Here is a 72,089-nt window from a genome sequence, read left to right as displayed (position 1 = left end):
TAATGAAAAAGAACAATGAATTAGTAGAAGAATTATTTAATGCAAACATAATTTCGGCAACTGAAAGAAAATCTTTGAAAACTGACGTGGCGACAGCACCTAGACTATATGGACTGCCGAAAATTCATAAAGATAATTATCCTCTCCGTCCGATATGTTCCTCTGTAAATTCCCCATCAATACAACTGTGCAAGTACGTGGTAAATATTCTAAAACACCTAACAAAAAACTCGAAATACAATATAAAGGATTCATTGGCGTTCAAAGATAGAATAAAAAATATCACAATTGATAACAAGGAGATGATGATATCGTTCGACGTCGTAAATTTGTTCCCCAGTATACCAGTGGACCTAGGGATACAAATAATTGAAGAGAGATGGGAAGAGATAAAAGAATACACAAATATGACGAAGGGCTTATTTTTCCGTATTCTTACATTTTGCATAAAGGACAACCGATACTTTAAATATGACGACAAGATTTACAAACAGAAAAAAGGTCTTCCCATGGGTTCACCAGCTTCTCCGATAGTAGCTGACATAGTTATGGAGAAACTACTTGACACCTCTATGGAGAAACTAATCAAAAAACCAGTAATAATTACGAAATATGTTGACGATCTTTTTGTGATTCTTGACGGCGATGCAATAACTAACACCTTGACGATATTAAACAGCTTTCATAAGAATATACAATTTACTATAGAAGAAGAGCGAAACAATTGTATACCATACTTAGACACTATGATATACAGAAATAATGGAAAATTGGAAATTGACTGGTACCAAAAACCTTCGGCATCTGGACGAATTATTAATTTTTACTCGAAACATCCAAGACAAATGATCATAAATACTGCAAAAAACCTAGTGAATAGAGTTCTTAACACGAGTGACCGAAAATTTCATGGAAAGAACAAAGTTAAAATCAAGGATATATTATTGAAAAACAGTTTTCCTATTGGATTAATTAATAACTTATTTGAACAACACGATCGGCCGAGAACCAAGAAAAATGAAGTAGAACGTACATATAAGTCTATGATTTACTTACCTCAAATATCAGAGAGATTTCAATACTCTAATCTATATGATAAAAATATATACAATATAGCCCAAAAACCCAACAACACCCTTAAGACACTTTTTACAAATACAAAAAACAAGATCGAAAACATGGAGAAACATAACTTAATATATAAGATTGAATGTGATGGAAACGAGCACGAAACATGTGGCCATATGTACGTTGGTACAACAAAGAATAAATTAAAAACGCGAATTTCGGCGCACAAATCTGACATCAAACTACGAAACCAAAATGCAATACAAAAAACGGCGTTAGCAGAACACTGCAAGAGAAAAAATCACCAGCCAAAATTTGAAGAAGTTAAAATACTCCAAACTGAGAACAACTACAACAGGAGAATGACGTTAGAAATGTTACACATCAATAATCTACCAACAACGAAGAGAATAAACTTTAAGAGCGACACAGACAATGCTGCATACTGCTACAGGCATTTAACACAGAAAAGAACCTGCAATAAGTAAATCAAATCAGTGCAATATTTACAAGCGACGATGATGGTGAAGCCCATCATAGTTTTTAAGCTAACTTGACACTTTTATTTTGATTTTACTTGTAAGCAAATTCTGTGTTAATTTTGTGTTTGTTTAATAATATAATATGTATTTATATGATATATTATATTGCTGTGATAATAATATCAAAAATATACTTTAATATTGTAGATTTCCCTGAGGATGCAATTCACGTAAATTGCGAAATATTGGAAATGATAAATAAATAAACAACAAAAATAAGACCTCAAGCTCAAACAATTCTAGTTTTTTATTGATATCAAAAAGGTCGAACAAACACACAACAATATAGAAATTAATTCATTTTAAACTTTTACTTACAGGAAAGAATCACAATAAAATAATATCAATTTATTTTTACTAAAACGAAAAACTGTCCTTATTATTTTTCACAGCAGAAATCACGGATTTTACGAAAAATATTTGTTTTGTATAAAAACTAAAGAGAATGAAAACAAAATCGTAACGGGATTTCTTATTGCAATACATGTACATTTTCAAAAACAAATTTCCATCGCAAATTTTTCCATTTTACACATTTTAGGAGCGACCAAAAGTTGTGAATTTCACTGTCCTTATTATTTTTCACACCACTGTACATAGCGTGTTTGGTACATCAAATACTTGAAATCGGACGAAAATATATATGGGATCTATATCCAAATCTGAACCGATTTCGATATAGTTTGGTACATTTTGTTATAAGCCACGTTCCGTCACGCATTCCAAATTTCATGGAAATCGGACATATATAGCGTGTTTGGTACATCAAATACTTGAAATCGGACGAAAATATATATGGGAGCTATATCCAAATCTGGACCGATTTCGATATATTTTGGCACATTTATTTTTAGGCTAAAATCCATTACACATTTCAAATTTGGAGTCTGTATCTGTAACCGTTCTATAGATATTTGCATACAAAGTTTAAATTTTTTGGAGGTACCTCCGATTCTGATGCTATATCTCCGGATCAGAGCGGAATTTCGAAACTTTTTATAGCCTATGTTACTTTCAGGCGATGTAGTAATATACCCTGAAAATTTCAGCAAGATCGGTTCAGCGGTTTTTGAGTCTATAAATTTCAAACAAACAAACACACAAACAAACAAACATACAAACATTTTTCTATTTTATATATATAGATGGAATTGACATTTGAAACCCAGTGGGTTTGTTAAATCCGGTTATATATAAACGTACTATTAGTGTTTTATTTATAAATGCTCTGAAAACTGGAAATTAATTTTTTCTCTTAGCTTCAAAAGTATATTCTTCTTCATGATGGAATCTCTCAAATAAAACGCATGCCTTTTAATTTTGTCACCATTTTGAATTTAAATGAAAGCGTTTTATTTGAGAGGTTTCATCATGAAGAAGAATATACTTTTTGAAAAAATTATTTTCCAGTTTTTAGTGTATTTATAAATAAAACATTGTAACTTAATTTTTACAGCCAATTTAGGCTATAGATGAAAACTTTAAAGGGTCTGCTATCGGGTGGTACAGTTATATGGGGGTTATACCAAAACCTGGACCCGTGTCAACAAAGTTTCTGTATCATTGGGAACTCCAAATTCCAAGTTACAGCCTATTCGTGCTAAAAATGATGATAAAGTACTCAAAATACCTGAAATCGGGTGGTACCGCTATATGGGGGCTATAGGAAAAAATGGACCATATTGGTTTCGGTTTCGCGTATTGTCATCCAAATCTGAAAAGTGTGCAAAGTTTAAGTTCGATTGATCAACCGCAACTCTGTGGAAAATGAGTTGATGTCAGGCATGTCACAGATTCCGATCGGAATGGTTTCAATTCCGTGATTTCATTTCGATCGTTTTTGTTTTAGCTTCTTCGGATTCCGATCGATTTTGTAAAATCGGAAAACTTCATTATTTAGTTTAAATATGAAATTAAATGTAAATTTGTTAACAAAACAAAATTTTTATTATTTCTAAGTGTTTTTAGAGTGTTTTAAAGTGGCAAATTAAAAAAAATAAGATACAATTCCGTTTGCAAAATTAAAAGTGGTTTCATTCCGAAAAATTATTCGTTTTTCGTTTTCTGAAGAAGCTTAATACGGAATTAATTCCACTTTCGATCGAAATTCGTTTCTGCGACATGTCTGTATATTTGAACTAAACAGACACCAAATCAAGTTAAATAAAACACTGTAACAAACGAAATTTTAACAACTTTTCAATCCATAAACAGAATTACTTTACTGTGGGCCTATTCTGTAACTTTTTAATGAGTGTCGATATTGCTTTTTTTTCAAGAAACTCATTTTAACAACATAATTAACAACCTTGGTATTCTGTAAACAAATTTTAACAACTTTTGTTAAAAATGTCGTTATAAAACAACACATAAATTGTTGTAGTTTTAAAATCGACAAAAATGTTCAATATTGGTTTTGCCTTTAGTTTGTGTGTACGTTTTGTTTAGGAATACATTCAAAATTGAAAGCTTTTGAAAGTTTATCGAGAATTTGTCTACATTTTTACAAAATATCAGAATCGATACAGCAAACAATTTTTTGTGTCGACAATATTGTCGATTGTCGGATTGTTAACAAATTAAAGAATAGGCCTACTGTAGGCCTTTCAATTTTAAATTTTGAACGTATTCCTAAACAAAACATAGCCCATATTTACATTAGGCAATTTTCCTTGCGGCAATGTACTCCTCATTAAGGTAAATCGATAAATCTATACAAACCCCTCCGATACACACCAAGGATATCGGTATACCAAAATAAGCACATTTTGTGAAAACAGTAACTTCCAGGAAAAATGGAATTTTTCATAGAAATTTCGCAAAAAGGTGTGGTATCGAGTACTTCTCGTCGATTTAAATCAATATTTAAGTTATATGACTTGAAAAAATGTTATTGATCAGCAGGTCGAAAGATAATAGAACTTGTCCACTTATAAAAAAAATGTTGATCCAAAATGTAGAAGGTGTTTTATATTGCCCTGGAGGAATTTTTATGGACATAAATGGTACTGGATGCATGAGGTTGAGAAATTTAACAGATCCATGAACTATTCGGACAGATAGCATGTCAAAATCGCACTATGTACAAACCAGAAGTGTCGTATAATAGGGTGCTTTGACATAATACCGCCTCTAAACTTATCAGGCATGTCACAGATTCCGATCGGAATGGTTTCAATTCCGTAATTTCATTTCGATCGTTTTTGTTTTAGCTTCTTCAGATTCCGACCGAATGTCGGAACACTAAAAATAGTAGCGTACCACGAGCCGAAACGCTAAAAATAATGTTAAGATAATCGTCTGTTTATTATGTGAGGAAAATTAAATATTTTATGTTTTTAGGATAAATAAATATGTATTTATTTATTATTTAATAAATTATTTTTTAAATTATTGTTTAAAAAATAAAAATTAGAAGATAATGTGTAAAACATCTGATTTGATTTTTAGACAATGGAGCACTAAAAATCGTAGTGTTCCTACTGCCGGAACACTAAAATTTTAGGAGATGCGGCAGTCGGAACACTACGATTTTTAGTGCTCCGCAGCCGAACACTACGATTTTTATTGTTCCATTGTTTGGATTTTTAGATATCCGGCAGTCGGAACACTAAAATTTTTAGTGATCCGGCAGTCGGAACACTACGATTTTTAGTTATCCGGCAGTCGGAACACTACGATTTTTAGTACTCCACAGCCGAACACTACGATTTTTATTGTTCCATTGTTTCGATTTTTAGAGATCCGGCAGTCGGAACACTACGATTTTTAGTGCTCCGCAGTCGAACACTACGATTTTTATTGATCCATTGTTTCGATTTTTAGAGATCCGGCAGTCGGAACACTACGATTTTTAGACCTCCACAGCCGAACACTACGATTTTTATTGTTCCATTGTTTCGATTTTTAGAGATCCGGCAGTCGGAACACTACGATTTTTAGTGATCTGGCAGTCGGAACACTACGATTTTTAGTGCTCCGCAGCCGAACACTACGATTTTTATTGATCCATTATCCAAAAATCAAATCAGACGTTTTTCACGTGTTCTATTATAGTTTATTTCTTAATTTGTATTTATTAAAAAAAATTATAAAATATTTAATTTTCCTCACCAATCATAATAAACTCCTTTGTGGTATTTTCTATGTATCCACAGTCAGAACACTACAATTTTTAGTGCGCCATTGTACAAGAACCGAATTAAAGTTTGTCATATTTTCTACTTAAGTTCCCAACGTTATTAATTAATATGTATACATACATGGATATAACAGGTGTATCTGTGTTTTTATGTCTTAATTTTTACTTATCTCAAAAATTATAAATATTTAATTTTCCTCCCAAATCATAATAAACTCGTGTGTTGTACATTATCATTACGTTATTTTTTAGTGTTCCGACATGTGGTACACTACGATTTTTTAGTGCTCCGACTGCGGAACACTACGATTTTTAGTGTTCCGACTGCGGAGCACTACGATTTTTAGTGTTCCGACTGCGGTACCCAACGTTTTTAGTGTACCAAAATGTGGTACACAACGTTTTTCGTTGTGCTCCGGAACAGTATCACTAAAATATTTTTTAGTGTTTGTGTTCCGGAACACTAACGCTAAAAATATTTTAGTGATACTGTTCTCGGAGCGGTACACTATGTTAGTGTACTGTTTATTTTCGAACTCTGATTCATACGCCTTTTTAGCGGGTTCGTCATCGTTTATTCTTATGATATGGCCTAGCCAACGCTATCGTTGCATTTCGTTTAACTATATTCATGTCTTTGTATAGCTTATATACATAGCTCGTGGTTCACACGACGTCGATATTCACCGTCAACGCAAATTGGCCCGTAGATCTTTCGAAGAATTTTCCTCTCAAATACACCAAGCACTGCCTTATCTGCTTGTGCAAGTACCCATGCTTCGGAGCCATACATTAGCACGGGCAGTATCAGCGTTTTGTATAGTGTTATTTTTGTTTGACGAGATGTGGCTTTGTTTTTAAATTGCTTATATAAACCATAGTAGCATCTGTTGGCCAATACAATTCTTCTTATTTCACAACTGATGTTGTTTGTTGTGTTTATGGCAGTGCCGAGGTAGACGAAGTCTTTAACTACCTCAAAATTATAGGTACCAACTTCCACAGTTGGTCCGAGCTCTATGGACGCTTTGCGCGTCGACACCATCAATTTGGTCTTTTCGCCGTTTACCGCCAGACCCACTTTCGCAGATTCTCCTTCGACCTTCCTAAAGGTATCAGTTACTTCCTTTACTGATCCATGACTGATCTGATCTGTGACTATTGCTGTAAATTGTGCCATTTCTTTTGACATTTGCATCTCGTATTACCTTTTCCAGCAAAATGTTGAATAGGATGTGCCTGTACCAAAGCCATCTGTTTGATGTTTCACTCTTTGGAAGAATTTTCGGACTTCATTCTGGCTCCTGTACATCTCGATTTGTTCACACTCCCGCTTTTCCATTTCTCTCTTTTTCTTGCGGAAAAGACGTTTCTCTTCTCTCATTTTCTCCCGATATCACGTGCGCTACGCGTTGCTACTGATTGTAAAGTAACTCTATATGCCGCATTTTTCTCTCCGGTAGCAGCACGACACTCCTGGTCATACCATGAATTCCTTTGTAGCGGTCTCTGGAATCCAAGTATGGATTTTGCGGCTGTTTGCATGGAGTGGGCAATATTTTGCCATTGTGTTGTTATGTTATCGGGATAAGGAATTCTCTCATTAAGCAATTGGGCTAGTTGAGTGGAATATGCTGTGGCTATCTGTTGTGTTTGCAGTCTATCGATGTCCAACTTCCGCGTTGTGTCTGTTCGTGCTTTATTTGCAACGTTTAGACGGGTACGTACCTTTGCTGCAACAAGGTAGTGGTCCGAATCAATGTTTGCGCCTCGGAACGATCGTACAACCAACACGCTCGCTGAATGTCTTCCATCTATCACAACATGATCAATTTGATTACTTTTTGATCTGGAGACAGCCAGGTGCCCTTATGAATATCGACATGATTAAATCTGGTACTGCTAACTACCATGTTTTTTGAAGCTGCAAAGTCTATCAGCCTCATACCATTGTCAGATGTTTCACTGTGGAGAGTGAATTTCCCGACTGTTGGGGCAAATATATCCTCCTTTCCAATTTTGGCATTAAAATCGCTTAGAATGATTTTAATGTCAAGGGCAGGGCAACGGTCATATGTTTCTTCTAAGCGCTCGTAAAATATATCTTTGGCCTGTTCGTCCTTTTCTTCAGTGGGAGCATGAGCGCAAATAAAGCTGATGTTGAAGAATTTAGCTTTTATTCGAAATGCATCAAGTCTTTCATTTACTGGGGTGAAGCTGGATACCAGATGTTTTAGCCTCCGACTAACTACGAATCCGCAACCAAACTCATGCTTTACGTCATGGCAGCTATAATACAGTGCGTCACCTTTAGGTGTTGTTGCGACGCCTTTCCCAATCCATCGTATTTCCTGTATGGCAGTAATATCGGCCTTGTACTTTTTAAGTACGTCTGCCAATGCGAAGACTGCACTTTCTCTATAAAGAGTGCGAACATTCCAGGTGCAGATTCGCAGATCATGGTCCTTAAATCGATTGCGGGGTTCGTCAACTTTAGAGGGGTTTGTTTTTCTTTTCTTTCGTTTTTTCATAGTAGGCAGTTTTTTCTAGGGGAGGGTTACTAACCCGACGCCCAAACCCATGTTTTTAACGTTCTTGTGGGTGAACGCGCGGCACATGTTAGCTCACTACCTTTAACGGGTGTTAAAGGCAGTTCCCCAGGTGACACCACGGGGAGGTCAGTGTCCACTTGAGATGAAAGAGGGGCCAATATAAATCCTGGGCTTTGTTAAAACCGGTCAGGACCGTTCCTTCGTATCTTCCATCCCCTACGTCCCGTCAGTGTGCATACACCCCAATGAAATATTAACAGCCTGTTTCGGTATGTTGAAAGAAGAATGTGTGCGAAAGAAACACGTCCAAACTCTTGTGTGTTTTTCAAATTTGTTGTTAGTTTTGAAGCAAAAGCAAAGGTAAAACTAAAGTTTGCGCGTGTTTCATTCGCACACATTCTTCTTTCGACATACAGAAACAGGCTGTAAGATTGCCGTAAAATTTATGGAATAAGCAATACAAATGCCTCTGGTTCTCTATGATATCTTTAAGGCCATATTTGTGGATTACTTGCCGTAATTTCAGGCCAGATTTTGCGTATAGCTCGTTAAAGTAGACATTTGCAGATTTCTTTGAGTTTTTGAGTTTGTTACATTATAAAAACCCAAAAATTACAGTGGGACTGATAATTTTGAGATCCTAGAGTGCTTTGAAGTTGTGGACATTATATGCTCCTGAACTTCGCAAAATGTACGAATTCCTGACTTTTCTCATAAAGTTTATAGGTTTCACAGCACTCCAAGGGGCAAGTTACATGCAGAAGCCTTGGAATTACCTTGTAATAAGGTCTGGTGCAATCCTCGAGCATCCATTGAACCAGCAACGTAAAATTATCCGACATTTATAGCGCTTTAAGTGACCCTAAGGATCATAATACGAGATCATAGTAGTTAACAGTGTAAATATCATAAAAATTTCATGCATTCTTTGGTGGTGCTTTTATTTTGATGTTTTGGAAACTTTAGGAGCGGGTTTGTAGAATAATGTTGTACATTTCTGATTGAGTTAAGGTCAAAAAATTATATCAAACCTTATTACAAGGTAATTCTAAGGCTTCTGCATCTAATATGCCCCTTGGAATGCTGTGAAAACTATAAAATTTATGGGAAAACTCAGGAACTCGTATATTTAACGAAGCTGAGGAGCATATATTATCCACAACGACAACTTCTAACGCTCTAATATCTCAAAATTATTAGTCCCACTGTATTTTCTGGGGTTTTATAAACTACCTTAAATAACGGCAATTAATCCACAAATTTGTTCCTATTTTATTAAAAAGATATCATGAACAACCAAGGACATTCGAAAAAGCAGTAAAATGTAAAATTTGTATTGCTTATTCCATAAAGTTTACGGTAATCTCAACATTTCATTGGGATGTATGTATGTACACTTTTTCACTATTAATTTTTTTTATTTTTTTTAGAATTTTTCAAATGTCAATTCCTTTGCGTATACGCCAAATAAATCCTCATTGAGAAGGTTAACCCTGCAAAAGCCTATAATATAAACATGGCCTTAGGGATATGAAATAGAACTGTCTACTTGGATTTTCATAAAAATGTTTCCTTAATAATTTACCGTTATTCGTATTATGGAATATATTTTTGTTGTATTTAATTTGTTCATTAGGGATATGAAATAAATGTTTCCTTACCCTTAACACTTGAGATTTAAAGGGTGTATGTAGAATTTTGTGGTTGGTCTTGCCGTAATAAGCGAGGTTCAGTGTTAATTGATGCTGTTCCAGTTCTGCATCAGTCCGACTATTTGTGAAAAAATAATTTTTGAAAACTTTTTGTGGAAAAAACTGTGCGAAGTTTTGGAGACTGCAATTTCGGTTTGATGTAGTTGTATGGGTCAAAAATTGCTTTATTATACAAATTTCTCCAAAAATTATCCCTTGTGCCAGACTATGAAAATTTTCATGAAAATGATTTGAGGTTATGGGTAAGAAGGGAGAAAAGGAGCTCCTTCAACTCCTGTCTCTCTTTAAAGTTCAAAAATGTTCATGATATATTTTCAATGTCTGGCGCAAGAGTATGGGTACGAATAAATGGCAGAAAGGTCAAAAAACGACACGTATTGTCAAAATCAGAAGCTTCAAATATGAAAACAAAAATGTTTAATGGTGACTAAATCACGAATAACACCATTTTAAACGCATTTTACATTTAGCACATTTTATAAAACATGCATCATTTATCTTGCCAATTCTTTGCAATAGCTGTCAAATAAATGACATAAACTCCCGAAATACAGTGCAAGTGTAAAATGCTTTTTACTGTCATTTTACATACTAAATGTTCTTATAGTCACGATCCGCATAAGATTTTCAAAAAAAAAAAAAGAACAAGTAAGCAAAGGCTATAGTCGGACAGGGCCGACTATGCGATACCCTACACCACTACCCTATGAATTAGCTTTCAACAAATTCCAAAATTCCTTTTGGACAAATACAGTTAATGTAAGAAATAATTTTGTGGAGTTTGCCACCTTATCACATCAAGTTTAAATAACAATATAATAATTGTTCCACAAACATCCCAGAAGGGACAGGAAGTGGACCACGATTCATATTACATCAATGATATGGGGCATACAGTTTATCGCCGAGTCCGGAAGGCGTGTCTTAAGACACCGATTGTAGAGAAGTTTTACATGGCGAAATACTCAGAAATTGCCGCCAATTTTACTGTGGGGTATTTTGCCATCATTGGAAATTTTATGTTGGCTGGCCGGGAATCGAACCCCCCGACTTTCAGCTTGCAAGGCGGGTGTGCATACAATTGTACCACGGTGGCACCAATATGATTTTTTTTGGGTATTGATCATATTATATATATAGGACGTCTATTCTTTAAAAATCAGAATATGTAAAATTTCCATGTTATGACATTTCTAATAGGGTGCCAGCGTGGTGCAATGGTATCAAATTTTCAACGGTGGCAAAATACCTTTCAGTGATTTTGGCGACATTTCCTGAGTATCTCTGTCATGAAAAACTTCTCTACAAGTGGTGTCTTAGGACACGCCGTTCGGACTCGGCGATAAACAGTAGGTCCCATATGATTAGACAGCGTAATCCTATGCAAATGCATATATGGTTAGGAATGTCGTAGAGGCAATGTGATTAGACCTAATTTTTTGCATATTTAGACATATTTGCATAAAATGAACATATCGCTCATTTACTCAAAGAGTGACACATCTCTAAAAAACCAATTTCGAGAAAAACGCGTTTGAAGTTTCCGACTGAAGTTTGACTTCCCAACTTAAAACGATTATTACACAAAAATGCTAAATTTCTGTGCAAGTTAAGCATGATTTGAAGTGCCTTAGTGCTTCATAACCTCAAAAACGGCTTTTGAAGATTTATGCCAAATTCTTAGAAAATAAGCTGTATCTCGTTGAGTTTTAGAGATATCACCTTGAAATTTTGACACAATATGAAGTAGAAGTCGTAGAAAAAATAGAAATTGCTAACTCGGAAAACGCATTTTTTGAGTTATGCCAGCCTTTGAGTAAATGAGCGATATGCAAAACCATATGCAAGGATTTGTGGCCTCAATATCCCACTCAAATGGCTGAAATGTTGTATTAAGTCTTCGTTGGGGGTATAAAACTTTCGACTTGAAATTTGTCGGTATAGGTCAACGTCTTCATATAGCTCCCATAGAACAGTACCTACCGATTTTGAAGGTTATGGTCTCTATATCCCTCCGAAATGGCTGAAATTTGGTATTAAGTCTTCGTTGGGGATACTATACTTTCCACCTTAAATTTATCGGTATAGGTCTAGGCCTTCAGATAGCCCCCCATTTTCGAAATTTTGAAGGTTGTCTGAAGAGAATTTTAAACAGAAAAAAATTACACATAAACATTTTAGAAGATATTATTGAATATTATTATTAAATATTATTATAATTTATACATTTTGCATGTATTTGCATTTCGATTGGAATTTAATCAGAAGCCAAAAATATGCAAATTTTACAAAAATAGGTGTTGCATAAAATTCCGCTGTCTACATATCATTGAGCTGATATTAATCGGGGTGCTCTCATTGATATGAGAGAAGGCTCCCTTGTCCCTACTGGGATGTTTGTGGAACAATTATCTATATATATAAAAATGGTGTAAAAAATGTATAGTAATTCATAAAATGAGAACGGCTAGGCCGATTTCTGTAAATTTTTTTGTCAGTTATTCGTATTTTCGAGGAGAAGGTCTTTACGGAAGATAATTTTGGAAAATCTCTATGGAAAAGTCAGAAAATTGGAAAAATCGAAAATTGCTTTTTTGTATGAAATTTTATTCCTTAATAGCGAGACGAAGTTCGCCGGGTCCGCTAGTATATTATAAATTTCTAATAAATATTCTTAAATTGGAAAATTGGCGTTGTTTAGTCCCTTCTGCTACATCTTAATTTTTTGAACAATTGGACAAGTAATACGCAAGGGCTCCAAGCAATTTGCAAAAACTGGGAATTTCTCTGTCATGATAGAGACAATTTGTAGCATGCAAGGAAGATGTGGTTCTCTTCACAAAACTGATTATATATTAGGCAGTAGGCCCGTTATCAAGCACGCATATTATTGCTATTTTCATCAGAGGAAAGGTCAGTAGTTATTTTTCCACATATGAGCGACTTTGCCGGTTTATGCTCTCCAGGAATTCAAATATGGACCAAAAATAAAATGTTTTTATTTTTCATACAAAAGTAATGGTCTGTTTCACCCGCTTAATAATATCAGATCATCATACAAAATTTTAGGCATCCTCTTCGATCTAAACCCTTACCTCATGCAAAATTTCGTGACTATTGAGCTATAATTGCGACCTGTAGTGTGCTTATGATTACACTACAAGTAAAAAAACTGGATATATAAGGCAGTAATGCTTGCTTTACATTACGAAATCCACTCGATTTCAACTGTCAATTCCTTTGCGTATACGTCAAATGAAAACTCATCCGAAATCCATTGGATTTCATTTGACGTTTCAGCAAAGGAATTGACAGTTGAAATCGAGTGGATTTCGTAAATGTAAACAAATCATAACTCTGTTATCTAACCGCGTAAATCAACATCAATGGAAAGGCAAGAGTTGGCCTTCAAAACATTATTTAAGTGGGCGGAATGTGTCTTCCAGGGATAAAAATATAACCGGTATATTAAAAATTTTCACACAAAAGTTGTGGTCCATTTAACCCTCTATACACCATCCGATCACCATCTCAAATTGCAAGCAACTTCTCTTCATATACTGTTACCTTTTTCGAATTTTCGAGGCGATCGTGCTATTAGACCAAAAGAGCAGCTACAAAATTGGATAAAAATTATGTTTTTGGTCCATTTTGCCCGCTAAATATTTTACGATAATCACCAATAAGAATAAGTGTCTATTCTGGTCTGAACCCGACCTCAATGCAAAATTTCATGACGATAGGTCCATAATTGCGGCTTGGAATTTGATTACAATTTATAATGGACAGACGGACACACATCTCAAAATCGCTTTATCTCGACGGGATATGAAGATTGGTATACCACATTGGGGGTCTCCGACGAATATTTCGCGGTGTTACATGCATTTTTTCCAAAACAAACTTATAATACCCTTTCCAAATTTTGCTATATTTGGAACAAAAAGAAATTGAATTCCAAGGATAATAACACTGTGCTACACGAAAAACTGGCAGGGGCTTTGATGATTAATTCGGTTTAGTGGGAGTCCATGGAAGACGAAAATTTCTTTGGGTCACTTCGTTTTTTGATTTTATAATGATAAATGTAGTGAAAACAGGTTTTCTTGGATTTTCTACTTTAAAGGGCATAACTTATTTTTTAACCATGGATTTCTACAGGTTATTTTTTTCTTTGAAAGAGGGGAATATGTCTTTCGAACAAGCCAGATTTTGAAAATCGGTTAACAAATGGCTAAGTTGTACCGGTTAGAGTGTTACAAAAACGCATAAAAAAAGGAAAATGTTTTTTCTCGTGCTCTATGCTGCGTAGAAGATACCAAACAGTGTAATTATTTGCTTTTAGCAAGAAGGAAATTTAGTTAGCTTTCCAAAAAGCCGAAATCGATTGAAAAATATATGAGTTATGCCTTTTTTTGTGTTTTATCTTTTTGGTTTTTTGTATCCTTTCCTTTATAAAAGATTAGTACAGTAGTACGTATGATTGTAACTTGATTTTTTTTCAGTTTGTAACGCATTGAAATACTCATTTGCGATCCTATAAAGTATATATATTCTTGATCAGGGTAAATTTCTGAGTCGATCTGTGCGTGTCCGTCCGTCCGTCTGTGGTAATCACTCTAGCATCCACAAAAATGGAGATATAACGCAGACATTTTGAGAAAATGCGTCTTTTGTTTGCAGGCAGGTCTAGTTCGATGATGGGCTATATCAGTTCACCTTTAGATATAGGCCCCATATAACGGTACCGCCCAATTTACGGTATTTTGTATTTATTTATTTATTTATTTATTTCGATCCCACACGACAACAACTGAGTGTTAATCAAAGTTTGGGTTATTAATTTAAAAAACGTATAATGAACAAGATAATATTTATATAGATATAATATATCAAAAACATAATAACCTGCACACTTTCTGATGATTTTTTCAACTTTAATTGACAATTTTACGACTTTTATGACGATTTTCAGCCAAAAATTGTTTGCATATTTTGCACATTTTTGCATATTTATTGGCATATTTTTTGCATATATTTTGCATATTTTTTTCCATGTTTTTGATATGACCTCACATATCGAAAAATTGGCCCTTAAATCGCCTAGATCCAAAATTTGAGTCAATAGAAATAAACAAACAAAAAAAAGCGTTAAGTTCGGCCGGACCAAACTTGGACTGTGATCAGTGGGAACTTCAAATGTCTAGTTCGGAGGTACCACTATGTGTGGGCTATACGAAAATATGAACTTTAATGAACAATTTTTGTTGCAGAATTTTTGTTGGCTCTTAAATTTTAAATTACAGAAAGTTCGGCCAACAAATAAAGCTAAGGTACGGAAAATCGGGAGGTTTGTTTTGGGGCTATACCAAAAGATGGATCTACGCTCTTGAGGTACCGTTATACAGGTGACCATTACAACCTTCAAATGTCAAATTACAGCTAGTTCGGTTAAAAATTGAAATTAAAATTGCCGTTATATAGGTGACCACTACAACCTTCAAATGTCAAATTACAGCTAGTTTTTTAAAAGTTGAAACTAAAATTGCCAAATTACTGAAAATCGGGAGGTACCGTTATATGAAGGCTATATCCAAACATGGACCTATGTTGACAATTTTTGATGGAGAGGTTTTATGAACACTAAGAACTTCAAATGTCAAATTACTGCTAGTTTGGTTTAATATTGTAGTTAAAATTATCAAATTACTGAAAATCGGGAGGTACCGTTATATGGGGGCTTTGTCCATACATGGAGCTTTCTTGACAATTTTTGGAGGAGAGGTGTGGTGACCACTAAGAACTTCAAATGTTCAAATTACAGCTATATCGGTTAAAAATTTTAGGTAAAATTCTCAAAATACCGAAAATCGGGAGATACCGTTATATGGGGGCTATACCAAAACATAGACCTGAGTTCATAATTTTTCGAATATAAGTTTTTTGGTCACTAAGAACCATACATGTCAAATTATAGCTAATAATATGGCTTAAAACGTCAAAATACCGTAAATCGGGGGGTACCGTTATATGGGGGCTATATCAAAACGTGGACCCATGTCCACAAGTTTTGTTATATAAGTTTATTGACACTTAAGAGCCCTAAATGTCAAATTATAGCCAAATCGGTCTGAAAATATAGCTAAAAACGTCAAAATACCGTAAATCGGGTGGTACCGTTATATGGAAGCTATACCAAAACGTGGACCTATGTCCACAAGTTTTGTGTATAAGTTTATTGACACTTATGAACCCTAAATGTAAAATTATAGCTAAATAGGTCTGAAAATGTAGCTAAAAACGTCAAAATACCGTAAATCGTGGGTGCCGTTATATGGGGGCTATACCAAATTTTTGTTATATAAGTTTATTGACACTTAAGAACCATAAATGTCAAATTATAGCTAATTCGGTCTAGAAATGTAGCTTAAAACGTCAAAATACCTGAAATCGGGCGGTACCGTTTTGTTATATAAGTTTATTGACACTTAAGAACCCTAAATGTCAAATTATAGCTAAATCGGTCTGAAAATATAGCTAAAAACGTCAAAATACCGTAAATCGGGGAGTACCTTTATATGGGGGCTATACCAAAGTTTTGTTATATAAGTTTATTGACACTTAAGAACCATAAATGTCAAATTACAGCTAAATCGGTCTGAAAATATAGCCAAAAACGTCAAAATACCGTAAATCGGGGGTACCGTTATATGGAAGCTATACCAAAACGTGGACCTATGTCCACAAGTTTTGTTATACAAGTTTATTGACACTTGAGAACCCTAAATGTTAAACTACAGCTAAATCGGTCTGAAAATGTAACTAAAAACGTCAAAATACCGTAAATCGGGTGGTACCGTTATATGGGGCCTATACCTAAACGTGTACCGATATAGCCCATCATCGAACTTCACCTGCCTGCAAACAAAACACGCATATTCCCAAAATTTCAGCGTTCTATCTCCGTTTTTGTGGATGCTAGAGTGATTACCACAGACGGACGGACATGTTCAGGTCGACTCAGAATTTTACCCTGATCAAGAATATATAAACTTTATAGGGTCGCAAATGAGTATTTCAATGCGTTACAAACAGAAAAACAAACTTAATATCCCCTCCATACCATGGTGGAGGGTATAAAAAATTACAATAATTTATGTGGTTACCTGGTGTCTTCATTTTTATACCCTCCACCATAGTATGGAGGGTATATTAAGTTTGTTTTTCCGTTTGTAACGCATTGAAATACTCATTTGCGACCCTATAAAGTATATATATTCTTGATCAGGGTAAAATTCTAAGTCGATCTGAGCACGTCCGTCCGTCCGTCCGTCCGTCCGTCCGTCCGTCCGTCCGTCCGTCCGTCTGTGGTAATCACTCTAGCATCCACAAAAATAGAGATAGGACGCTGAAATTTTGGGAAAATGCGTTTTTTGTTTGCAGGCAGGTCAAGTTCTATGATGGGCTATATCGGTCCACGTTTTGGTATAGCCCCCATATAACGGTACCCCCCGATTTACGGTATTTTGACGTTTTTAGCTACATTTTCAGACCGATTTGGCTATAATTTGACATTTAGGGTTCTTAAGTGTCAACAAACATATATAACAAAACTTGGACATAGGTCCACGTTTTGGTATAGCCCCCATATAACGGTACCCCCCGATTTGCGGTATTTTGACGTTTTAGCTACATTTTTAGACCGATTTAGCTATAATTTGACATTTAGGGTACTTAAGTGTTAATAAACTTATAAATTAGAAGTTGTGGACATAGGTCCACGTTTTGGTATAGCCCCCATATAACGGTACCCCCCGATTTGCGGTATTTTGACGTTTTTAGCTACATTTTCAGACCGATGTAGCTATAATTTGACATTTGGGGTTCTTAAAAGTCAATAAACTTATATAACAAAAGTTGTGGACATAGGTCCACTTATTGGTATAGCCCCCATATAACGGTACCCCCCGATTAACGGTATTTTGACGGGTTTAGCTACATTTTCAGACCGATTTAGCTATAATTTGACATTTAGGGTTCTTAAAACTCAATAAACTTATATAACAAAAGTTGTGGACATAGGTCCACGTATTGGTATAGCCCCCATATAACGGTACCCCCCGATTTACGGTATTTTGACGGGTTTAGCTACATTTTCAGACCGATTTAGCTATAATTTGACATTTAGGGTTCTTAAAAATCAATAAACTTATATAACAAAAGTTGTGGACATAGGTTCACGTATTGGTATAGCCCCCATATAACGGTACCCCCCGATTTACGGTATTTTGACATTTTTAGCTACATTTTCAGACCGATATAGCTATAATTTGACATTTAGGGTTCTTAAGTGTAACTAAACTTATATAACAAAAGTTGTGGACCTAGGTCCAAGTTTTGGTATAGCCCCCATATAACGGTACCCCCGATTTACGGCATTTGACGTTTTTATCTACATTTTCAGACCGATTTAGCTATCAATTGACATTTAGGGTTCTTAAATGTCAATAAACTTATATAACTAGTGGACATAGGTCCATGTTTTGGAATAGCCCCCATATAACGGTACCTTCCGATTTACGGTATTTTGACGTTTTTAGCTACATTTTCAGACCGATTTGACTATAATTTGACATTTAGGGTTCTTAGGTGTCAACAAACATATATAACAAAACTTGTGGACATAGGTCCACGTTTTGGTATAGCCCCCATATAACGGTACCCCCCGATTTGCGGTATTTTGACGTTTTTAGCTACATTTTTAGACCGATTTAGCTATAATTTGACATTTAGGGTTCTTAAGTGTTAATTAACTTATAAATTAGAAGTTGTGGACATAGGTCCACGTTTTGGTATAGCACCCATATAACGGTACCCCCGATTTGCGGTATTTTGACGTTTTTAGCTACATTTTCAGACCGATGTAGCTATAATTTGACATTTGGGGTTCTTAAAAGTCAATAAACTTATATAACAAAAGTTGTGGACATAGGTCCACGTATTGGTATAGCCCCCATATAACGGTACCCCCCGATTTACGGTATTTTGACGGGTTTAGCTACATTTTCAGACCGATTTAGCTATAATTTGACATTTAGGGTTCTTAAAATTCAATAAACTTATATAACAAAAGTTGTGGACATAGGTCCACGTATTGGTATAGCCCCCATATAACGGTACCCCCGATTTACGGTATTTTGACGGGTTTAGCTACATTTTCAGACCGATTTAGCTATAATTTGACATTTAGGGTTCTTAAAAGTCAATAAACTTATATAACAAAAGTTGTGGACATAGGTTCACGTATTGGTATAGCCCCCATATAACGGTACCCCCCGATTTACGGTATTTTGACATTTTTAGCTACATTTTCAGACCGATATAGCTATAATTTGACATTTAGGGTTCTTAAGTGTAACTAAACTTATATAACAAAAGTTGTGGACCTAGGTCCAAGTTTTGGTATAGCCCCCATATAACGGTACCCCCGATTTACGGCATTTGACGTTTTTATCTACATTTTCAGACCGATTTAGCTATCAATTGACATTTAGGGTTCTTAAATGTCAATAAACTTATATAACTAGTGGACATAGGTCCATGTTTTGGAATAGCCCCCATATAACGGTACCTTCCGATTTACGGTATTTTGACGTTTTTAGCTACATTTTCGGACCGATTTGGCTATAATTTGACATTTAGGGTTCTTAAGTGTCAACAAACATATATAACAAAACTTGTGGACATAGGTCCACGTTTTGGTATAGCCCCCATATAACGGTACCCCCCGATTTGCGGTATTTTGACGTTTTTAGCTACATTTTTAGACCGATTTAGCTATAATTTGACATTTAGGGTTCTTAAGTGTTAATTAACTTATAAATTAGAAGTTGTGGACATAGGTCCACGTTTTGGTATAGCCCCCATATAACGGTACCCCCCGATTTGCGGTATTTTGACGTTTTTAGCTACATTTTCAGACCGATGTAGCTATAATTTGACATTTGGGGTTCTTAAAAGTCAATAAACTTATATAACAAAAGTTGTGGACATAGGTCCACGTATTGGTATAGCCCCCATATAACGGTACCCCCCGATTTACGGTATTTTGACGGGTTTAGCTACATTTTCAGACCGATTTAGCTATAATTTGACATTTAGGGTTCTTAAAAGTCAATAAACTTATATAACAAAATTTGTGGACATAGGTCCACGTATTGGTATAGCCCCCATATAACGGTACCCCCCGATTTACGGTATTTTGACTTTTTTAGCTACATTTTCAGACCGATATAGCTATAATTTGACATTTAGGGTTCTTAAGTGTAACTAAACTTATATAACAAAAGTTGTGGACCTAGGTCCAAGTTTTGGTATAGCCCCCATATAACGGTACCCCCGATTTACGGCATTTGACGTTTTTATCTAAATTTTCAGACCGATTTAGCTATCAATTGACATTTAGGGTTCTTAAATGTCAATAAACTTATATAACTAGTGGACATAGGTCCATGTTTTGGAATAGCCCCCATATAAAGTTACCGCCCGATTTCAGGTATTTTGAGAATTTTACCAACAAGTTTTAACCGAATTATAATTAATTTGAACATTTGACATTTGAAATTCTTAGTGGTCACCACACCTCTCCACCAAAAATTGTCAAAAAAGCCCCCATATAACGGTACCTCCCGATTTTCAGTAATTTGATTATTTTAGCTACAATATTAAACCGAACAAGCAGTAATTTGACATTTAAAGTTCTTAGTGGTCACAACACCTCTCCATCAAAAATTGTCAACATAGGTTCATGTTCGGATATAGCTCCCATGTAACGGTACCTCCCAATTTTCAGTTATTTGGCAATTTTAGCTACAATTTTTAACAGAACTAACTGTAATTTGACATTTGAATGTTGTAGTGGTCACCACACATCTGCATCAAAAATTTTCAACATAGCCCCAATATAACGATACTTCCCTATTTTCGGTACTTTGAGGTCCATGTTTTTGTATAGCACCAAAACAAACCTCCCGATTTTCCGTACCTTAGCTTTATTTTTTGGACGAACTTTCTGTAATTTGAAATTTAAAAGTCAACAAAAATTCTCCAACAAAAATTGTTCATTTAAGTTCATATTTTTGTATAGCCCAGATACCACCGAACTAGCTGTTAATGACATTTGAAGTTCCAACGTTATGTACCGATTTTCGATATTTTGAGGATTCTAGCTAAATTTTTTAACCGAATTAGGAGTTATTTGACATTAAAGGCTCCCATCAAAAACTGTCAACATAGGCCCATGTTTTATTATAACCCCTATATAACAGTACCTCCCAATTTCTAGCCCACCAAAAATTGTCAACAGTTAGATATAGGCACCATAAAAAAGGGCCTCCCGAATGAAGCATTTTATGTACATTATCTGACATTTTAACGTACTCACTTAAAGTTGGGGACAGGAATGAATATTTTATGGTGGAGGGTATGAAAAGTTCGGCCCGGCCGAACTTAATGCTTTTTTACTTGTTTCTCTTTGGCCGGCGATTCAGACGAAATTTTGACGCCGTTATATATTATTCCTTGGCTTTTAGTTCAGTAGCAGTGTGTGTTTTGAAACACTTTATTTACATGTAAATTAGGTTTGTTTTCTTTATAATAGGAGAAAATGAATTGTATTACATTTTTTGGTTGCAAGAGTGCAAGTGCTAAAATATATAAGTGAATGAGATTTTATTCTTTGTCATAATAACCCAAACATTTTCGATACTTCACAGAATTTCAATTTACACAAACGCTGTAGCTGTGAGTGAGTGTTTCGGAGGCATAAAACACATAGAAGATTGTTGTAGTGACATGTTCAGTAGTGGACAGTCTTCTCCCAGGAAACGTAAGCACAGTGAGTTCCATGATCCAGATTATCCCCAAGCTTTACAGACCACATGTGATGACGAATCAACGGATCCCGAAAGTACTACTGCCAAAAGGCAAAAACAAGTTACTTTGGAGGGATGTGCAGTAAAAAGCCGCGATGAGTGTATGGAAAAGGTTCGACAAATTATCGATCGAGAATTCAACACTGAATTGGCTTTTAAACAAAAACAACTCCTAGAAATAGATCAACGCCTTGAGCAAGCGAGAACAATTTTCGACAAGCTGAGATATGCTTTGGTTTCCGATTATTATAAAAAACAAGACTTGCCAGTTGCGGCGGTGACCACCTCAGCTGTAAGAAGTGCACAACCTTTGTTTAGCAGAGAAGACAGGGGTCCACAAATGCAAATACATCCATCCCTCAAAAAATTAATCGGCAAAAAGCCCAAGGATTTAGCCGACGTAATTCGTTCCTGTCCAAAGAGGGCAGCAGCACAGAATGCAGTTCAAACGATACGAGCTAAATCTGATGTTCAAAAACGTGAAGAACGAAAGTTGAAGCAAATTATAAGAGGCCAGGGAATAGTTATTGACCACTCAACAAATGATGACAAGAGAACCGATATCGCAGCTCTTCTGAACGCAGCCCAATTAACAAGGAATATATCATCGAAACATATACAAAATGCAAAATCAACAAAATGCGTTTCACAAGGAAAAGCTCTAAATTCAGCAAGATTAAACAATAAAGAAAAACACCTGTTCGTAGTTGGCAATACGTCCAAGTTTATTGGTTCAGAACCAGAAGATGCGAGAGATAAGTCGAAAATATTAACACACAAATGGCTTGTGTACGTCCAGATGAAAAATTCTTCTGTGCCAATAGAAAAGTATGTGAAGAAAATAAGATTTCATCTACACCATTCATATCGTCCTAATGACGTAGTGGATGTATTCTCACCTCCATATCATGTGGCTAGAAGAGGCTGGGGTGAATTTCCCATAAGAGTACAGCTATTTTTTCATGACGAGTACAACCAAAAGCCGATTCAGCTATTACATACTGTAGTGTTGGACAAAACTCTATCTGGCATACAAACGTTGGGAGCAGAAACATTATTGGAAGTGTGGTTAAGAAATATATGCCCGACTGATTCTGTTAGTAAGAATCAACCATCTATACCGCAACTTGATGTCAAAAATAATGAAGAAAATGAAAAACCTTGCCAAGTACCTTCCACTGAAGAGTTGGTAGATGATAATCTCTTGGAATTTTTGAATAAAATTGAGGCAAGCCAAAATTCCATAAGTGCTGATATTGAAAAAATACAACCTACTTTTGTAATTTCGCAATCAAACGCATGCAAAAGTCCCGACAAAGCTAAAAGCCCTAATAAAGCAGGATCCCCAAAGAAGGCAGATTCCAAAGCTTCATTAGAGAAACATATTGACGTTTCTCAACCGGTTGTAAATATTCCAGAGACAATAGAAGTAATTTCGAATCAACCACCTTCCAAGGATGATGTGACCTCAGATTTAAAATCCAAACAGCTGGTCCCACGAAAAATCGAAAGTAAATTTCAAACACCTAATGAAATTAGTTTAACAAAAACACCCAGTTTACAACAACAGAACATTTCGTTAACTCCTAACATCTCAAACCCTATATCAATTGGGAAGAATGCCTCAATGACACAGAATAGAAACTCATTGCCCTTAAATAAGGATGGCAAGCTCATTATGCCAATTAATTCGGTCGCCTCTGTTGTAAGAAGAACAATATTGCCAGTAACCAGCGTTGCGCGAAGTATGTCGAATATATATTCCACGCCCGCAAGCACAGCACGTTCAACTAGTATACAAGCTAAATCTCCGGTACTCCCCGCTAAGCAAATTTTGCAGAAGAAATTGGTTCAATTAGTTGATTCTTCGGGTAATGTAAAGTACATGCAAATGCTTGTCGCTACTTCATCGACAGCGCCATCAACTAAAACCCATGATTCCTTACCGTCGATGGCCCCCAAGCTTTTAACAGTCTCAAATTCTTGTGGTCAAACATCATCCGGTAAGTACTTTTCGTTTTTTATCAGTTTAAAATTAGTTTATGATGCATTCAGGTTTTCATTGGGTGCCCCGCATTGTATACTACATGCCCGTATTTGATTTCTAGACCAGGCAACATCCGATTTTTAATAGTGGCAGAAATATATCATTGAGATACTATGAATCCAAATGTACTCATTGATATGAGAAAAGTATCCTCACTAAAAATGCACGAAGACGTAACCCACATGAAAATCGAAATAAGTTTTTGTTTGAATCTGATACATAAAGCTAAAATACAGGCTCTGGAAAAATGTCTGGCTTCTACGTTTAAAAATAACGATCCTATTCAAGAAATTATACCCAAGACGTAACAGCATAGGGTATTTTTTACATTTTTTGAAAACTAAGCAACTGCTGCAGTCATCAATGTATTTGATTTTCGCGGCAACTATAACGCCAGAGTTAGGGTTTAATGCTCTAATTACGGAAATGTATAATATTCAGGGGGGAAGGATCCGGTTATCCGGGTATTTGACCCGAACGTCCAGATTCATAAACCGGGTTAGACCGCTTCTACTGAACCGATTACTACAAAGTGGGTATCGTTTAAAAGCTTATGGAAATACCTATCACATGTTAACTGGTTCGCCTCATAATGTATATACGCGGCTTATTTCTCCATATGTGTAGACTTTTAGAACTTAAGAATGGTGACTCCTTTTTAAAAATCGTAAAGACCGTTTTTGTAGACAATTTTAAATATAAAATATGACTTGCCGTTTTTGAGAAAAAAGGCTGAATAAACTCTCCAAAAATGACCTTTGACCTCGAAAACCTTTTATGAACACATGAAATCGGTGGAGTCTTTTAGGACATTATAATAATAAATTTTAAGGAAGGGGTTCCATGCGATGACGTGATTTCATGACATCTTTTGCATTGGTTCAAACGAAGTCGTGAAAGATCCGATCTTTTCATTAGCATTTGAACCAATGCAAAGGAAGTCGTGAAAGATCCGATCTTTTCATCATCATTTGAACCCGTTCCATCGATCCAATAGAGATGAATTTTGTGTTTTTATTTATACACAATTTCTAAATATATAAGATTAATTATTTACAATAGGCTTGCTGTTGTCGGAGACTGAAATCACAACCACCGTTGTTAAAACTCTCGTCGTAATGATAATGTCATTGCAAAGGGTTGGTGAAAACGACATGCCAAAGCATTGGTGGAAATGACATGCTAAAACATAGGTGAAAATGTCATGTCAAACCATTGGTGTAAATGACATGCTTTGGATCCAAAAATGAATAGCACCTTCTGAATTCATTCATGAATTCATCGATGAAGATGCTAAAAAGATGACATGCCAGATCACTTTCACCCATGATTGAATGGCATCTTTGGCATCGAACATTTTGCTGGATTGTAACCATCACAACGCTGTAAGCTGCAATTGTTGATGCGCTTTCCTGCACCGGCGACTCGATCTTAAGCTGAAAACACATCCAACGTTTGGGTAAAGTTTTGTGTCGTTTTGGCCGTTTTTACACTGTTCGGCATGATGCCGAAAAATTCAAATTCATTTCAAATATATGTCGGCAAACATATAAACGCTGGACTTTGGTGTCGGCGTCGCCCTGTTGTTGTAGTTTTCCTCAACGCCCAACACAAAACTTTACTCAAACGTTCGATGTGTTTTCAGCTTTACATCTTTGTCTGCCCATTGCCATTGTGTTGCGTACTGCGTGTGTGGTAGCTGTTGCGGGGACTGCGGGAAGTCTAGTATTCTGATGACGACAACGAAGCGCTGGGTGCTGTGTTCACATAGTTCCTCACATAGACGAGTCCAGAGGAACCCCTGATGTGCACCCTGCCCAGATATATGTATATCCTGCTACCAACAAAGAAAGACGACACAGCTACGAACATATGAACACTGAGGTGGCAACCGATGCTAGGAACCCTGATCTATTGTGGTTCCCGGTCAATTCGGTATCGAAGAACCTGCCATCGTGTGATAAAAAATATAACATTCAAGATCAGATGTTTGCCTTATGTCAGACTATGAAAATTTTCAATAACGTGAAAATGAGTTTATAGGCAAGAGGTGTGAAGGGGGTGAAACTGTGTACACAAGGTTCTGTAATCTGAAATTATTCTTTGTGTTTAAAATCGTAACTATCAAACCAATGTAAGGCAATGAAAATATCAAAATTTTCATTTGATTTCATATACGTGTGTGGATGTCAATGAAATTTTAGAAGAAAACTAGCTGACCCGGTCCGCGTTGCTGTCCCGTTTTTGAGGTCCCGGTATAAACATTTACAACTACAACTTTTTTCTACAACGGATTTCTACTACCAACACAACAACTAATGATGTAGACCACAATATCAATGTCATGTTTACCAATGGTCAAAACAGCTGTGGGGGAGGTCACCCGAGACCACTTCTTCCCGTTATACTATGAGAATTTGCATTGAAAGCTGTTATTTCGATATTTTGAAGAACTTTCGCTGATTTCCCAATCGATTGTTTTGGAATTTTGGTCAAGTGCCATTTCAAATTATCGGAATTTTACTGTGAAAATTGTGAAGTTGACCGCAATGTCTAACTTATTGAAGCCAGTGTTTATAGCGCTTTTAAAGACACGCGTACTAACATTAAGGATATTATCTGCAATTATACATTTTTGAATAAAAAAAATTGTGGACCGCGATATTTCACTTCCGCGATGACCATTTAGGGTCAGGGCAATAATTGCCATAGCATTGCAAACAATTTTTAAACAATAGGTTGAAAAATATCTTCGATTTCACGTTTTATTAAAAAAATGTGTGTGGGAGGTACTCTGGTCACTCCACTGACCACTATAAAAAGTAGTTAAAAACCTATTCTCAGACCTACAAATTCCATATACAAAATTTCATCAAATTCGGTCCAGCCGTTTCGGAGGAGTTCAAAGCCGAACACCGTGACAGGAGAATTTTATATATATACTAGCTGACCCGGTTCCGCGTTGCTGGCCCGTCGTTTTGGATTTCCGTGTAAGCCTTTGTAATCTATTTACAATTTATCAGTTAAATATTGATCCCTCTAGATTTTCGAACCGCATTGTTGGCCCGTCGTTTTAGTGACCAATGCACATTATCGGTGTTGTACTGTATTCTAAAATGTGGGATTGATCGCGCTTTCTCACCTATTGGAGCCCGGGTTAAAAGCGTTTTTGTAGTCACGCTTACTAAAATTAAGGATATTATCTATAATTATACATTTTTGAAAAATTGGGTTGACCGCGATATTCCATTTCCGAGATGACCATTCAAGATCAAGACAGTAAAAATCATATTATTGCAAACGTTTTTTAAACAAAACGTTCAAAAATAACTTTAATTTCACGATTTCTTAAAAAAAATTGTGGGGGAGGTACCCTGGTCACTCCACTGACCACTATAAAAAGTAGTTAAAAACCTATTCTCAGACCTACAAACTCCACATACAAAATTTCATCAAATTCGGTCCAGCCGTTTCGGAGGAGTTCAAAGCCGAACACCGTGACAGGAGAATTTTATATACACTAGCGGTCATCTGAATAGGTTTGAATTTGTTTCTTTTTATATGTTAAGGTATCTTCTGATGTGTTCGTATTGCAGATGCATACTATTTAGTTTTTAAGAGTCCTATACTATGCCAACATTCCCAAGAAAAAAACTTGACGGTGTTGCCATATTTTCGGAAAATATCCCAATTATAATAAAAAATGTACAAAAAAGTGTCCAATTTTTGCGATCATCAGAATAGGTTTGAATCAAAAAAAGTTGAAAAATTTTACTACTCAAGCAAATAATGCGCAGTTTTTTGGTTTAGTTTAGTAAAATAGGACATTCTGATAAATCCTACAACAAATTTGACCCGCTTTATTTGGAACGTGGGTTCAATTCTCAACATGGAAAAGTTACCAAGAACTTTCAGATAAAATCAAGAAATATTCAAACAAAAAGGTTTTATAAACTTGCTTTAAATGACTTTTTGATTTCGTTAGATCTCTTCTGAGCTTCGAAAATTGTCTGAAAGCAAATACCAAGTGTAGCCATATTATTAGGATCGATAATTTAGAAAGGTAATTGAAAATAGTTGGTATTTTAGTTCAAGTATCATTTTTTAACTAACTTTGGAGTACAAATTTATGCATTATCATGCTCACAAATCCACCATAGTTGACCACACGTATCATGAATGTTCGAAAATTGGTCTGGAACAATGTTTCTTCGACGACAATAAAGTAGAAAATTGTAATTCAAATTTAACTCAAAGGGGCATGATATTGCCGACTTTTATAGTGCTGTATAACCTCAGTAGTCCATTCTTTTGTACTTATTCGTGTTTGTTTTATGACTTATGAACAGAAAAAAACTTTTTGACCTGACTATATAGGTATTACAGCACTATAAAAGTCGGTGATATCATGCCCCTTTGAATTAAATTTGAATTACAATTTTCTACTTTATTGTCGTCGATGAAACATTCTTCCATACCAATTTTCGAACATTTATGATACATGTGGGCAACTATGGTGGATTTGTGAGTATGATAATGCATAAATTTGTACTGCAAGGTTAGTTAAAAAATGAAACTTGAACTAAAATACCAACTATTTTCAATGACCTTTCTAAATTATCGATCCTAATAATATGGCTACACTTGGTATTTGCTTTCAGACAATTTTCGAAGCTCAGAAGAGATCTAACGAAATCAAAAAGTCATTTAAAACAAGTTTTTAAAACCTTTTTGTTTGAATATTTCTTGATTTTATCTGAAAGTTCTTGGTAACTTTTCCATGTTGAGAATTGAACCCACGTTCCAAATAAAGCGGGTCAAATTTGTTGTAGGATTTATCAGAATGTTCCATTTTACTAAACTAAACCAAAAAACTGCGCATTATTTGCTTGAGTAGTACAATTTTTCAATTTTTTTTGATTCAAACCTATTCTGATGACCGCAAAAATTGGACACTTTTTTGTACATTTTTTATTATAATTGGGATATTTTCCGAAAATATGGCAACACCGTCAAGTTTTTTGTTGGGAATGTTGGCATAGTATAGGACTCTCAAAAACTAAATAGTATGGATCTGCAATACGAACACATCAGAAGATACCTTAACATATAAAAAGAGAAAAATTCAAACCTATTCAGATGACCGGTAGTGTATATATAGATATAGATATAGATAACAAAGAGTTTTCAATGAAAGTTTTCATAGTCTGGCATAAGACTTTTAAATATCCTCAATTGAAATACCACCGGTCAGACTGGGAATTAAATCCAACACCCTTACATTGCTAGTCTAAAGTTCGCTTAGCTGCGTAAGCCAAAATCAGTTGTTAATTGATTATACTTTTTCATTTATTGTGTGTTACGCCTTTTGGCATTTCAGAAAAAATAAGACCAAAAGACAAAACCCACACAGCTTCTGAAATACTGAAAAAAATTTTTTTTTTCTTCAAAAATTAATTTCTTATCTGGCTTCAAATATTATGCCAAATATTAGCGTTATATTATAAAACAGTTTTTTTTATAACATTTTTTGCTTCCACAGGAAACTTTTTGTATTGTGGGTTACGTCTTGGTGCACTTCTGGTGACAATATGTATGTATTCATGTTTTGAGTCATTGAGAATAAATGTAGGGCGCTACTCCAAGAAATCAAGTACATATAGCATTAAGCTTGTCTGTATCCCCGCCATCAAATAAATGTTAATAAAAATATACTGTCCAGCTTGCACTAGAACCCTCACACTTGGAGATATGCAGGAGATTTTTCGGAATATTTTAAGTACTCAGTACTTCATTTAATGGCAATTCAAAGCGAGGAATTTATTGCAACGCTAAATTTGGCACTTATTCTTTATGCATGATTACTATTAAAATATGTTACCTGCCTTTTTCTTCCGTTCCAAAATCGAATCACAACATATTTTTTTGACAATTTGCAGGGTTAAAGAGTATGCCGTATGTTGTTTACTATTCTTGCTGTACTGTGTTGAAGTTGAGACAATTTTCAACTTTTGGCGAACAGGTGGAAATACATAAAGTTGGGTGGGTGATTTCCATACAACTTAGAGAATATTGACCACTGTGGAATATGGGTGACACTTCAGGATATCCGCATTTCTTCTCAAAAATTTAACAAAAGTTTATAAAATCGTGAAGAAATTGCAACTCCTCTATCCGTTCATCCAAATCCAAATTGTACCAAATTTAGTGCTTTAGTACTTTTTCGTACCCATAAATACGAATTTCCAGAAGTACCTCACTCTTACACTAAAAAGCAGTAACCTTAATTAGAAATTTCAGGATTCCAGCTCTATCCATTCACCAAAATCTAAATTGTCCCAAATTTAGTGCTTTCCGTACCCATAAGTACGAATTTCCAAAACTACCTCAATTAAACAATCCGACAGTAATCTTAATTCTAAATTTCAGGATTCCTGCTCTATCAATCCATCCAAATCCAAATTTAGTATTTTTAGTACCCATAAGTACGAATCTCCAAAACTACCTGAATCCTACACCCCTACACTAATCTTAATTCAAAACTTCAGTCCAGCTCTGTTCGTCCACCAAAATCCAAGTTGTACCAAATTTAGTACCATTTAGTGGTTTCCAAATTTCAGGACTTCAGCTCTATCCGTTCACCAACATCCAAATTGTGCCAAATTTAGTAACATTTAGTACTTTTCGTACCCATAAGTATGAATTTCCAAAACTACCTCAATCCTATACTTCAACAATAATCTCAATTCTAAATTTTAGTATTCCAGGTCCCAAATCCCCATTGTACCAAATTTAGTACATTTCGTACACATAAGTACGAATTTCCAAAACTACCTCAATTCTACACTCCAACAGTAATCTCAATTCCAAATTTCAAGATTCCAGCTCTATCCCAAATCTTCACCCAAATCCCTATTGTATCAAATTTAGTACCATTTAGTACTTTTCGTACACATAAGTACGAATTTCCAAAACTACCTCCGTATGTCAGTCCTACGTTCCTACAGTGATTCTAATTCCAAATTTCAGGTTTCCAACTCTATCCAAAGCCAAATTGTACCAAATTTAGTACCATTCAGTACTTTTCGTACAATTGAGTACATATTTCTAAAACCATATCTTTGTATCAATCCAACTTCTCAAAATTGATTTTCATTTCAAATGTCAAGCTTTTAGCTCTATCAGTTGATATAATTCCAAATGTTACCAAATTTAGTACAATTTAGTATTTTTGTACACATAAGTTCGAATTTCCAAAACTACATCCATATCTTAATCCTACACTCCAACTGTAATCTTAATTTCAAATTTCAGGTTTCCATCTCTATCCGTTCATCCAAATCCGTATTTTACCATATTTAGTACAATTAAGTCCTTTCGTACTCATAAGTACAAATTTCCAAAACTACCTCCATATCTCAATCCTACACTCCAACTGTAATCTTAATTTCAGATTTCAGGTTTATTGTTCTATCCTTTCATCCGAATCAAAATTGTACCAAATTTAGTACCATTTAGTACTTTTTGAACAAATAAGTACGCATTTCCAAAACCATTTCCTTATATCAGCACCACTTCCCAACCTTGACTCCCATACCAAATATCAAGATTGTATTAGAATATCGATGCATATTCACTCTATATTGAAACCGAAGTACTTTCAGTAATATTCAGTAAAAGTATATCCCTCCTGATTAAGGATACACCCGTAAATACTGCGTTGGCAAGAATTCTTTAAATAATCAGGTGTAATGCCTAACAAAGCTTGCTTTTTCCTTTCAACAAATTTATTTTTGGAAGCGTACTGTCTCCTTTTGTCGTATATTTTACGCATAAGTCGTTCCCATACATTTTAGAGAATATTTACCACTGTAGAAAGTGACGGCCCCTCCTGGATATCCGCATTTCTTTTCCAAAATTTAAGTTTTGATGACTCGAAATGTACAAAAGTTTATAAAATCGTGATCAAATTGCCACTCGGGATATCCGAAAATGCTTCTCACTACTGAAAATGTCTTTTTTAGAACTCCTTTGTAATTTGTCTTGCGCATTTAGGGTGAAAGAAGTTGACGCCCAAGTCCAAAAATTAACTTGTTGGAGGAATAATACACTTAACCGGATTAACATAGTGGGTTTGGATTTAAAATGTCAATTCCATAGCGCAAACGTCAAATAAATCCTCTCGAAGTGGGTTAACCCGGCAAAAAACTCTAGTGTAACCGTACTATATGTCAAGCCTTGTCAGGCATTACACTTGATTATAAAAAGAATCCTTGCCGAAGCAGGATATACGGGGGTATTATCAATCAGGATGGATATACCTATATTGAGTATTACTGGAAGTACTTCATTTTCAATATACACTGAATATACATACATACCAAAAATACCCCTCAGTAATGTTGGCGACATTTCCTGAGTATTCCAGCCATGTAAAAATTTTCTACAAGTGTTATCTTAAGACACGCCGTTCGGACTCGGCAATAAACAGTAGGTCCCATATCAATCTTTCTGTATACTCAAGTTTGAAAGTGGGGTTCTAATCAAATGAGCCATTTTTTTACTTGAATTTTTGACTTTATTTTGCTTTCGTTGTATAATTCTTATTTAAATCGGATTTGAATACAAGTCATTCACTTTACATTCAGTTTACCCCAAATACATGAAACAAAATATAAAAACTTGAACACATCATATCAGTTCAGATTTGGATATAGCTCCCATTTACATATATTTTCGGCTGACTTCCTTATTTCATGCACCAAACACGCTATGTATGTCCAATTTCAATAGAATTTGGAATGTGTGACGGAACTTGATCTAGAAATAAATGTGCCAAATTATATCGAAATTGGTTCAGATTTGCCTATACCTCCCATATATATTTTTGGCTGATTTCCTCTATTTTATGCACAAAACACGCTATGTATGTCCAATTTCAATGAAATTTAAAACGTGTGACGGAACTTGGTCTAGAAATAAATGTGCCAAATTATATCAAAATCGGTTCATATCTGCATATAGCTCCTATATATATTTTCGGCCGATTTGCTGTATTTTATGCACCAAATACGTTATATATGCCCATTTTTGCTGATATTTGGAATGTTTGACGGAAATTGGTCTAGACATCAATGTGATAAATTATATCGAAATCGGTTCAGATTTGGATATTGCTCCTATATATATTTTCGGCCGATTCCCTGTATTTTATACACCAAACACGCTATGTATTTCCAATTTCAATGAAATTTGAAATGTGTGACGGAATTTGGTCTAGGCATATCTGTGCCAAACTTTATCGAAATCGGTTCAGATTTGTATATTGTTCCTATATATATTTTTTCGGCAGATTTCCTGTATTTTATGCACCAAACACGCTATGTATTTTCAATTTCGATGCACTACATCGCCAGTACTAGGGCATCGTCAGTACAACTCAAATAAAAAATGTAAAAGTGGGATGTACGGCAACCATCAATAGGCTTCTTTCTCTGTGAGACCCCATCAACCCCCAAAATTTCGTGAGGATCCGATCAAAATTACGACCTGTAGTGTGATTGCATAAAAATGGAAAAGGGATGCATTACCGACTATTGCGATATCTCTGTTGTTTGACCACCTATGGCAACCTACTTCACATCGTTGTAAATGTTATATTTAACTTTCTACTACTTTCCTTGCCAGGTTTTGCTTTCTATATACCTCTAACAGAAGTAAGATATTCGCTTTGAAATAAAAGGTCGACTTTTTCCCCAAATAAGTTTTTTGCCCATTCCGAGCCCTGAATATTATCCGACCATCACCAAAATCAATAGTCTTTTTCCTCTGTAGGACCCCAATTAACCCCCAAAATTTCGTGACGATCCGATCAAAATTGCGACCTGCAGCGTGATTACAAAAAAAAAAAATTGAAAAATGGGATGTATTACCGACTATTGCGATGTCTCCGTTACATTAGCGGCTATTGCAATATCTTCGTTGTTTGGCCACCTACGTTACATGGTTGCAAAGTTGATATTTTCTGCTTTCATTAGCAGGTTTTGCTTTTGATATACCCCATACAGAAGCGGAGATATTCGCTTTGAAATAAAATGTTAACTTTTTCTCCAAATATGCATATTATCCGACTATCACCAAAATCAAAATAGACTTCTTCCCCTCCGGGACCTTCATCAACACCCAAAATTTGGTGACGGTCGGAATAAAATTGCGACCTGTAGCGTGATTACAAGGTTTAGATGGACAGACGGACGGACGGACACACATAGCCAGATCGACTCAGCTCGTCGAGACATTCATTTTGGTATATATATATGTATGGGTCTACGACCATTACTTCGATGTGTTAGGCCATGTTTATATTATAGCCTTTTGCAGGGTTAACCTTCTTAATGAGGATTTATTTGACTTATTCGCAAAGGAATTGGCATTTGAAGACCTGTGGGTTTGTTAAATCCGGTTATATATAAACGCACTATTACAAACTTTTTGGCCAAAACCAACTTATAATACCCTCTCCACAAAGTCAAAGTTCACATTTTTAGGTTTATATTAGGTTTTCGCGATTTTGCTTGGAAACCGCAAGACCTATTAAAATGGAGCTAAAGAAAATGTTGTAGCTGTGATAATTCTCTAGAGAATTGACCTTTATCATTTGTTCCCAGGTTATACCATTTTTGAGGTAAAGAAGCTCAGGTTACATTTTTAAGTTTTTTTTTGTTATAGTTTCGCGATTTTGCTTGAATACGGCAAGTCTTATCGATACGGGACCTGAGAAAATCTTATGGCTGTGAAAATTCTGTACAAGATTAGTTTGTGTAATTTTTTCCTAGGTTGTACCATTTTTTAGATATGTAAGTTTAAGTTGGGAAATTGCAGTCATGACATTGTTTTATAAGGAGACGGTACAGTCAGTGCATTGTTCCAATTTGAACTTCTATATGTCAAAAATGGTAACACCTACGAAAATATCATAAATGTCAATCTTGTAGAGAATTTTTACTGCTACAACATTTTCTTTGTCTCATTTCAATATGATTCGCGGTTTCCAAGCAGAATCGTGAAAACCCAAAAAACCTCTAAAACTGTCAGCTTGAATCGCGATTTATTTAAAAAGCGCTCCGGCGATTTTTTTTTTTTTGATTTTTCTCATCTATGAGCACTGTAGTTTCCGAATCCGCAAAAATTTCCCAGGTGTGAGCACCTTCCGTTTAAAGTTGGCTCAAGGGCACCGTGGTACTAAAAGGTATAGAACTGGTGTCCTGGAATGTGGAATTAGGATTGCTGTTGGAGTATAGGATTAAGGCAGTTTTCCAAATTCGTGCTTATGGGTACAAAGAGTACTAAATTTTGATTTGGGTGAATGAACAGAGCTGGAACCCTGAAACTAATATTGCTGTTGGCGTGTAGGATTGAGATAGTTTTGCAAATTCGTATTGTGGGTACGAAAAGTACAAAATTTGGTACAATTTGGATTTGGGTGAACGAATAGAGTTGGAAACCTGATTATTTGAAATTTGTGTTACTGTTGGAGTGCCGGATTGATGTAGTTTTGGAAATTCGTACTTGTGGGTACGAAAAGTACTAAATTAGGTACAATTTGGATTTGGGTGTTCGGATAGAGCTGGAATCCTGGAATTTGGAATTAAGATTGCTGTTGAAGTATAGGATGAAGGTAGTTTTCGAAATTCGTACTTATGGTTGCAAAAAATACTATATGGTACTGAATTTGGATTTGGGTGAATGAACAGAGCTGGAATTAACCCTCTCACCCCCAATTTTTTTTCCTTGCGCCAATAGCTATTTTGAAAACATATAATTAAAGTATATGTCAAAACAATGTTATAACATAAATTTCGGAGCGTTACTCCCTCTGTTTTGGAAGATACAGTACATTATTTCTGAAATTTATTTGGTCATTATTTTGTGGATTTGTATATAAAAATACTTTAATCGTTCTGGAGTGTTCTTTTGGTCTTACTTTTGAAGAATCGAAACTAAAATTTACCATAAAGTTCATATATTTTGATTCAGAAAAGATTAGAATAATTTGGACTGTACACAACGAGTTTTAATTTTCACTGCAGTGCTAGACTTCCCAGCAAAAAATTTGTGCATGTGGAGTTATGATTTCACAACATCCTTCGATGCAGTCCACACGGAGTTATGAAAAATGCACTCCGTTGGATATAATTTATAAGCATTTGCTTTGGAGATCCCTACAAAAAAAAAAAAAAAAAAAACAGTTGGATGATCCCTACCCGCCGCTGGCGAAATCATTTGTTCTAAAAATAAGAGGGAGTGTATAAGTGTAAGAATTTGTTATAAAATAAAAAATAAAACCTTAAGTTGCGAACATTTTTGCGGTAGTTCACGAGACGGAAATTTTAAATGAAGTGGAGGGCAGTTGAAGTCCATGTCGAAAGCTGAACTAGTGATGGGAAGGCAACATAAAAAACCTTTAGTCCCGGGCCACACTAGAGTAGGTTAGGTTAGGGGATGTGCAGCCACTAACTTGTGACTGCGTCACTCGGAGACCTTCCGGTCCATTGTGATCATCCAGTAGAAAAAAGAGGAAAAAACAGCTGCAAAGAAAAGAGGAGATGGAAAAGAGAGGATAGGGGGAAGAAACAAAAAGAGGAAGTTGTTAGAAAAGTAAAGAACGAATAAATTAGAAGAAAGTTTAAGAGGGGAGGAATAGTTTTAGAGAAGGAAAAAAGATTTATTTTTAATGGTAGGCAGAATAGTTGAAAAATAATTTACGCGTTCAGGTTGCGCTGTCCCAGCCACTTCAGACTTTTAATGATGTTGTAGATCACAGCAGGTTCCACAGTTGAGTAGAAAGTTAGACACGGTGGAAAGTGAACACCTACTAACCTATGCCGTCTACGAGCCAGGGCTGGACAACGACACAGGATGTGCTCGATCGTCTCTAACTCCTCCTCATCCTCATAGAGTCTGCAGTAGTCAGTAACATCCTCATCCCATTTGATGGTATGGGCCCTGATATAGCAGTGTCCAGTAATGACTCCCGTCGTTACTCTAACTTCAGCTTTACTCAGGTTCAACAGAGAGTTCGTTCTTTTGACTGACCGAGACGGCCATATGGATCTTGCCACAATGCACCTAGGTTCATTATGCCACAATTCACTGGCTCTTTCGTCAGAGAACGTTTCAATTTTTTGAAAGAAATGACAAATGGGTGGTTTGATAGAGTCAGCGATAACTAGATCTGTAGACTGCGATCCTCGTCTAGCTAATTCGTCTGCTCTTTCATTACACAGATAGTCGAGGTGTCCTGGTACCCAGCATAGCCCGAAGCCGTTTGTTAGCGTTCCCAAGGCTGATCTACACTTAAGGACGACATAGGATTTGATGGCTTTAAGAGCCGCTTGACTATCCACAAAGATAGCCACCGGTTCAAAGATTTCTGCATCCAAACTTTTTATCAATTCCGCTGCCTTCCAAATCGCGAAGATTTCAGCCTGGAAGACTACAGTTGCTGTCTAGCCTGTAGGTGTACTCAAGATATAGCCTTTAACAGTAGACGCCAGCCCCGGTACCTTCCTCCATCTTGGAACCATCTGTATAAAAAGCCAGGCCGTCCAGAGGAGGGTTACTGCGGTTCCAGTCGTCTCTACTATGTATAACGTCTATATCGTCAAATCTCAGGACTGGTGATATATAGTCGCTCAGTTTTCCGCGTTGGTTCACATTTATGCCTGATTCGTTCAGGATACATCCATGCCCATAGGTACAACCGCGCCAGAGACCCTGTTCATGCAGCCGTAGGGCACTGCGAGTTGCCTGACACTTAATGCTGAGACTCAGTGGCTTTAAGTTCAGCATTGCGTTCAGAGCAGCCTGTGGTGTGCTCCTGGTGGCTCCAGTTATGAGAATCGAGGAAGCTCTTTGTACCTTGTCAAGCCTACCGGATGTCGATTTTTGGCGCAGTGAGTTGGTTGATAAGATGGGTCTAACCACGGTGTTATACAACCAGTGTATAATCGATGGGTTTAGACCCCAACTTTTCCCAATAGAATTCTTACATGAATTAAGTACAATCAATCCTCTCTTCGCCCTTTCCTCAGCATTCTTGTTCCATCGCAATTGACAGTCCACGATTGTGCCAAGGTACTTTGCCTCGGGCGAGAGCTGAAGCTGCACTCCATCCAGTGTTAGTGGTACAAATACGCCGAGCTTACGCTTTCTCGTGAACATTACCAGTTCTGTCTTGGTTGGGTTTACTCCAAGGCCATTGGCCTTAGCCCAGCGCGACAGCGTCGATAATGCTCCTTGCATAAGCTCCGAAATGGTTGACGGAAACTTACCGGAAATCAGTAGTACAACGTCGTCCGCATAGGCAACAACTTTTATACAAAATATTGTTTATAACAAGTAGCCACAGTAATGGTGAGAGCACCCCTCCTTGGGGGTGCCTCTAGTTACTGTTCTCCTAATTTTTGTCTCCCCAATGCTGGAGTTTATAATTCAGCTTTCTAGCATATTATTTATCCAGCAAGTTAGAGGTTCAGGTGTGTTAACTTTCTTAAGTGAGAGTTTTATGGACTCAAGTTCTACGTTGTTAAAAGCTCCTTCTATGTCCAGAAAGGCAGCCAAGGTAAAGTTTGAGTTTTCCATATTCCTCTCAATGAAGCCAACCACCTCATGCAAGGCAGACTCCACAGATTTGTCTTTAATATAGGCGTGTTGTGAGTTGCTTATAGAGGCGGTGTCTACATGGCTCCTTATGTCCAGATCGATCAGTCTTTCGAGAGTCTTAAGGAGAAAGGATGATAAACTGATGGGTCTGTAGTCCTTTGGTGCAGAGTGACTAGGTTTTCCCGCTTTGGGAATGTAAGTAACTTTTACCTCTCTCTACAGACCCGGTACATATGAGGGAGTCAAACACGCCTTATAAATCTCCTCCAGGATTTGATATAAACGTGGCGATGCAAATTGAAGCATCGCCGGCGTTATACCATTCGGTCCAGGTGACTTATATAACTTGAAAGTGTTGACAGCCCATTTAATCTTATTTCTGTTAACCACCTTATCAATGAGATCCGAATCCATAGGCTCTTGAATTTGGAGGTCGTCACATTCATTATTGACGGTGTCCGCATCCTTACAGCCTGGGAAGTGGGTCTCTGCCAAGAGTTTAAGAGTAGCAGAGTCTGTCCACGCACCATCTTGGTTCTTGATACTTCCGATGGATTTAGGGTCCTTGGAAAGTAACCTTCGAAACCTAGCTGCATCGTTGACTCCTTCTACTGACTCACAGAAATTAACCCAAGATTTTTTCTTAGCTCGCTTGATCTCACTCTTGTATTTATTGAAAATCACCTTGTAGGAGTCCCAATCAATGACGAGTTCAGTCTCATGCGCCCTGTTATACAGTCGCCTGGTGGTTTTTCTAAGCTCACCAAGTTCCTTGTTCTACCACACATGCTGAGATTTCTTCCCAGGATAGGTTAGTGGACAGGATTCCTTATGGCAACGGAGAAGAACGTCTGTAAGATTTTTTACGGTCCCATTAAGATCCTCAACTGTTTCTACATTAATATTAAGAGCCAGTTCGCGGGTTCCTATAAGGAATTTGGCGACCTCCGCCCAAAAAGACATCAAAGGATATCTTCATATGATCCGAGAAGGAACATTCATTAGATACCCTCCAATTCCTTAGGACGGAGTCATCTAGATTAGAGAGGGTTAGGTCGATGACCTCCTCCCTATCCCCAATTTTGAAGGTTGGATCATTACCCCTGTTACATATTCGTAAATTATATGATAAAATAAAATCGAATATAGACTCACCCCTTTTGTTGGTGTCCTTGCTGCCCCATTGGAAATGGTGAGCGTTTGCATCGCATCCCAGGATCACGTTGCAGGTACCCATCATATCACCGAGCAACCGTCGGACATCCAGGTTTGGTGGGTCTGGGGCCTCAAAAGGCATGTATACGGATGACAGCAGCGTGGCCATCCCCGTACCATGCTCCAGCCTAACCGTGCACATGTCACCGATAGAAAGATTAGATTTAAGCTCTTTTTACCTACTATACAAGTCTTTACCTTGTCCCCCTCGAACGCGGCGAAGATGTCGAAATTGGCATTGCTTAGTCCAGAAACCTTATTCTTATAGATATAAGGATCCTGGACTAAGACAATGTCCACTTCAGAGGTCGTGCGGGACAAGAGTAGTTCAGCGGCGGCGGTTTTGCAATGATGCAGATTAATCTGCAAGATGCGCAGCCTTTGCCGCTTCCCTACCCTTACTGAGTTTCGTGGGGTGGACTCAGTCGAAACCGAACCCATCCTGAACCGAAATTCAGTTTTCCCTCACGTTCTCTAAGATATAACTCCCCAGGGGGGTCAACCGCCACTCTTGCAACCAAACCACCATCCTCGTTACAGGGTGCTAGACTTATTACAGTCCATCCCGACGTAGTGAGGTTGGAATTTTGCAATCTCTCAGGAGCTCCTTCTGCTTATCCACAGTAGGTGGGGGAATCCACGCTGAAAGAATCTTCCTGGACGGAATATCGGATAGGGAAACCGCCGCAAGATCAGCTCCTTCCCACAGAGCGCCAAAGCCCTCAACTGTCCAAACAAGAAAATCTCGTGACTTCTTGTTCAGACAGTTAATAACCTTGACACCCTTTCGTAAGAAGGCGCTGCCATATTGTCGGTCTTCCTGATCTTCCGGTCCAGAAACTATGGCAGACCGAAGACCAGGGGCCTAATTACGTGATTCGATATCGAGTTGTTTCGACCCGAGTACTCAAAGTTGGGATGACAACATTCGTTATCGAGTAAAATTATCGAGAAATTGAGCATAAATTTGCGAGTAATTTCTCGTAGCCAAATGGCCTATCGTAAACAAACGAAATGAAAGATTTCTTATTGTATTTTTGTTTAAAATGTAAAAAATTTTGTTTATTGGCGGTTTATAGAGGAAAAATGATATTAGTAAATAATTGTGAGCATTCTTTACACAAAATAACAAGAGAAATTGGGAAAAGTCCTTTTCAGTCGTTTTGAGAAATTGTGATAAAATTAGAATTAAAATAAATACATATGCATGCTATCATTAACCAAAAATTAGTGTTTGCAGTCGTTAAAATACAAGTTGAAAAAATATGAATTTCTGCAAAACAAAAAATTATTTAATATTAATAGCCTTCACTTTATAAGTGAACAACTTTTAATAAAGTGCATTTTAAACAGTTCATCCCCCGTTGTTTACCAAAGGAAATACTCTCTCAGAGAGGCTAAGTCAAAACACCCACCAAATTCTCTCATTTATTTTGAGAGAGAATTATTAAGGTAGATGTATTAGCAAACTGTAACAAGAATGTCAAAACAATTTTGCAAACATTACTAATTTTCATATTTTCTTAGCACAACTTCATTCCGATATTATTATTCAATGTATTGTTCAAAAAATTCCACAAATATTTACATTTTTCATCCATAATTTTGTTTTTTAGTTTTTGCTTTGAAATAAACACATTTTTTTGACATCTACCCTCATAACATTCCCTGAAGAACACATAGTTCGATTACCGGTTACTCTCGAAACATTCGATCAACGATTTCGATCGAGTCTTATCATGCCGTTTTTTTCTCGTGTCGAAAACTTATTCACGAGTAAAATCACGATCGAATCGACTCACATAATTAGGCCCCAGTTTCAACAAGCAACCAGTGACTGTCGCTGATTCTACCGTTTGGGTCAGCTCTGTCGATGATTGCCAAATGAAGGTCTTTATCATCTGCCACTGTAACCGGTCTACTGTCTTCTTGCGTCCTTGACCGTGCGCCTTGGGGTTAACTTTTCCAGAGGAGGTGGATGTCTTCTCTGTACTCAGTTGCTTCCACTTGGTTGTACGCTCAACAGCCGCCGCATACGAGGTTGATGGTTCAACCAGATGATCGTCTTCTTTGGTGAAGGCTGTGGACCCTCGGAGGAACGAACGCGCTTCACAGATTTATGCTGCGGGGCATTGTTCGTTCGTCCAGAAGACAATGTTTCCTTAGCTGGCCTAACCATCTTCCTATTGAGACCAGCATTTCCAGCCGCTTCAGGCTTCGGGGTGCACTCAATAGTCTTTTCCTTTACCTGTCGGTTCGGTTAAGCTTCTGAATAGGTTTCGGCGCAGCACATTTGCCAGAGGCAGTAGGCTTAGCCGGCTCCACTACTTTATCCGGGAGGAAAATCCTTTCCACCTGGAGCTCGCGATGAAATTCACGCGAACTTCCTTATGAATTTCAGCTTATCCCTGATGAGGTGGACCTCCCTCGCCGAATGCAAGTTCGCATCTCTCCCTACGAACTTGCGGAGATAGGATACAGCACGTTTGTAGTGCTTCGCATCCGATGCTTCTCGTGCAGATGCAACTTTCGAGTCGCTGCCCGTTGTCGGGGTCTCGTTAGATTCCCCGTCGTCGGACATCGTTTCAGTTGCAGTCTGCCTTTGAAGCCTATTGTCGGCAAGTGCCGACACAGGACCAGTCGGTATCAGACTTGCACCCGGTTGGGTATCAGGGCTCGCACTCCCTTTGTTATAGTCACAGCAATCTTCCTGTGTAGACTTGGCCGGGATCACCGTGGTGTCCAGCTCATCGTCAGTCAGGGTTAGATTGTGTAACAATTCCTCCGGAGGTGTGTCCTCACAATGCTCATCCGGTACAAGCCTATCCAGCTGGTCGAGGAGTTCCCTACTTTGCCTCTCTAAACTGTCATGAATAGTTCTGAGGGTCCCGTGAAGGTCGTCCCCGCCCACAACTACGGTCCTGTCTGCCGTAGACTGCCTTTCACCAGCCCCGTCTAAATCATGTTCCGTTTAAATTGCCGGGTCGTCATCTATTTTGGGGGTTGGAATTGATGCACTTGTAACAGGTACAGCTGTAGGTGCCAAGGCATCCACACCTAACACAGCCGGATCACAATCGCTTGATTTCGATGACACATGGCTTGTGGTCACACCAACGCTTGCCGCCGGTACTGGGTTATTAACTCCCTGCACCGTAACTTTATTTCTCCTGTTCTTTCTACACATTTTAGTAAATTATTTAAGGGAACTACCCCGATCCAATTTTTGGTCCACGAGGGGTCCGAAGACCCCCAGGGTGTCCACGATGTGCGGGGTCGGGTCCGGCTTTGGTTGCCCAAGGACGGCTCCGACTCCACACATTGCAGTGACCCCCTTCCCATCCGCCACCCGGGAAGACGCGCCTGGTAGGAGTATGGCAAACTCCCCCACACTAGAGTAGGATGACGAAGCAAAATCAGATGCGCTTGGATTAAATGGAGAACGGAGGAAGTAAACTCAAATGTGATTGAATTTAATTGAAACTTTGTTTAATTGGTGTTTATATAATAAAGTCCTTTGTATTATTATTTTACACAAATAATAAATGCATTTTATTTATTCTGGGATATTTCGCAATGGCTTGCATTTTTTTCCATCTTTAGACTGACTAAAAATGCAATCCGAAGAGTGCCTTTAAATTCAATCCAAAACACTACATCAAAAGCTGTGATTTGAATCGAAAATGGAGTGCATCCTAGCTGCGTGCTGTGGAAGCAAAATGGAGTGCATCCTAGCTGCGCGCTCCCTTGTAAAATTCATAAAAAAAGATATACTCCAACCGCACTTGTACTGTACACTTGTAGTGATTCAACTGCATCCGCGGATGCAAACTTTTTGCTGAGTTCACACTGAATAATGCACCGTAGCTATGTTGATCGAGACACGACCGATATTTTTGTTGTTACAAGGTCAAACAGCCTCCTGTGTATACTTTTAAAAAATATACAAAGCAGAATATATAAAATAGCGGTACTTAGACGCTTATAAAGACAATGTTGCATGTATGCAACATCGGGGATGAGAGGGTTAAGATTGCTGTTGGAGTGTAGGATTGAGGTAGTTTTGGAAATTCGTACTTATGGGTACGAAAAGTACTAAATGGTACAAAATTTGGTATATTGAGGATTTGGGCGAACGGATAGAGCTGGAATACTGAAATTTGGTATTAAAATTACTGTTGAAGTGTAGAATTGAGGTAGTTTTTGGAATATGAACTTATGGGTATGAAAAGTATTTAATGGTACTAAATTTGGTACATTTAGAATTTGGGTGGACCGATATAGATGGAATCCTGAAACGTGGAATTTAAATTAGATGTAGAATAGAGATATGGAGGTAATCTTGGAAGTTCGTACTTAGGTGTTCGAGAATGTTAAGTGAAACTAAATGTTGAACCTTTTGGTAAATTCTGAATTTTAGTATTAGGACCAGTGTTCATGTATAGAATGAATAAAAGAAAGAAATCTCTAAAATAAAAAACTCGAACGCGGAAGGACTCATTAGATCCGTCGCGTAAAAAAAAACTAAATTCACGCGATGCTCAAAGGAAATTGAATGACGTTTTTAAATTTTACACGCAAAAAATATTTTTTTAAGACAATTTACGCATCAAATTTTGGCGTTTGGACTGCAATTACTAGGATGCTGTACGGAGAACACTCATGTGATATAAATTAAACGGCGTAAAATGACGAGTTCTGTAATCCTATTGTAAGTTTCAAATATAATCTTGTTGCCCGTCTGGATTATTAAAAAAAATTATAACAAAAACCGAAATTCAGGCTTCAAAATGTCAGCATCAATTTTAGGTGGATGCAGTGGATATATCGAAAAATTATACACTATCAATAATATGCAATGTAAAGCCAGAAATCGTTAGGGAACATAAAAACATGTTAGGGAACATAAAAACACTTCATTAGTCAGCCATCAGTCAGTCATATTATACATTGAAAGGATGAAACCTGGATTCATCGATTTAAAACTTTTTTAGTTTTTACCATATACTTATATGGTAAATTATTAATTATATGTATATTATTATGTCTTCGTCTTTATTTATTTATTGTGTATAAAAGTTTTTTGGGATTTCTCTGTTATTTTCTTCCAGAATCCCATTTTTTCAATGATTCCATTCTGAAAGCACGCTATTATTTATTTTCTCTGACACGTTCTTGTGGAAGGATCCTTGAAATGCTGAATGCTCCAAATTGACTATTTATATTTTTAAATTTTTCTTTTGTTTACTTATGGTATTTTTCCGTAGTTTACTAGGCAGTTGTCAATACCTAATATTCAGGTTCATTGAGTCTTACACCAATCTCCACACTTTGGCAATTGTTCTGTTTTTTTTAATAGGTAGTCGATTATGATTTTTTCAATAATGCCTCTCTTATTAATTATTTCCATTCTGTGTGGAAGGCGTCTGTGTTTATGCGTCAAAAACAACATCTTTATATATAAAACCCAATTGTCGTTTGTTGGTAATTGAATCAGTTGAAAACGGCTGGAGTGATTTGCATAAGTTTTTGTGGAAATGTTAGTCATAGTCCAGTTTAGGTTTTTATGCAAAGAAAAATTGGCCACGCCCACTATTCCGCCCACTTTTATAAATATGTTATATCTACGGAACTACTCAATAGATTTTCCTGAAATTTGCAGGGAACGTAGAGTGATGGCCCCCGGTTGAAATAGGCTACATATTTGGTTGAATTTCGGATCGGGCGGGGTACCTCCCCTATGCCCTATTTTTGTAAAAATGCAATATTTGCAACAATTACAAATGTATCGCCTTGAAAATTAATTTCCGAGTCAATGGCGATTGTGTCTCCGACCTAACGTGCTTATTTGGGGCATTAAGACTGGACAACGCCCACTTTTTTAAATATGTTATATCTACGAAACTACTAAATCGATTTTCCTGAAACTTTCAGCGAATGTACAGGGTTGGTCCCCGATAAAAATAGACTACATGTTTTTTGACTTTCGGATCGGGCGGGTACCTCCCCTATGCCCTATTTTTGTAAACATGCAATATTTGCAACAAATACGAATGTATCGGTTTGGGAATTTATTTGCGAGTCAATGGCGATTGTGTCTCCAACCTTACGTACTTATTTTGTGACTTAAGATCCGACCACGCTCACTTTCTAATTAGGTTATATCTACAGGGGATTTTCAAGAAAATCGCGATTTGTCTAAACTTTTAAATCTTTATAAATAAAAATCAAATATCGTTCGTTGGTAATGGGTTTTTATGCAAAGAAAATTTGACCATGCCCACTTTTACGCCCACTTTTTTCAATTTTCTATTTTTATCATTTATACAAAAACTACTGAACCGATTTTCCTGAAATTGCCAGGGAATGTACAGAGATGGTCCCCGCTTAAACTAGGCTACAAATTCAGTTGAATTTCGGAAAGGGCGGGGAACTTCCCCTATACCCTACTTTTTAAAAATGTTATATTTACAATAATTACGAATGTATCTATTTGGAAGTTAATTTGCGAGACAATTGTGGTTGTGTCTCCGACCTTACCTACTTTTTAAGGAACCATAGACTTGACCATACCTACTTTTTAAAATATGTTACATCTACAAAACTACTGAACCGATATTCGTGAAAATGTCAGGGAATGTACAAGCATAGTTTCTTGAATTTTGAAGAAGGCATATTTAAAAAACTCCTTCCTTACCTTTATGAATAAAAATCAAATGCTGTCATAACCCAACTTAGGTTTTTTGGAAAGAAAAGTTTACCACGCCCCGATAACAGGTTACATATTTTATTGAATTCCAGAGGGGCGGGGTACCTCCCCTATGCGATATTTAAAAAAACGTTATATTTGCAAAAATTATGTATGTATCGGAATAAATTAGTTAATTAATTAAATTAATTAATCTACAATCTAGGTACTTCTTTGGGGCCTATAGGCCCGACCAAGCCTGTTTTTTTAGTATGTCGTAACTCCAATACTACTGAAGGGATTTCCATTAAATTTGCAGCAAAAGCTCAATGTTTGCCGTTGGTATGTGGGGTACCTTCCCCATGCCTTTCTGTTAACACGTTCGCGGACACAAAAAAACTCATAAAAATCAAATGTCGTTCGATGGTAATGGCATCAGTTGAGAACGGCTGGACCGATTTCGATAATTATTTCTGTAAAATGTGCGCCATAACCCGACTTGGGGATATATGTCTATGCCTATGTCTTTAAAAATGATATCTAATATATAAAAGACAATGTGTGTATGCTTGTATGTTCCGTATAGACTCAAAAACGGCTAAACCGATTTCTTAAAAATTTCAGGGAATGTACAGAAAACACCCATGGTGAAAATAGGCTATATATATTTTTTAATTTTGGAGAGGGCGGGGTACCTCCCCCATGCCCTATTTTTATAAAGTCCCTATTTTATCACATCCACTTTTTAAATACGTTACATACCCAAAACTACTGAACCGATTTTCCTGAAAATTTCAGAGAATGTACTATGTCTGATTTAATAAAACCGCTATTTTAGCAAAAAAGAAACGAGTGATTGAATTAATTCTTCCGAACAACCATCCACCCCGCTCCGAACTTCTACATATCGAACCACTCTTCAACGAACCACCCTGCTCCGAACTTCCACCCTTCGATTTTCCGACCCTAGGTACTCATTTTTGGGACCTTAAGACCCGACCACGCCCAATTTCTTTCTCTGAAACTTCTGAGCCGATTTTCCTACAAATTTCATGGAATATACCGGGGTAATCCTGGTGAAAATAGGCTGCATATATGTCCCCTGGAACTTAGTGAAAATAAACTATATATTTTGTGGAATTTCGGCGGAGCGTGGTTTGAATATTAATTCGAATGACAATGGTGGTTGTGTCTCCGACCCGAGGGACTTATTTGTGGCTTTAAGACCCGGCCACGCCCACTTTTTTAAACGTGTTATATCTTCAAAACTTCTAAATCGATTTCCATGTAATTTTCAGATGATGTACAGGGATGGTCCTTGGTGGAAAAATGCTATACATTTTTTTAAATTTCGGAGGTGCTGGCTATACCCTGCGTCCTGTTTTTTAAATGCGCTATATATGTATAACGTACAAACCATACGACCCGACAACTCCTACTTTCTTAAATATGTTAAAAAATGAATGGAAATACTAGATGTTATGCATAGCAAAGCTTTGGTCTTATTGGAAAGCAGGTATTTAAATTAGAAGGCAACATATCGATAGCTATATCTTCATCAGATATATAAGATGTACATAATAAGAAGTTGGAAGGACGACACAGTTGGCCCTTAAGTTGCCCCTGAACATTCATGTGAATGAAGGGCACATATGCAATATTAAATATAAGTTATCACCTGGAACGAATTTACAATGGCACATAATAATTTAAGAAGCAATTCACCTTTAGATTTCAGACAAACACTTCCAGTTATACTATTCCAGCAGATGAAATAAATGCATGCCTCAAGTCATCAGTTTTTGGCGGTATGTTAAAATTACATATCGACACAAACAAATCTGAACATTTTTCATTTCACTTGCAGATCCGGACTAATTAGCGATGCAATAAAAATACAATCGGGCCAGTAACGCTGACCGGGTCGGCTAGTATTTTTATAAATACTATTTTGGCTTCATTTCATTATCATATAATAATACTAGCGGACCCGGCGAACTTCGTCTCGCTATTAAGGAATAAAATTTCATACAAAAACTCAATTTTCGATTTTTCCAATTTTCCGACTTTTCCAGAGAGATTTTCCAAAATTTTCTTCCGTAAAGACCTTCTCCTCGAAAATACGAATAACTGACAAAAAATTTTACAGAAATCGGCCTAGCCGTTCTCATTTTATGAATTACTATACATTTTTTACACCATTTTTATATATATAGATACATATTTAATATTGTTTTTGATTTTTTCCAATAAAATTAAAATACCATTTTTTTTTCAATTCTATTTTCAGTAACAAGTACCACAGTAGCGACGAAAAATAATCCAGTTCCCACAATGAAACCAAATATATTCAAAATTGTACCTGAACATATGCAAACCAAACCTCAAATTGTAACATTTAGCACCAAGACGACAACTGCTACAACAACAACTATGACATCAACATTATCAAACACCAATCTGAATAAACAAATTCAAACTATAGCTCAAAAACAACATATTTCATCTTCAAAAATTGTATCAAAACCAAATGGAGGTTCTACTACAAAAAATGTTGTGTTTCATAAAGAAGGTAAATTGTATATAATCGATCCACTGCAAATGAAATTGAAGCAACAACAGAAGAAACAGGTGTCGTTGTTGAAACCTCAGGTGAGTTTGTTGAAGCAACAATTTAAACCGCAACAACAAAAAGAAACATCTATTGAAAAAATGACATCAACAAAATCAGCATCTGATCACGATTACTTGCCGCCACAAAAGACGGCTGTGCAGACCAATTCCCCGCCAGTTCATTATGGACTTAAACAACAGCGCCAAAATACTCTTAACATTTTCCAATTATTGCAAATGAAGCGTGTTCTGTTTGAAAAACATGTTCTAAGGCAGCAATTTAGCAATATGCAAAATGCAGTAGAATTTATATTGCGTAGATTGAAATTAATAGCTCCAAAGAACTCATTAGTTTCGGCATTTCCATTTGTATCGAATTCTAATGGCGAATTTCAATCGCTAACAGCCTTCAAACAACGCTCATATGAATGGCTAAGAGCCAAACATATTTCGATCCTAATGCGCAATCACAAGGATTTGAGAAACATAAATAGCACAAACCGGGAAACCTTTTGGACTACTAAGGAAATAGCAACATTTGCCCGACAATATGCCTATACACCCGACATCAAGTCTTTGCCAAAACTGAACGAACTCACTGAACATCATACCAATGATTTCAAAGAATTGGTGAAAGGCGAATTAAAACATAAAGAAACCACACCTTGTGACACGCTCTCGGATTGTCGAACTATCATAAATTGGATTGAGAAAGTATGGCCAGTCCTAATAAATTACCAACATACAGAAGATGAAAATCACATAATTGATGTAGATAGTACGAGAGAAGAACAAGATCGGATACCTACAAATAATCTTCAAGCTCCCAATACTGAACTAAATGTAAACTTGAGTTCAAAACGTATCTATTTTCCACCCCCTTCAAATTTGCAAAACGAATGCGATCTTGTGACGGGCATATGCAAAGATTTTAGTATAGAATTGGAACCCGAGGAGATATCTCCTAACAAATGGTATCCCTCAGTTCAAATAGTTTTGGCTCATTCCCTGAACATATTTCTTCAGAAAATTATAAGAGGGGCAATCAGTTTGAAACATCACGAAAGTAGCGCTATCAGTGATTCCCTTCATGTTATTCAACCGACTGATATTGCAAAACTCTTATCTAACTCAAGAGAGTTTGATTTCCTTACGAATAGTAATTTTGGTAGAAGTACCAAAGTAGACTTGTCGGCTGTTAAACAAGAAAAGTTATGATATCTTCGACAGCAAATAAAATTCATCAAGATACGCCTGCGTCGAAGAAAAAACCTACCACGATTTTAACGTTGAAATTTAGTTTGTAGTTTAAACATAAATATGTTTTTAATGTATTTTTTATTTTTAAGAAATATGTAGTAATTGTGTTTTATAAAGTTTAATTAATGTATATTATTTATGTGTATATGTATAAGGTATATATGTACGTATTTCAATAAACACTCAGAATAAGAATAAACAAACGATAGTTTTTAGGGGTTACGAAATTTTGAATACATATGCATATATAGGGAGGAAAACGAATAGGGAATGATTTTTTTTAAAAAGTATTAGGCTTGTTTCACACTGTGCGCCTGAACTAACTTTAAATAAAACCAGTAAGGAAAGGATCAAAGTCGGGCGGGGCCGACTATATGATACCCTACACCACTGTGAATATGTAAAATATATATGGGAGCTATATCTAAATCTGAACCGATTTCGATATAATTAGGCACATTTATTATATATGGGAGCTATATCTAAATCGGGACAGATTTCGTTATAATTTGGCATATGTTTTTCTAGACAGAATTCAGTCACACATTCCAAATTTGATCGAAATCGGACATATATACAGCGTTGCCTACAGTTTTTGGTCGGAAATCGTCAACAAAATTTGTAAAATCGTCAAAAATCGTCAACATTCAAAAATAGGTTTGGTTACCGTTTAATGCGATTTTTTAGCCGATAGTTTTGTCAATGAGACTGACAACATAAAATGTACAACTCACTGCAATAAATATAATCTAATCTCACTTAAAGTATAGTACACATTGACAAGCAAAACTGACAGTCATCGAGGTTTATTTCGTGAATATCAAAGCCTAATTGAAAAATTTCTTTTATAATCTCTAAATAATACCGTAAATAGTGTATTTCAAACGTTTTTAGCTAAATAAAAGTTGTTATTTGCCGGAAAATTGTCCTTAAAGTACGTTGACACTGTCAGTTTTGACTGTTAGTGTGTACTCCCCTTTAATGGGTTGTCCCTAGTTGGGCAGACCAAAAAAACTCATTTTCATGAATTGTTTTCAAAGAAACTACCAAATTTTTTAAAAAGTTCTTTATCTCATCTGAAAGAGCACATCTTATACTACTTTTGGAATTTTTGTTGTTGAAAAATATTGCAAAGTCTTGTGGTAAATGGTTATCTGCGAAACCCTTTTTTGTAAAAGCGTTTTGTGGTGCCAACGATAGCTCGAAAACGGATGTGCCGATCATAGTATATTTTTGTAAGCATTTTAAGAACTAAAAAACAAAACATTTTTTAAAAAAAAATTTAACTGTCAAAGCCAAAATTTGGATTTTAACGAAAAAAATTGACTTTTTTTGTCAAAAAATCGGGCAAAACTTTTTTTAAAAGCTGTCTCGCTTAAGGATATGCTTTTTATACCCTCCACCATAGGATGGGGGTATATTAAGTTTGTCACTACGTTTGTAACTACTCGAAATAATCATTGTAGACCCCACAAAGTATATATATTCTTGATCAGCGTGCAATTCTACATCGATATAGCCATGTCCGTCCGTCCGTCCGTCCGTCTGTCCGTCTGTGGAAATCACTCTAGCGTCCGAACGGATTGACGTAGGTTGATGAAACTTTGGGAAAATATATAATATGTACGTAGGACTTTTGGTATTGAAAGCGGGCTATGTAGGTCCACGCTTTCGTATAGCCCCCATACAAAATGACGCGTGACGCGTCGTCGTTTTAAGGAATTTTTAAGATATTTGTCCCATTTTACCACCGAAATGGTTGTAATTTGGTACTTTGTGTCTCCAGAGGCCAAAAAACATTACTACCAAAGTTGGGTTATATAGGTCCACGTTTTGGTATAGCCCCCATATAAGGCTCCATATATAGTACGCGTCATTTTAGTATATTTTGAATGTATTAGACCCATTTGACCACAGAATTGGTTGTAATTTGGTATTTTATGTCTCCAGAGGCCAAAAAACTTTCCTACCAAAGTTGGGTTATATAGGTCCACGTTTTGGTATAGCCCCCATATAAGGCACCATATAAAGTACGCGTCATTTTAATATATTTTGAACGTATTAGACCCATTTGACCGCGGAATTGGTTGTAATTTGGTACTTTGTGTCTTCAGAGGCCAGAAAACATTACTACCAAAGTTGGGTTATATAGGTCCACGTTTTGGTATAGCCCCCATATAAGGCACCATATAAAGTACGCGTCATATTAGTATATTTTGAATGTATTAGACCCATTTGACCACAGAATTGGTTGTAATTTGGTATTTTATGTCTCCAGAGGCCAAAAAACTTTCCTACCAAAGTTGGGTTATATAGGTCCACGTTTTGGTATAGCCCCCATATAAGGCACCATATAAAGTACGCGTCATTTTAATATATTTTGAATGTATCCGACCCATTTGACCAGAAAATCGGTTGTAACTTTGTATTTGTGTTTCCAGAGGCTAAGAAACATTTCTACCATAACATTTTTATATAAGTCCACGTGTCCGATTTTAGATATTATGTAGGTTTTAGCCTCATTACCACTCCGAGATGGCTGAAATTTGGTATTTAGTCTTCTTTAGGCTTATAAAACTTTCCCCCAGAAATTTTTAAGTATATATCCACGCCATCATATAGCCCCCATAGAACGGTATCTTCCGGATTTCGGTTTTTTGAAGGTTGTGATCACATTAATCCACCGAAATGGCTGAAATTTGTGGTGGAGGGTATAAAAAGTTCGGCCCGGCCGAACTTAACGCTTTTCTTACTTGTTATGTATTTAATAAGCTCACCAAACCATATGACGATCGGTCAGTTCGGTTTCGAGCTATCGTTGGCACCGACTTCAAAAATGCCATTTCGAGAAAAACGCGTTTAAAGTATCAATGCTACTTACAAATCTCAAGAAATTGTTCCCTTCCAATTCTCATATATCAGACAATTTTGCTCCGACCGACTTGAAATTTTTTGCTGCATACTCTACTCTACCTGTACTTCAAAATAACCCAAATTTGAAAGTACCAAGTAGAGGTAACCCCTTAAATACCGATATAAAACCAGTAAGGAAAGGATCATAGTCGGGCGGGGCCGACTATATGATACCCTACACCACTGTGAATATGTAAAATATAGGAGATATGTATCAATTTGAACTGATTTATATACATATATATACACATCCCAAATTTCATCAAAATTAGACAGAGCGGGCGAAAATATACATAGGAGCTATATCCAAATCTGAACCGATTTCGATATAAGTTGTTACACTTATTTCTAGACTAAATTCAGTCACACATTCCAAATTTCATCAAAATTGCACGTAAATAGCGTGTTTTCAGCAAATACGTCAAATCGGCCGAAAATATATTTGGGAGCTATATCCAAATATGAACCGATTTCGATGTAGTTTGGGACATTTATTTTGAGACCGAATTCAGTTACACAATCAAAATTTCATCAAAATCGGACGTATATAGCGTGTTTGGTGCAGCAAATACGCCAAATCGGCGGAAAAATATATGGGAGCTATATCCAAATCTGAACCGATTTCGATATAATTTGGTACATTTATTTATAGACCTAATAAATTTAAATATCAAATTATAGCTACATCGGTCTGAAAATGTAGCTACAAACGTCAAAACACCGCAAATCGGGGGTACCGTTATATGGGGGCTATACCAAAACGTGGACCTATGTCCACAAGTTTGGTTATATAAGTTTATTGACACTTAAGAACCCTAAGTGTCAAAATATAGCTAAATCGGTCTGAAAATGTAGCTAAAACTGTCAAAATACCGTAAATCGGGGGGTACCGTTATATGGGGGCTATACCGAAACGTGGACCTATGTCCACAACTTTTGTTATATAAGTTTATTGACATTTAAGAACCCTAAATGTCAAATTATACCTACATCGGTCTGAAAATGTAGCTAAAAACGTCAAAATACCGCAAATCGGAGAGTACCGTTATATGGGGGCTATACCAAAACGTGGACCTATGTCCACAACTTTTGTTATATAAGTTTATTGGCACTTAAGAACCCTAAATGTCAAATTATAGCTATATCGGTCTGAAAATGTAGCTAAAAACATCAAAACACCGTAAATCGGGGGGCACCGTTATATGGGGGCTATACCAAAACGGGGACCTATGTCCACAACTTTTGTTATATAAGTTTATTGAAACTTAAGAACCCTAAATGTTAAATTATAGCTACATCGGTCTGAAAATGTAGCTAAAAACGTCAAAATACCGTAAATTGGGGGGTACCGTTATATGCGGGCTATACCAAAACGTGGACCTATGTCCACAACTTTTGTTATATAAGTTTATTGATACTTAAGAACCCTAAATGTCAAGTTATAGCTAAATCGGTCTGAAAATGTAGCTAAAAACGTCAAAATACCGCAAATCGGGGGGTACTGTTATATGGGGGCTATACCAAAACGTGGACCATTGTCCACAAGTTTTGTTATATATGTTTATTGACACTTAAGAACCCTAAATGTCAAATTATAGCCAAATCGGTCTGAAAATGTAGCTGAAAACGTCAAAATACCGTAAATCGGGGGGTACCGTTATATGGGGGCTATACCAAAACGTGGACCGATATATCCCATCTTCGAACTTGATCTTCCGACGGCTAAAAAAATGGTATTCCTCAATTTTCAGCGAAATCGGTCTACAAATGCGACCTGTATGTTGCGAACGGACGGACGGACGGACATGCATAAATCGACTCAGAAAGTGATTCTATGTATATCCCTAGAAGGAACTATGGGTCTATCTCGCTTCCTTTTGTATGTTACATACAAATGCACTAACACATAATACCCCTTACCACATAGTGGTATAGGGTATAAACAGCTTTCAGGGCGAAACCTATAGCTCTGCGTGTTGCGTGTGCGTTCAAAAATACAAAAACAAAATACATGTATTTCAAATTGACAACAAAAACAAATACGTGTATTTTGTTTTTTCGAACGCACACGCAACACGCAATTAATTAGGTAAAGCCATCAGAAGATACTACTTTTTCCCGTGGTTATCGAGTTTGCAGTAATGCAGCAAAGTAAAGCTGGGTACACATTGTCAGTTTTGAATGACAATTAGCTCAAACATCGCTTACTTGACAGTTTGACCTTCCATGTTTGTCGGTACACGTACATTTGCTTGATGGGCAGTCGAAAATCGACAAAAACTCTCATTAAAGGAAGTATTTTATCTCTAAAAAATTTCAAGGAAGATTTTCATCCATTAAAAATCCAACATGAACATTTTCTTTTTTGATTTTTATTTGTTGACCAATTTCTTTTTGTTTATGTTTGTTTTTTTTTGTTGGGTTTTTGGTCAGTTTTGATTAAATGAAAATAAAAACTAGGATTTTCAGCTGATGTAAATCCAAGATGAGGCAAAAACAATGAATATTTCACATATGTGTCTAAGTAAAGCCAATTCGTCTCGAAATTGTTTAAAAACATTAAAATAGCTCACAAAATCGAAATTTGGAATATTGCGTTCCTTAAAGTTGTTCTTGAAATTCTGGTCAAAATATTATCGTCTTTTATTTCATGCAATTCGGGATTACGTAAAAAATCGTCATTTTTCTATTTTAAACCAAAAAATCGTCAAAATGTCAAATTCGGCAACACTGCATATATAGCATGTTTGGTGCAGCAATTATGTGAAATCGGCCGAAAATATGTATAGGAGCTATATCCAAATTTAAACCGATTTTCACCAAAAGCAATAGCGTTCTTCCTACGGGTAAACAAATGATATTCCCCAATTTTCAGCTGAATCGGATATCAAATGCGATCTGTACTTTGATCACAAAAAAAATTCGACTCAGAAAGCGATTCTATGTATTTCCCCAAAAGGAACTATATCGTCTGCTCCGTCGGAAAAGGTCGTAAGTCCACTTTTTTGGAAATCGCGTTTTTGTTACAGAATTTGTCAAAACGCGTCGTATGATACAAAGGAAATTGTAGTATGTCCCGTTTTTAAATGGTTTTATTTAGCTCACCCCGTTTGTTTTATTTATTCTTGGGTCAAATTTAGTAATTCAAATTTCACCCTCTTCCTGTCAACCGATTAATCTGAAATTTTGTATACACTTTGGACTTTGGTGACAATACAATTATGTTTATTCATTATCATTATAAATTCAAGATGGCCGCCGCACAAAATGGCGGATAATTTATGTTTTATTAATCCCATAAATATGGGTATCAAATGAAAGGGCTCAACAAGCAAAATACAATATACCATAAAAAATTGAAATCCAAGATAGGTTATGGCCGAATCATGGGCGCTATGAACTTTGTATTATATATTTGAATACTGGACTATATAGTAGACACCCTAAGCATATCCGCATTGCCATATGAAGATCCTATGACTTCCCCCGATGACGTAATTACAGCTTAAAGTACTCAAAATAAGCAATTTTCTATCTTTTTTTATATATACTCACCATAACTTATTTCAAAGTCGATTTGTATCAAGCGTACAACATCTCCTTAATATATTAATGTCGAAAAACCCACAAAAAAATATTTGTTTGTATCCGAAAATAGCGAAAGTCTGGGTTAAACTCGTAAAAGCCGATATTGAGCTATACCTCAAAAACAAGAGCTGATGGAGAAAAACCGGGACCGGATTTGAAAATAACTCGCCGATTTCATCTAGAAACAACTACAACGTCGTCTGAAACATTCAACTTTTTCAATTTTGTTGAGCAGTGTAATATGAACCAACTTATTCCACCTGAAAATATATTTGGAGAAGAACCAGATGAGGAATGTCTATCCGGTGAAGAAGAAATAACAACGGCGAATACTGAGGATGAAAACAACGAAAGAGAATGTGTTGTTTGCAAGGATAATTTAGCAAATGTAGTACTTCTCCCTTGTAGACATTTGAAGTGCTGTTCCTGATGCACGACAACATTATCAAATTCAGCACACTTCCTTTGTCCATACTGCAGGGAGTCAGTTAAAGACAGTATTGTAGTTTTTATTTAATAAAAATGTGATTTTTTTTTGGGGTAAATTTGTATTTTTATACCCTATACCACAATGTGGAAAAGGGTATAATAAGTTTGTTTTCCCAAAAATTCATGTAACGCCGCGAAATATTCGTCGTAGACCCCTCATGTGGTATACCAAACTTCATATCTCGACGAGATAAAGCGATTTAGCGATGTGTGTCCGTCCGTCCGTCCGTCCGTCCGTCTGTCCGTCCATTAAAAATTGTAATCAAGCTAGAGGCCGCAATTATGGACCGATTGTCACGAAATTTAGTATGGAGGTCGGGTTTGGACCAGAATAGAACTGATTAGTTTTTGGCGATGATCGTGAAATGTTAAAGGGATGAAATGGACCAAAAACAAAATTTTTGCTCGATTTTGTAGCCGCTCTGTAGGTCGCAATAATAGTCCGATCGGCGCGAAATTTTAAACGTAGTTTTGGTTTGAGATGAAGAAGTAGCGTGCAAGTCAACGGTATGATCGGATAATATTTAGCGGGTTAAATTGATCAAAACTTTTGTGTGAAAATTGGTAAAATTTCTAATGCACATCTTATAACAGCTAGCCCGGAAAGCTAGTGCACAGGGATAGTGGTATAGGGTATCACATGGTCGGCCCCGTCCGACTATAGTCTGTTCTTACTTGTTTATTTTGGGTTGAAAAATGTAATGAAATATGACCCCAAATTTGGGGCCATTTTTCATTTTGGTTTTGGGGTAATTTTGTCTTTTTTTGGGGCCAAAATGCTGGACACATAATGGGGCCAAACTTCGCAATGCACTCAGACCCCAAATTTGGGGCCATTTTGCATTTTAAGTTTGGGGTGATTTTGTTTTGGGGCCACTGTTCGCAGAGCCGAAAAAACCGGTTGCTGTTCTGGTATCACATGGAGGTAAAGAACAACTCCTAGGCGTTCCTGAAACTGACAGTAGCTCATGGGAGAAACAAGAACTAGCAGTGTACAGATGCCTAGAATAATGGGGTCTCAACAGCTCAAGCAGATATTAGGTCGAGAACTTCTGTACCACTGTACAAACTTGTTAGAAAAATTTTTTGAGAGGGAAGCACCTTGCGTTTAAATCGTTCGAGACTGGTTTAATGCCCCTAGAATGTTTTTTCTATTTTATTTATTTAATTGGTATCCCACACGACAACAACTGAGTGTTATAAGTGAGAGTTTGGGTTATTGATTTTACTAAACGTATAATGAACAAGATAATGTTTATATAGATATAATATAGGTTATATTGGGTAAACATTATCAATAGGTTGAAAAGAAATAGAGACAATAGATTGAGTTTAATACAAAAAACCACTTGAAAATTGTGGGCGACATAGCAAGGAGTCGAGTTCATCACCAAGTTGTCATCAGTACCCAGATGGCTCCAAACCAACATTATGTCAGTCCCTTATGTAAATATAAATACAGTTAGTCAACTTAATTATTGCAAAACCAAAATTATTACAAACTTTAAAATAAAACATCATTTTACTGGTATAAATAAATAGAATTTTTAATATTTTTGTTAACAGTATAATTCTTACAGATGTTTATTTATATAAAAAAATAACAAGTAAAAAAGCATTAAGTTCGGCCGGGCCGAACTTTTCATACCCTCCACCATAAAATATTCATTCCTGTCCCCAACTTTAAGTGAGTACGTTAAAATGTCAGATAATGTACATAAAATGCTTCATTCGGGAGGCCCTTTTTTATGGAGCCTATATCTAACTGTTGACAATTTTTGGTGGGCTAGAAATTGGGAGGTACTGTTATATAGGGGCTATAATAAAACATGGGCCTATGTTGACAGTTTTTGATGGGAGCCTTTAATGTCAAATAACTCCTAATTCGGTTAAAAAATTTAGCTAGAATCCTCAAAATATCGAAAATCGGTACATAACGTGGGAACTTCAAATGTCATTAACAGCTAGTTCGGAGGTATCTGGGCTATACGAAAATATGAACTTAAATGAAAAATTTTTGTTGCAGAATTTTTGTTGACTTTTAAATTTCAAATTACAGAAAGTTCGTCCAAAAAATAAAGCTAAGGTACGGAAAATCGGGAAGTTTGTTTTGGGGCTATACAAAAACATGGACCTACGTTCGGTTAAACATTTTAAGTAAAATCCTCAAAGTACCGAAAATAGGGAAGTATCGTTATATTGGGGCTATGTTGAAAATTGTTGATTCAGATGTGTGGTGACCACTACAACCTTCAAATGTCAAATTACAGTTAGTTCTGTTAAAAATTGTAGCTAAAATTGCCAAATTACTGAAAATTGGGAGGTACCGTTACATGGGAGCTATATCCGAACATGGACCTATGTTGACAATTTTTGATGGAGAGGTGTTGTGACCACTAAGAACTTCAAATGTCAAATTACTGCTAGTTCGGTTTAATATTGTAGCTAAAATCATCAAATTACTGAAAATCGGGAGGTACTGTTATATGGGGGGCTTTCTTGACAATTTTTGGTGGAGAGGTGTGATGACCACTAAGAATTTCAAATGTCAAGTGTTCAAATTACAGATAATTCGGTTAAAACTTGTTGGTAAAATTCTCAAAATACCTGAAATCGGGCGGTAACGTTATATGGGGGCTATTCCAAAACATGGACCTATGTCCACTAGTTATATAAGTTTATTGACATTTAAGAACCCTAAATGTCAATTGATAGCTAAATCGGTCTGAAAATGAAGATAAAAACGTCAAAATGCCGTAAATCGGGGGTACCGTTATATGGGGGCTATACCAAAACTTGGACCTACGTCCACAACTTTTGTTATGTAAGTTTAGTTACACTTAAGAACCCTAAATGTCAAATTATAGCTATATCGGTCTGAAAATGTAGCTAAAAACGTCAAAATACCGTAAATCGGGGGGTACCGTTATATGGGGGCTATACCAAAACGTGGACCTATGTCCACAAGTTTTGTCACATAAGTTTATTGACATTTAAGAACTTCAAATGTCAAATTATGGCTAAATCGGTCTGAAAATGTAGTTAAACCCGTCAAAATACCGTAAATCGGGGGGTACCGTTATATGGGGGATATACCAATACGTGGACCTATGTCCACAACTTTTGTTATATAAGTTTATTGACTTTTCAGAACCCTAAATGTCAAATTATAGCTAAATCGGTCTGAAAATGTAGCTAAACCCGTCAAAATACCGTAAATCGGGGGGTACCGTTATATGGGGGCTATACCAATACGTGGATCTATGTCCACAACTTTTGTTATATAAGTTTATTGACTTTTAAGAACCCCAAATGTCAAATTATAGCTACATCGGTCTGAAAATGTAGCTAAAAACGTCAAAATACCGCAAATCGGGGGGTACCGTTATATGGGGGCTATATCAAAACGTGGACCTATGTCCACAACTTCTAATTTATAAGTTTATTAACACTTAAGAACCCTAAATGTCAAATTATAGCTACATCGGTCTGATAATGTAGCTAAAAACGTCAAAATACCGTATATCGGGGGGTACCGTTATATGGGGGCTATACCAAAACGTGGACCTATGTCCACAAGTTTTGTTATATATGTATGTTGATACTTAAGAACCCTAAATTTCAAATTATAGCTAAATCGGTCTAAAAATTTAGCTAAAAACGTCAAAATACCGCAAATCGGGGGGGTACCGTTATATGGGGGCTATACCAAAACGTGGACCTATGTCCACAAGTTTTGTTATATATGTTACTTGACACTTAAGAACCCTAAATGTCAAATTATAGCCAAATCGGTCTGAAAATGTAGCTAAAAACGTCAAAATACCGTAAATCGGGGGGTACCGTTATATGGGGGCTATACCAAAACGTGGACCGATATAGCCCATCATCGAACTTGACCTGCCTGCAAACAAAAGACGCATTTTCCCAAAATTTCAGCGTCCTATCTCTATTTTTGTGGATGCTAGAGTGATTACCACAGACGGACGGACGGACGGACGTGCTCAGATCGACTTAGAATTTTACCCTGATCAAGAATATATATACTTTATAGGGTCGCAAATGAGTATTTCAATGCGTTACAAACGGAAAAACAAACTTAATATACCCTCCATACTATGGTGGAGGGTATAAAAAGTAGCTAAATTTCACTAAACATTTTCTTAAAATTAACAAAAATGAGAACAACTCATTATTTGCACTGTCATCTAAGTAATTGCAAAATTCACAACTTTTCAGTCTTTCACGATATTTTTCGAAAAGTTGGTTCTAATATTTCGTATGCCCACCTTGGACATCAGTAACAGCTCGTAAACGTCCCTGAATTTAATAAATATGTTTCGGAATGTCGTATTCCAATGGTATTTTTTGCCATTCTTCTTTATTGCATTTTATTTAGTCCCCCAGGTTGGTGGGCGGCCTATTCCCAACTTGTTCCTTCTGGTGTACCATGAATTGTCGATGAGGTTAATATCTAGACATTGGAACGGGGTGTAAATGACTTTGGTACAGTTGTATAACAACCAAGTCTTACATAAATTAGATTTATGCTTAGGGGCGTTGTCTTGGTAGTACTTCTATTGCAATTTGTTTGAATTTTCAGGGCCCAAAGGCCTAAATTTCTTGACGCTTTTGGTTAAATCCTGTTTTGAAACATCTAATTGAACTTCCTCTGTCATTATATCCTCCAAAATCTGGATGTTACCAAAGTCACTGCTTGGTATACAACCCCATACCATAAATGACAGTTTTCCGAAATTTACAATATGTATTAAATTCTGGTTTTCCATGGATGTAAGGGGCTTTCGCAACACTTTTTGAGACCCAACGTGATAGTACGGCATCATTTTAGTCTCATCAGAAAATATAACGCCATCCTAATACTAAAGATGGCGTAAAAAGTTGTCTGTAACATGTCTGAATATTTTCTATATATTGTGCTGTGGGAGGGCAATGGTTTTTACCTAGTCACTCGAGATGAGTGCTTGTTGTTATGTAGCACTTTTCTGACTCTTCCATGTAACACACTTACTCCGAAATCATTTTTAATTAAATAATGCAATTTTCTGGTGCTGCTTTGGGCTCTTTCGTCAATTTCTTTAATCATTCTCCTGTCAATTCGTGTGGTTACTATTTTGGTCCAGCCATGTAACGACTTCAGTTTGAGCCTGGCTTCTTTCTCGGTGCGGTAAATTATGTTGTATACACTTCTTAGCTTACGAGAGGTGATTTCTCTTTTGGATTTACCATTATTACTATTGGAATAGACCAAATGTAGCATATTTTCCGAAACCGTTTACCTGACTTTCTCAGTTTCTGATTATACTGTCTATGTTACACACACAAAAAGTAATTTATGATCAAAAATTATGGATCTACATGTCCACATACCATATAAATCATAAAAATGCTTAACTGGAAAAAATCGGGGGGAAATCCCACGATTTTATTGCAAATTCATTCATTTTGCAATTATTTAGTTGACACCGCAAAAACCAGGTACCTATCCTTTTTGGCCGTTGTTTTTGTTATTTCCGTCCGATTTCTGAATTTGTTGGCTTGATGTTGTCATTAACAAGTAAATAAACAGATATTTACAAAAAACCCAACATTATTGAACGAATTTCTTGTAGTAATTCCTAACTAAACATCAAAATTTGTAAAAATTCATCGTTTGCAATAATATAGTTGACTAACTGTATGTATGAACAAAATGTAAGCGTTTGTCATTGAGACCATACAATGAATGCACAAATGTCTATCTTTGTAAAAAAAATTGCATTTGAAAAAGGAAATGTTTGATGGATAGCGAAGCCATTCCACGGCCGATATGTCTGATGAGTCTCTACAAAAGGCGGAACATGGTGGTTGTGTGGTTTCGAATCTTCGGCTTTCCTTTTTCACTTGCAAACATCACCGGTCATTAAGCTCGACTCCAACGTGAAATAAATTAAAATTAAAATAGATATTCGCCCTAATAGACAACATTTTCAAGTAAAGTAAAATATATTCGTTTTCATTCCCAACAATTGATAATATAGGAAGAATTTTTTTAGTAGACTCCATTTTTGCCCTAAGGCCTTTTTCGGGACATTGGCTTTATTATCTCGAATTCAGAACACTTACGTACTTTGTTGTTCAGCAAGAAATGTTAAGAACAGAATGGCCTTTAATTGAACGCATAATACGGGCAAATAGCTTTAACCGTTCCACATATATTAAAAAATATGCAAATATGCAAAATCCGATGTCTAGTTATGAATAACATCTGGTATTTCCAATGATTTGTAACATATTTAAGAAAGTTGGAGTGGTTGGGTCTTATGGTTCGTAAGTTGTACATATATAGCGCATTTTACAAAATAGGGCGCAGGCATAACCCGCACCTATGAAATTGATCAAAATATATAGCCTTTTTCCACCAAGGGCCATACCTGTACATCATCTGAAATTGACATGGAAATCGGTTTAGTAGTTTTGGAGATATATCATATTTAAAAAAGTGGGCTTGGTCGGGTCTTAAGGCCACAAATAAGTGCCTCGGGTCAGTGACACAACCACCATTGTCTATTGAATTAATTTTCAAACCCTCTCCGCCGAAATTCCACAAAATATATAGCTTATTTTCGCCAGGATTATCCCGGTACATTCTCTGAAATTTTTATGAAAATCGGATCAGTAGTTTCAAAAATATATCCTATTAAAAAGTGGTCGGGTCTTTAGGCCCCAAAATGAGTACCTAGGGTCGGAGATATGTATAACCACTATTGCCTCGCAAATTAACACCGATACGTTAGTCAGTTTTGCTAAAAAGCGTTTTTTAAAAAATAGGACATTGGAAAGGTCCCCGTCCCCTCCGAAATTCAACAAAATATATAGCCTATTTTCACCACGGGTGATCCCTGTACATTCTCTGAAATTTTAAGAACATCGGTTCCGCCGTTTTTTGAGTGTATACGGAACATAAAAACATACCAACATACACATATTGTCTTTTATATATAAGAAGATATATGTAATTTATTAAACTCTCAAGTAGAGTTTAGTCTAAGAGTAACATCGATTTGTAAGATGGAAGTTTGGAGGGGGAGGCTCGGAGAGTGGAAGTTCGGAACGGGGTGGTTCGGAGGGTGGAAGTTCGAAGCAGATTGAATCGGAAGGTGGTAGTTTGGAGCGGGATGGTTCGGGGGAGTGGAAGTTCGGATCAGGGTGGTTCGAAATAAATTCAATCTTTCGTTTCAGATTTGCTTAAAAAGCGTTTTTAAAAAATCGTACATTCCCTGAAATTTTCAAGAAAATCGGTTCAGCCGTTTTTGAGTCTATACGGAACATACAAACATACCAACATACACACATTGTCTTTTATATATAAGATTTAAAAAAGTGGACGTGGTTGGGTCTTTGGGCCACAAACCAGTACCTAGGTTCGGAGACACAACAACCATTGTCTCACAAATTAATTTTCTCACCGATACGTTCGTCAGTTTTGTTAAAATAGAGTTCTTAAAAAAGTAGGGCATGGGGGAGGTACCACGCCCCCTCGGAAATTCAACTACATATTGTGGTATACCTGCTGTTTCACCAAATCAAAACACTGTGATGGTTTAGTTGTTTGATTATTTTTTCTTTATTTCTTAAAACACTTTGGTTTAGTTGTTTGGTTATTTGTTTTTATTTCTTAGCGTAAGCGCGGCTGCGGTGTTGTGTGTCTCGTTTAGAATTGATTCTTTTAATCGGTCATGTTTTTTAGGCAGCCATCGATGCCCACACAACAACGCACCCATCTTTACTCTCGTAGGAGAGTGAGCAATTAACGACTAAACTGCTTTCTTACTTGCTAGGTGCTTAGAGACTAGACATGTTTACAGTATGTTAAAGAGGATAGCTAGCATACTACAATTCGGCCAACCCTGACCATAAAGATCTCCTGACTCTTTCCGACGGTTGCCCTATGGAACGTTACTGTTATTTGTAGTGAGTGGTTCTGTACGTTGTTGTGAGTCTTGCGAATTGTGTTCATTTAACTGACAGGGCCCTTTATGCCAATACTTCATATTATGTGCCGCCCAAATACCTTTGTAAGGTATTCTGCTTTGCTGAAAACCTTCTACGTCTTGTAAAACATAACGATCATTTGGTAAAACTTCTGTCACAACGAATGGGCCCTTAAATTTTGGCGTAAATTTTTTAGACGTCCCTATCGTGGCGTCAATATTTTTTATCACAACATAATCACCTTGTTTGTACAGTGTCGGTTGCTTTCTCCTAGGGTCTGTGTAATTTTCATTGTATTGTTGTGCGGTACGTTGTTTACTATCTGCATTTTGCCTAATTGAATTCAAATCTCTAACATCTTCGCACTCAACATTTTCTCGAATTCGGTCTGAAAATTTCCCTCGTTGGTTTACACCAAACAGCATTACACTGGGATGTTCATTAATCATTCTGTGACAAGAATTGTTAAGCGCAAATTCTACAGTTTCTAGCGTTTTTACCCAAGTAATATTGGTTTTTGTATCTATGAGTTTTGCGATCATTGGGCCTAAATTTCTGTTAACCCGTTCTACCTGGCCATTTGCTTCTGGTGAAAACGTAGCTATTTTAATATGTTGGATATCGTGATCCTCTAAGAATTTTTTGAAATCGTTTGAAGTGAAGCACGACCCTCTGTCGGAAACGATGTATCGCGGTCGACTGTAATACCTGAAGTATTCACTTAATGCACTTATTACTTCTTTGGTTGCGGTAGTTTTTGTGGGATATAACTTCACAAATTTGGAACAGGAATCGATAACGACGAATATGTGTTTCTTTGAATTGTCTCTATCTACCGGGCCATAGTGATCTATATGTATCATCTCGAAAGGTTTTGTTGGTTTCAGAATGTTGTGTAAAAATCCCTCAACAGGACCGCTTTTAGGGGAAAAAACTATACATTTTAAGCAGTTTTGAATGTGGTCTTTAACCTTGTTGTTTATGTGAGGAAACCAGTAAGTTTTATTTATTAGCTCTGTAACTTTGTTAATGCCAATATGTCCCATTTCATCGTGGTACCTAAACAAAACATGCGACTCCAGGAACTACAAAAAGCAATTTTCCAGTCTTCAATTTTCTGTATAACACGCCATTTCTCATCTCATAATATTTATGGTCAGACGTCTGTAACTTGTTTTTTATTTCGACAATATCGGAATCTTTATTTTGAGCAATGATTAAATTTTCTTCGAAAGTATTGATTTCTACAATCATAATATCTAATATTAGTGCATCTACATGTTGCATTCGCCGTCCCTCTCTGTGTTGTACTGTATAATCGAAATTTTTTTAATTCTAAGGCCCACCTGGCAATTCTAGGGTTAAATTCCCTTTTATTAAGAGTTAGGGTTAACGAATTGCCGTCTCTGCATCAAAATAGCACCAAAACCTATTGCGCTTGCGTCGCAATGGAGTTCGGTTTCTGCGGACGGATCATACAAAGCTAACACAGGTGATTCCAAAAGTTTTGGCTTCAACAATTCAAACGTATCTAACTCTAATTTGCCAAAAATAAATTCTTTATCCTTTCTCGTCAAGTCATAAAGTGGTTTAGCCAAAATCGAAAAATTTTTTATGAAGCGTCTAAAATACGAGCACAAACCCAAAAAACTTTGCACAGACCGTAACTGCAACTTGTTTTTCACTAACCTACGCATTACCTCTCCAATGATTTCTAAATTTCGCTCAAGATCCACAGTGGCAATCATAATGTCGTCTAAATATATCACAACATCTCCTTTTTTTATTAAATCTTTAAAAACATTATTTATAAACATTTGAAATACCGATGGAGCGTTTTTTAGCCCAAACGGCATGCGCAAAAATTCATATTGTCCTAAGGGCGTGATAAACGCCGTATACTTTACAGAGTCTTCGCTCATAAACACATGGTGGAAACCATTTTTATACCCTCCACCATAGGATGGGGGTATATTAAGTTTGTCACTACGTTTATAACTACTCGAAATAATCATTGTAGACCCCACAAAGTATATATATTCTTGATCAGCGTGCAATTCTACATCGATATAGCCATGTCCGTCCGTCTGTCCGTCTGTGGAAATCACGCTAGCGTCCGAACGGATTGACGTAGGTTGATGAAATTTTGGGAAAGTATGTTATATTTACGTAGGACTTTTGGTATTGAAAGCGGGCTATGTAGGTCCACGCTTTCGTATAGCCCCCATACAAACTGACGCGTGACGCGTCGTCGTTTTAAGGAATTTTTAAGATATTTGGCCCATTTTACCACCGAATTGGTTGTAATTTGGTACTTTGTGTCTCCAGAGGCCAAAAAATATTCCTACCAAAGTTGGGTTATATAGGTCCACGTTTTGGTATAGCCCCCATATAAGGCCCCATATAAAGTACGCGTCATTTTAATATAGTTTGAATGTATTAGACCCATTTGACCACAGAATTGGTTGTTATTTGGTATTTTGTGTCTTCCGCGGCCAGAAAACATTCCTACCAAAGTTGGGTTATATAGGTCCACGTGTTGATATAGCCCCCATAATACAATATCTCCCGATTTCCGATATTTTGAAAGTTTTAGCCTCATTATCACACCGAGATGGCTGAAATTTGGTATTTAGTCTTCTTTAGGCGTATAACACTTTCCCCCAGAAATTTGTAGGTATAGGTCCACGCCATTATATAGCCCCCATAGAACGGTACCTTCCGAATTTCGGTATTTTGAAGGTTGTGGCCACATTAATCCACCGAAATGGCTGAAATTTGTGGTGGAGGGTATAAAAAGTTCGGCCCGACCGAACTTAACGCTTTTCTTACTTGTTAAGGTCTAACTTTGTAAAAAGTTTTTTATTTGCTAAACTTTCTAAAAGGTCGTCAATCAAAGGGATCGGATAATTGTGCTCTGCTGTAATTTTATTTAAGCTTCGGAAATCTACAAAATCGAAAAATCTTTTATTTAGCGTCTAAAACCCAAAAAACTTTGCACAGACCGTATTTTGTTCGGTATAGGGAAGTTTCTTATAGCTTCTAAACCTCTGTCGTCAGCTCGTACCCCTTGTGAGTCAACTATATAACCTAAATATTTTATATTGTCGCGTAAAAATTCGCACTTGTCTAATCGTAACTGCAACTTGTTTTTCACTAACCTACGCATTACCTCTCCAATGATTTCTAAATGTCGCTCAACATCCACAGTGGCAATCATAATGTCGTCTAAATATACCACAACATCTCCTTTTTTATTAAATCTTTAAAAACATTATTTATAAACATTTGAAATACCGATGGAGCGTTCTTTAGCCCAAACGGCATGCGCAAAAATTCATATTGTCCTAAGGGCGTGATAAACGCCGTATACTTTACAGAGTCTTCGCTCATAAACACATGATGGAAACCATTTTTAAGGTCTAACTTTGTAAAAAGTTTTTTATTTGCTAAACTTTCTAAAAGGTCGTCAATCAAAGGGATCGGATAATTGTTTTTTCCCAAGTAATATTGGTTTCTGTATCTATGAGTTTTGCGATCATTGGGCCTAAATTTCTGTTAACCCGTTCTACCTGGCCATTTGCTTCTGGTGAAAACGTAGCTATTTTAATATGTTGGATATCGTGATCCTCTAAGAATTTTTTGAAATCGTTTGAAGTGAAGCACGACCCTCTGTCGGAAACGATGTATCGCGGTCGACTGTAATACCTGAAGTATTCACTTAATGCACTTATTACTTCTTTGGTTGCGGTAGTTTTGTGGGATATAACTTCACAAATTTGGAACAGGAATCGATAACGACGAATATGTGTTTCTTTGAATTGTCTCTATCTACCGGGCCATAGTGATCTATATGTATCATCTCGAAAGGTTTGTTGGTTTCAGAATGTTGTGTAAAAATCCCTCAACAGGACCACTTTTAGGGGAAACAAGTAAGAAAAGTGTTAAGTTCGGTCGGGCCGAACTTTTTATACCCTCCACCACAATTTTCAGTCATTTCGGTGGATTAATGTGGCCACAACCTTCAAAATACCGAAAATCGGAAGGTACCGTTCTATGGGGGCTATATGATGGCGTAGACCCCCCAACTTTCCGGGGGAAAGTTTCATACCCCCAACGAACACTAAATACAAATTTCAGCCATCTCGGTGTGATAATGAGGCCAAAACCTTCAAAATACCGAAAATCGGGAGATATCAAAATGTATAAACGTTTTATGGTAGAAATGTTTCTTAGCCTCTGGAAACACAAAATACAAAGTTACAATCGATTCTGTTGTCAAATGGGACTAATACATTCAAAATATATTAAAATGACGCGTACCTTATATGGGGCGTTATATGGGGGCTATACCAAAACGTGGACCTATATAAACCAACTTTGGTAGGAATGTCTTTTGGTCTCTGGAGGCACAAAATACCAAATTACAACCAATTCGGTGGTTAAATGGGACAAATATCTTAAAAATTCCTTAAAACGACGACGCGTCACGCGTCATTTTGTATGAGGGCTATACGAAAGCGTGGACCTACATAGCCCGCTTTCAATACCAAAAGTCCTACGTACATATAATAGATTTTCCCAAAATTTCATCCACCTACGTCAATCCGTTCGGACTCTAGAGTGATTTCCACAGACGGACAGACGGACGGGCATGGCTATATCGATGTAGAATTGCACGATGATCAAGAATATATATAGTTTGTGGGGTTTACAATGATTATTTCGAGTAGTTACATACGTAGTGACAAACTTAATATACCCCTATATTAAGTGGAGGGTATAAAAACTATACATTTTAAGCAGTTTTGAATGTGGTCTTTAACCTTGTTGTTTATGTGAGGAAACCAGTAAGTTTTATTTATTAGCTCTGTAACTTTGTTAATGCCAATATGTCCCATTTCATCGTGGTACCTAAACAAAACATGCGACTCCAGGAACTACAAAAAGCAATTTTCCAGTCTTCAATTTTCTGTATAACACGCCATTTCTCATCTCATAATATTTATGGTCAGACGTCTGTAACTTGTTTTTTATTTCGACAATATCGGAATCTTTATTTTGAGCAATGATTAAATTTTCTTCGAAAGTATTGATTTCTACAATCATAATATCTAATATTAGTGCATCTACATGTTGCATTCGCCGTCCCTCTCTGTGTTGTACTGTATAATCGAAATTTTTTTAATTCTAAGGCCCACCTGGCAATTCTAGGGTTAAATTCCCTTTTATTAAGAGTTAGGGTTAACGAATTGCCGTCTCTGCATCAAAATAGCACCAAAACCTATTGCGCTTGCGTCGCAATGGAGTTCGGTTTCTGCGGACGGATCATACAAAGCTAACACAGGTGATTCCAAAAGTTTTGGCTTCAACAATTCAAACGTATCTAACTCTAATTTGCCAAAAATAAATTCTTTATCCTTTCTCGTCAAGTCATAAAGTGGTTTAGCCAAAATCGAAAAATTTTTTATGAAGCGTCTAAAATACGAGCACAAACCCAAAAAACTTTGCACAGACCGTAACTGCAACTTGTTTTTCACTAACCTACGCATTACCTCTCCAATGATTTCTAAATTTCGCTCAACATCCACAGTGGCAATCATAATGTCGTCTAAATATATCACAACATCTCCTTTTTTTATTAAATCTTTAAAAACATTATTTATAAACATTTGAAATACCGATGGAGCGTTTTTTAGCCCAAACGGCATGCGCAAAAATTCATATTGTCCTAAGGGCGTGATAAACGCCGTATACTTTACAGAGTCTTCGCTCATAAACACATGGTGGAAACCATTTTTATACCCTCCACCATAGGATGGGGGTATATTAAGTTTGTCACTACGTTTGTAACTACTCGAAATAATCATTGTAGACCCCACAAAGTATATATATTCTTGATCAGCGTGCAATTCTACATCGATATAGCCATGTCCGTCCGTCTGTGGAAATCACGCTAGCGTCCGAACGGATTGACGTAGGTTGATGAAATTTTGGGAAAATATGTTATATTTACGTAGGACTTTTGGTATTGAAAGCGGGCTATGTAGGTCCACGCTTTCGTATAGCCCCCATACAAAATGACGCGTGACGCGTCGTCGTTTTAAGGAATTTTTAAGATATTTGGCCCATTTTACCACCGAATTGGTTGTAATTTGGTACTTTGTGTCTCCAAAAGCCAAAAAATATTCCTACCAAAGTTGGGTTATATAGGTCCACGTTTTGGTATAGCCCCCATATAAGGCCCCATATAAAGTACGCGTCATTTTAATATAGTTTGAATGTATTAGACCCATTTGACCACAGAATTGGTTGTTATTTGGTATTTTGTTTCTTCCGCGGCCAGAAAACATTCCTATCAAAGTTGGATGATATAGGTCCACGTTTTGGTATAGCCCCCACATAAGGCCCCTTATAAAGTACGCGTCATTTTAATATATTTTGAATGTATTAGACCCATTTGACCAAAGAATCGGTTGTAACTTTGTATTTTGTGTTTCCAGAGGCTAAGAAACATTTCTACCATAAAATGTTTATATAGGTCCACGTGTTGATATAGCCCCCATAATACAATATCACCCGATTTTAGATATTTTGAAAGTTTTAGCCTCATTATCACACCGAGATGGCTGAAATTTGGTATTTAGTCTTCTTAAGGCGTATAACACT

At 36.5% G+C, this 72,089-nt stretch overlaps 1 protein-coding gene across 2 annotated transcripts; it reads left to right on the top strand.

Annotated features, from left to right (window-relative positions):
* Positions 1–21,562: 21,562 nt before the first annotated feature.
* D12 (YEATS domain containing 2 homolog D12) lies at positions 21,563–50,638 on the top strand. 2 transcript variants are annotated; one of them, XM_073958301.1, is made up of 3 exons: positions 21,563–21,654; positions 21,790–23,951; positions 48,853–50,638. In XM_073958301.1, the coding sequence occupies exons 2-3, from the start codon at positions 21,869–21,871 to the stop codon at positions 50,391–50,393; spliced, it is 3,624 nt and encodes a 1,207-aa protein (XP_073814402.1). In that variant the 5' UTR covers positions 21,563–21,654; positions 21,790–21,868; the 3' UTR covers positions 50,394–50,638. The 2 variants fall into 2 exon arrangements, with proteins under 2 accessions (XP_073814402.1, XP_073814403.1); XM_073958302.1 differs by having other exon boundaries at positions 21,601–21,645.
* Positions 50,639–72,089: the final 21,451 nt, after the last annotated feature.

This window comes from Musca autumnalis, unplaced genomic scaffold (assembly GCF_047663935.1).
Source record: "Musca autumnalis isolate F117 unplaced genomic scaffold, ASM4766393v1 scaffold_91, whole genome shotgun sequence".
In the NCBI taxonomy this organism is placed as follows: domain Eukaryota; kingdom Metazoa; phylum Arthropoda; class Insecta; order Diptera; family Muscidae; genus Musca; species Musca autumnalis.
This window is presented reverse-complemented; position numbering and strand designations above follow the sequence as displayed.

What these genes read in the sequence shown, in the direction of transcription:
- D12 (XM_073958301.1), top strand. Translation starts at nt 21,869, where the DNA reads ATGTTCAGTAGTGGACAGTCTTCTCCCAGGAAACGTAAGCACAGTGAG. An exon ending in TTGTGGTCAAACATCATCCG is followed by an intron (nt 23,952 to 48,852) that starts GTAAGTACTTTT and finishes TTCTATTTTCAG; the next exon opens with TAACAAGTACCACAGTAGCG.